This window comes from Lathyrus oleraceus, chromosome 1, assembly GCF_024323335.1.
Source record: "Lathyrus oleraceus cultivar Zhongwan6 chromosome 1, CAAS_Psat_ZW6_1.0, whole genome shotgun sequence".
Classification (NCBI taxonomy): Eukaryota; Viridiplantae; Streptophyta; class Magnoliopsida; order Fabales; family Fabaceae; genus Lathyrus; species Lathyrus oleraceus.
This window is the reverse complement of record NC_066579.1, coordinates 331766391-331838479: the sequence shown is the minus strand read 5'-3', so window position 1 is coordinate 331838479 and position 72089 is coordinate 331766391. Positions and strand designations below refer to the sequence as shown.

The 72089-nt window shown below is 39.8% G+C and overlaps 2 protein-coding genes across 2 annotated transcripts; both read left to right on the top strand.

The window, feature by feature from the left end:
- Positions 1-44823: 44823 nt before the first annotated feature.
- Positions 44824-45432, top strand: LOC127105285 (uncharacterized). The gene has a single exon (XM_051042454.1). It carries the CDS (start codon positions 44824-44826, stop codon positions 45430-45432), a length of 609 nt encoding a protein of 202 aa, XP_050898411.1.
- A 13190-nt stretch (positions 45433-58622) lies between these two features.
- LOC127134214 (transcription termination factor MTERF15, mitochondrial) lies at positions 58623-60611 on the top strand. Its single transcript, XM_051061787.1, has one exon. The coding sequence runs from the start codon at positions 58726-58728 to the stop codon at positions 60034-60036; it is 1311 nt and encodes a 436-aa protein (XP_050917744.1). The 5' UTR covers positions 58623-58725; the 3' UTR covers positions 60037-60611.
- The last annotated feature ends 11478 nt before the right edge of the window (positions 60612-72089 follow it).

The following is a 72089-nucleotide window of genomic DNA, read 5'->3' as shown; positions in this document are numbered from 1 at the left end:
AATCATATCGATGCCCCACATAGCAAAAGGCCACGACGAAGACATCACATTCAAAGGATTTGGCGGCACATGTACCTTATCAGCATAAATCTGGCATTTATGACACTTCCGAGCATATTTGAAACAATCAGATTCCATGGTCATCCAGTAATAACCTGCTCTCAACAATTTCTTAGCCATTGCATGTATGTCGGCATGAGTACCTAAGGAGCCTTCATGAACTTCCTGTATTAACATGTCTGCTTCGTGTCTATCCACGCATCTGAGCAAAACCATGTCGAAGTTCCTCTTATACAGAACATCGTCTTTGTTTAAGAAGAAACTGCCTGCCAATCTTCTCAAAGTCTTTCTATCATTGTTGGATGCCCCTGCAGGGTACTCTTGATTCTTCAGAAAGCACTTGATGTCGTGATACCAGGGCTTGTCGTCAACTACCAATTCAGCAGCAAACACATACGCGGCCCTGTCGAGGCGCATCACATCGATCCTGGGAGCGTGGTTCCACCGAATCACGTTGATCATGGAGGATAGAGTGGCAAGAGCATCTGCCATCTGGTTCTCATCACGAGGTATGTGATACAGCTTTAATGTTGTGAAGAAAGTCAATAGTCTTCTCGTGTAATCTCTGTAAGGGACCAAATTGGGTTGGAGAGTATTCCAATCACCATTCACTTGATTGATCACTAGAGCTGAATCTCCGAAGATGTCCAGAGTCTTGATTCTCAAATCGATGGCTTGCTCAATACCCAAGATACAGGCTTCATACCCAGCTTCATTATTTGTGCACTCAAAAGTCAGACGAGCGGTGAAAGGCATGTGGGCACCTTTCGGAGTAGTAATGACAGCGCCAATTCCACTTCCTCTGGCATTGACAGCCCCATCAAACAACAAAGTCCACTTTTCGTCTGGATCAGGTCCCTCCTCAACAACTGGCTCTTCACAGTCTTTCATCTTGAGGAACATGATGTCTTCATCTGGAAAATCAAACTTCATCGGCTCATAATCATTAATCGGCTGCTGAGCAAGATAGTCTGACAGAATACTCCCTTTGATGGCTTTCTGGGATGTATACTGGATGTCGTACTCTGTCAGTACCATTTGCCAATGAGCAACCCTTCCGGTGAGAGCTAGCTTCTCAAATATATACTTGACTGGATCCATCTTGGAGATCAATAAGGTTGTGTGAGACAACATGTATTGTCTCAAACGCTTAGCAGCTCATGCAAGTGCACAACATGTCTTTTCAAGCATTGAGTATCTCGACTCGCAATCTGTGAATTTCTTACTCAGGTAGTAGATGGCATGCTCTTTCCTACCTGTCTCGTCGTGTTGACCGAGAACACAACCCATGGAATTGTCTAGTACTGTCAAATACATAAGCAGCGGTCTCCCTGGGACCGGAGGCATAAGGATAGGAGGATTCTGCAAGTACTCTTTTATCTTCTCGAAAGCCCTTTCGCAATCATCATTCCACCTGATAGCCTGATCTTTTCTCAGCAATTTGAATATTGGCTCGCACGTGGCTGTTAGGTGAGAGATGAACCTTACAATGTAGTTCAACCTCCCTAAGAAACCACAGACTTGTTTCTCTGTTCTTGGCTCAGGCATTTCCTGTATATCTTTCACTTTTGCCGGATCCACCTCAATCCCTTTTTCACTAACAATAAAACCCAACAGTTTTCCAGATCTCACCCCGAAAGTACACTTGTTCGGATTAAGCCTCGGCTTGAATTTCCTCAAACGCTCAAACAGTTTCTGCAAATTCACCAAATGTTCTTCTTCTGTCTGAGATTTGGCAATCATATCATCAACATAAACCTCGATTTCATGATGAATCATATCATGAAACAGAGTCACCATCGCTCGTTGATATGTTGCTCCGGCATTTTTTAGACCAAACGGCATCACCTTGTAGCAGAAGGTGCCCCATGGGCTTATGAATGTTGTCTTCTCCATGTCTTCTGGTGCCATCTTAATTTGATTATAGCCAGAAAAGCCATCCATGAAGGAGAATACCGAGAACTGAACTGTGTTATCCACCAAAACATCGATGTGAGGTAATGGGAAATCATCTTTAGGACTAGCTCTGTTCAGATCCCGGTAGTCGACACACATCCGTACCTTTCCATCCTTCTTAGGTACTGGAACGATGTTTGCAACCCATGGCAGATAATTGGTAACTGCTAGAAACCTTGCATCCAACTGTTTTTGCACTTCTTCCTTTATCTTGACAGCCATCTCTGGTCTTGTTCTTCTGAGCTTCTGCTTGACCGGAGGACAACTTTCTTTGAGAGGCAAACGGTGTACCACAATATCTGTGTCAAGCCCTGGCATGTCCTGATAAGACCAAGCGAAGATGTCAACATATTCTTGCAGAAATTCAATCAGCTCTTTCTTCACATTATCTTCCAAAGCAACCCCTATCTTGATTTCTCTCTTGGCGTCCTCGGTGCCGAGATTAATCACTTCAGTAGACTCTTGATGCGGTTGAATGACCCTTTCCTCCTGCTTTAATAACCTGGTAAGTTCTTCAGGGAGTTCACAGTCTTCATCACCCTCTTCTTCAGCTTGAAAGATTGGATTTTCAAAGTCGAAGCGAGCCATAGCAGAACCGTTATCAATAGGATCCGGTTACGTGCATCTGCATGAGTGATGGTATGTGCTTATGAGTGTGAACAAAGAGTAAAAACTAAACAAAACATTGCCAAATATTTTTTGATTTTTGAAAACTGCAAAAATAGAAAGACAGTGAACAAAATATTTGAATGCAAAAAGACGTCCTTTATTTATGATAAAAAATGCAAGTGTCCACATAGATGAGCCCTACAATGAGTCATTACGCCCTGGGCGGAACGTAAGACTTGGACATGCATGAATAAACAAAGAAAATTACTCCTCCAGAAAAGTGACTTGGACAATCTCCTCAGAAGACCAATTGTTGATGACTTCACCCGGGATCCTCGGACGCACCCAGTTATCGATGTCGCAATCACTATCCCCATCTTCATTGTTGACCGCAGAGACCTGGCCATACTGAATGATGCCAGCACTGGAGAAAGTAATCGGCCCCTGACGAGTCTGAGGCGTTGAAGTACACACATCCGAAACATCGGAATCAAGTTCAATTACATCATGGATTACAGAATCAGTAGGAACAACATCTGCGAATTCATCAGTAGCATCTTCAAACACTTCTTCCTCAACCCCTTCCACAAACTCTTGGACAGACAAATCTTCAACCTGGAGGATACCTTTGTCGAGCAAGGCCTGGATACCCTGTTGTAGCTTCAAACAACCTCCACTCTGAGTAGCACAATCCAAACAACCCTTCCCACAACCGGGGAAAACATCGGCCTTCAACAAGTATCCCTTGATATCCGACAACGGAGTCTTCAGCTTCAACGTATCTTTGACGGATCTGGCTTCCCCTTCCATCATATTAACATTTGCACCACCATGCTGGGGCATGGGATTGTTGACGACATTCGGAGCAGGTGCAAGGTCGATGGCCTTTGAATCTATGAGGTCCTGAACTATGTGCTTAAAAGCTTTGCAGTTCTCAATATTGTGGCCAGGTGCCCCAGAGTGGAAGCTACACCTAGCGTTGGCATCGTAACCCATCGGAAGTCTACCAACGGGAGGAGCCAGAGTGCGTAACTTCACAAGTTGTAGTTGTTGAAGACTAGAAAGTAGCTAAGCGTACGACATTGGAAGAGTGTCGAAACGCCGGTCCATCATCCTTGGCCTCTGTTGATAAGCGGGTCTGTTACCCGGTTGTTATGGTTGGTACTGAGCTGGTCGATGTTGGGGTTGTTGTTGTTGTAGTGGTGTTGCAGCTGGAATGGTTACAGCCGCAACATACGGTTGCTGATGATAGTTCTGAAAGTTATTCCTCCGGTTATCCCTGTTCTGATAAGAAGATATGGCACTTGCATCCCCTTCTCTCCTCTTTTGTCCCTGAATGAACTGCTTCTTCACCCCTGATGAAGATCCACCTCCACTCTAGGTCCTGTATGTCTTCAGGTAATTCTCCACCCTCTTGCCGGTAGAGACTACATCAGCAAAGTTGGAGGCATTGCAACCCACCAGGCGCTCCAAGTAATGTCCGGGCAGAGTGTTCATGAACATGTTAGCCATTTCTTTCTCCAACATAGGAGGTTGAACACGGGAAGCTGTCTCCCTCCAGCGTTGAGCGTATTCCCTGAAGCACTCATTGCTTTTAAGAGACAGATTCTGAAGTTGAGTTTTGTCCGGAGCCATGTCTGCATTATACTGATACTGCTTCACGAAAGCCTCAGCCAAATCCCTCCAGCAGCGGACGTGGGCTCTGTCCAGCCTCATATACCATTCCAGGGATGCCCCAGCTAGGCTATCCTGGAAAAAGTACATAAGCAATTTTTCATCGTCAGAGTATGCAACCATTTTACGGAAATAGGCTTGCACATGGGTCTTCGGGCAAGAGTTGCCGTTGTATTTGTCAAATATCAGGACCTTGAATTTCGGCGGCACCCTCACGCCTGGGACCAGCCCCAAGTCAACAACATCGACCCCCAGAGGATTCTGTCCTTCCACTGCCTTCAACCTCTCTTCCAGTCTTCGAAACATAGGGTCTAAACCATGACTCATTCCAAAGTCTTCCTGAAGCAAGGGGAACTGATCCTCCTGGTCATCATGGACGGGTTGTTGACCGGAGGTGACATGTAGGATCGGGGTAGGCCCCGGTCCACTGGGTCTGTTAACCTCTCCAGCTGGAGGATCAGTCAACGTCTCAGGTTGAGTAGTGGCGGGATTCCTCTGCATCATCTGCCTGAGCTCTTGTTGTCCCTGAGCCACCCCTTGAACCACATCCATGAACTGATTCATGCGGATCCTCATCTCGGCGAACTCCGCTTGGAGGCTTTCCATTGCTCTCTGGTGGTTTCTGCGGGTACCGTACCGGTGAATGCCTGAGTCAGCTATCCTGCTAGTGGGACACCAAACAACTGAGAACACTGTGGCGGTACCTGTTATGCAAGACATGCTGATGGATATGCAAATGCAATGACATATTTACCAATTCCAAAGGGTGTTCTACCCCTTGATTCCAGTCTCTCATCAGATAAAATATCCTTTTTTAAAAGTACCAGAAAACCCCGACTAGAATCAAGAAGAAGATATAAACCCCACAGAAATGGATAAACATGTGTGAATGATATGAATGCGGGTTAACTCCTTTTTTTATGCATTTTTTGAAAATAAACATGCTATGATGCAAAATGATGAAACAATGGCTGGTTGGTTATATATCACGAGGCACAGGATCAGAACTTCAGCATGAATTCTGAACCGGGAACCATAGAACACAATCATCGACTTAGAACCCATACTTTAGAACCAACGGTCACCAACAAGAACCAAACAAGAGTCACCAACAGGACATGGTCACCAACAGAACAAGTCACCATCAGTACCTGTAAATGATCATTCCCGCCCCACTCACGGGTGTAATTTAGGCCAGGGTAAGGTCAAGAGAAACGCAGGATAAACAATCCTTTCAAGAATATCATCATATGCATACCAGGTGTATGCAACGATAATACCCCATCAGAATCTGAACTGCTCGTGATACCATGTTCCGCTAAGTGGCGCCATACCACCCGCTTCCCATGAATCACTCTTTTCCTAGGTGTCCAAAAGTTCACTCATAGCCTGTGTATTGGGCCTTTTACCTCTTGTGATTTCCATCCAACAGTGAAACAGATACACAGCCAGCACAGTATGCATGAGACAGTAAAGTGCACATAGGATGCAATGCAAGCAGATAAGTATGCAAAGCAATAAATAAATAACACACAATAGACAATAAACAAACAAATGCTAGGAAAGGCCCACTAGGGAAAATGTGTCCCCAGCAGAGTCGCCAGCTGTCGCAACCTGAAAAAGGAGATGCGAAAAAACAACCGGCGAGAAAGAAATGACAGAAGAGTCGCCACCGCGTGTTATTTATCCCAAATGAGGGAAAGGAAACGCTTGAAGTAAACCTGGAAAAAGGAAAGGAAAAGACGAGGTCTCGCAACCAAATCTTGGGTTCGGGAGCCGATTATGCGAAGGGAAGGTATTAGCACCCCTACGCATCCGTAGTACTCTATGGGATCCACTCTTGTTGTTCTTGTCTAAAGGGTGTGGGTTTATCTAATGTACTATTTACTAAAAGGGGGGTCAAAAGAAAATGACTCGCACGGATGTCGCATCCACTACATACGTATCTCATCTGAATATGAGAATCAGAGTCTTCGTAGCTCGGCTACCTATGGGTTAAAGAGGAGTGTGCTCGCTAAGACATCGCGTCTTATGCCTACGTATCTCATCTGGAATGAGAATCAGAGCAAACCGTAGTTCGGCTAACTACGGGTTAAGGGTTGTGTTTTTTAGATGAACGACGTTACTACGCAATCTACCGGATGCTCGACCTTTGGAGACTTACTCGCCTGTAGTAGAAGGAGTTAACGTGTTCTTAGGAGAAGAAAAATCAATGAGTTTGTTTGTGTTTTAGGAATGCTCATGCAAAAAAGGAAGTCCTAGACGAAGGAACAATGCTACCTTAATTGACATGCAAACGAGAGACTATACGAAGCCTAGCAATCCTATGGGGAGACGATCACACCATACAAAACAAACATGTATAAAGTAAAATGCCACCAAGGGGGCTCAAACCTACATGGGTAGGGCTTTAGTCAAGAGGGGTCATATCAACCTCGACAAACAAGCCATGGAATAGGTAATCAAATGGGCTCTTAACCACTGACATTGAACGTCAGGGTGAGCAGATCAAAAGGGTAATGAGGATAAGACCTCATAGCTCTTAACCCTGGACAGGGTGAGCTCATGACAAAAAGTGGGGATTCAGAAAGGTGGAACCCTCTCCACTGACTGACCGGACAAAAGATCTTGGGCTTTTGCTCTGGAGCATCGACACGTAGTGTGAGCTTAAAGAACGACACACTGAATAACGGGGGATTGACTACTAATCCCTTTTATCCGTCAATTGCCTCTTTATGGAGGTCTTTGAGCACAAAAGTAAACAAACAAAAGAAAACATTGCCTCCTATTGAGGTCTTCCAGCTAGGAAAGCGGTAAAATGCGGGAAAGATAAAGGATCAAGAGATCTACCACACGGATAAAGATCCGGAGTAACAGCAACTAAAGTACTAAGAAACCCAGAGATCTCTCAAGCTGGCACCATCAAAGAAAGCAAGTCAATACAGGTAATCGGAATAAACCTCCAAATGGTATCCCACAAGTAAAGTGGAATGCCAAGCAAGCTATCCTTTCAGGAGTCATGTGAGCCCTCACAAAAACTCAACAAACAGGTTAGAGAAACAATATGGGGTGCAATCAAGAGTTGCCCCAAATCAAAATGTAACCACATGAATCATGCCATTAAAATTCACAAAAAGAGCTCACAAAAAGCAACCAAGTGTAGGAGGTCTAAACCTCTTGTCAAACACATGCATCAAAAGGGTATCAAAAATTTCAGGTTGAAAGTATAAAGTAGTGGAAATAGGGCAAACCTGATCGGAGAGATCGAATGAAATTGAATTGCCCGGTTGGGTTTGCAAAGCAATCTGAGGGTTTATATGAGATGGAATTGGCTCTTTGCAGATGAGTTCCTTTCAGTCTCTGGAGGTTGCTCTGAACTCTGTTAGCTCTTCTCTCACTATCTTTTTCCCCAGGATTTTTTTGGGAGATGGAAGTCTAGAATTTATAACCTGATTTTTGTGACTTTGTGGGCTCAAAAGAGAGAGGTCCAAGTCCAAGATTTTTCTGTTATATTTTATTTATTTATTTTATTTATTTATTTATTTATTTTTTTCGTTTTTCATTTTTTTTTCTTCGTTTTTTTCATTTTTTTTTCAGAATGCGTGGGCTTCGCCTAACGAGCATGATAGTTCAAGAAATTCCTCTGAGCGTAGGTGATTCTGGTGGCTTTTCTTGGGACTCGTTAGGCGACCCATTCTGCTCGCCTAGCGAGCATGACAACTCATGAACAAACTTTTGCTCCTTCAAGATTAACGTTTTGACTGATGAATAGACCCCATTTGAACATGTTGGAAGCATCTCAAGCCATTCCCTTGTGTTGACTGATCATCCAGATAGGACCCACAAAGTGTCTTGGATGATATTCAAGCTTCTTGGATCTAATTCCGATTGACATGATGAAATGCAATATGAAATGTTAAATGACCTAAAAATGAATGCATGAATGAGGGGGGCGAATTTTGAGGTATTACAGGTTGCTGAAGAGGTGTTTGAAGATGCTGCTGATGAATTCACAGATGTTGTTCCTGCTGATATTATAATTCATAATGTTGTATTTAATTTTCCTAATGTTGTTGCTGATGTCCCAAACAATGTGGTTGATTCTGATGTAATTAAACTTGATTCCGATGTTTTGGATGTTTATGTTTCAATGAATGAGATTTCGGAGTACGACTGTGATGTTGCTACTATCACCATTTTCTACCCAACTGCTCAGATCATTGTGCCAGAAGCGCAACCAGTGCCACCAGTACGACCATCCACTATGACTATCACGACCCCTGGTCCTTTACCTTTCACCAGTGAAAGGGTCATTCCTTGGCATTATGGGGGGAGTGTATACACGCACGATCATGGAGTGGAGCAGCCACTGAAGATAGAAGAGGTACAGAATCAGAAGTTTGAATCTGAAGTGGAAGTAAAAGATCCCGCAGTGGACAATGTTGGTGGAATCGGGCGATTCACCAAGAGTGGTAGACTGTTCTCACCACCCGTCACCCAAACTGATAATGCTGATGCCGCGGCAAAAGCCAAAGGCAAACAAGCTGTAAATGAGGGTACCTCTGCACCACAGGCTGGTTCTGAGCCTACTTTTGCGAAGGATGTGGACGAGCTCTTGAGGATCATAAAGAAAAGCGACTACAAGGTAGTTGATCAGTTGATTCAGACGCCGTCCAAGATATCTATTCTCTCACTCCTGCTGTGTTCGGAGGCACACGGGGAGGCACTTCTGAAGGTTCTTAATGCTGCTTATATGCCTCAGGAGATCTCAGTGAACTGACTGGAAGGGATCGTTGCAAATGTTCATGCAAGCAACGGGTTGGGTTTTACTGATTCTGACTTAACACCAGTCGGACGCAATCATAACAAAGCTTTGCACATCTCGATGGAATGCAAAGACACCGTGTTATCACATGTTCTGGTGGATACAGGTTCCTCTCTCAATGTGCTACCGAAGAGAGCCCTGTCAAGGTTAGAAGTAGAAGGTTTGGTCTTGAAGCCTTCTAATCTCATTGTGAGAGCCTTCGATGGTTCTAAGAGGCCGCCAATTCTGATTGGATCACAAACTTTCAACACCGTCTTCTATGTGATGGATATCAGTCCCTCGTACAGCTGCCTGCTGGGTCGTCCTTGGATCCACAACGCTGGGACAGTCTCTTCAACTCTACATCAGAAGATCAAATTCCCAATCAATGGAAGGATTATCACTGTCTGTGGTGAGGAGGACATTCTGGTCAGTAACCTGTCTACATTCAAGTATGTAGAAGTAGAAGGTGAATTTCATGAGACCCTGTGTCAGGCCTTTGAGGCGGTTCAGATCAAGGATGTAGCTCCGGTGGAAGAGGTTAAAGCGGGTGCCGCTATCTTGTCCTTCAAGCAGGCACAGGCCTTGGTAGATTCAGGTGTTGCTCTCGGTTGGGGACGTCTGTTGGAACTACCGATGAAAGGAGACAAGTTCGGGATTGGGTATCAGCCAGCTCTGACTTCTACAACTTCAGCGCCTCAGACTCGTCAGGGGCCGATTACTTTCTCCAGTGCTGTCATCATTCAGTATGGCCAGATCTATGCAATCGACGAAGAAGATGGGGATAGTGATTGCGACATCGACAACTGGGTGCGTCCGAGGATCCCGGGTGAAGTCATCAACAATTGGTCTTCTGAAGAGATTGTCCAAGTCACTCTTCTTGAAGAGTAATTTTTCTTGTTTGTTCATGCATGTCCAAGTCTTACGTTCCGCCCAGGGCGTAATGACTCATTGTAGGGCTCATCTATGTGACTACCTGCATTTTTTATCATTAATGAAGGACGTCTTTTTGCATTCAAATATTTTGTTCACTATTTTTCTATTTTCGCAGTTTTCAAAAACCAAAAAAAATCAAAAAATATTTGGCAATGATTTGTTTAGTTTTCACTCATTTTTCACACTCATAAGCACATACCATCGCTCATGCAAATGCACATCACCGGATCCTATTGATAACGGTTCTGCTATGGCTCGCTTCGACTTTGAAAATTCGATCTTTCAAGCTGAAGAAAAGGGTGATGAAGACTGTGAACTCCCTGAAGAACTTGCCAGGTTGTTAAAACAGGAGGAAAGGGTCATTCAGCCGCATCAAGAGTCTACTGAAGTGATTAATCTTGGCACCGAGGACGTCAAGAAAGAAATCAAGATAGGGGCTGCTTTGGAAGATGATGTAAAGAAGGGGTTGATTGAATTGCTGCAAGAGTATGTTGACATCTTCGCTTGGTCTTATCAGGATATGCCAGGGCTCGACACAGACATTGTGGTACACCGTTTGCCTCTCAAAGAGGGTTGTCCTCCGGTCAAGCAGAAGCTCAGACGAACAAGACCAGAGATGGCTGTCAAGATAAAGGAAGAGGTGCAAAAACAGTTGGATGCAGGGTTTCTAGCAGTTACCAATTATCCGCCATGGGTTGCAAACATCGTTCCAGTACCTAAGAAGGATGTAAAGGTACGGATGTGTGTTGACTACCGGGATCTGAACAGGGCTAGTCCTAAAGATGATTTCCCATTACCTCACATTGACGTTTTGGTGGATAACACAGCTCAGTTCTCGGTATTTTCCTTCATGGATGGCTTTTCTAGCTTTAATCAAATCAAGATGGCACCAGAAGACATGGAGAAGACAACTTTCATAAGCCCATGGGGCACCTTCTGCTACAAGGTGATGCCGTTTGGTCTGAAAAACGATGGGGCAACATATCAACGAGCTATGGTGACTCTTTTCCATGATATGATTCATCATGAAATCGAGGTTTATGTTGATGATATGATCGCCAAATCTCAGACAGAAGAAGAACATTTGGTGAATCTGCAGAAACTGTTTGAACGGTTGAGGAAATTCAAGCTGAGGCTTAATCCGAACAAGTGCACTTTCGGGGTGAGATCTGGAAAGCTGTTGGGTTTTATTGTTAGTGGAAAAGGGATTGAGGTGGATCCTGATAAAGTAAAAGCAATACAGGAAATGCCTGAGCCAAGAACAGAGAAGCAAGTCCGTGGTTTCTTAGGGAGGTTGAACTACATTGCAAGGTTCATCTCTCACCTAACAGCCACGTGTGAGCCATCAGGCGGAATGATGATTGTCAGAGGGCTTTTGAAAAGATAAAGGAGTATTTGCAGAATCCTCCAATCCTTATGCCTTCAATCCCAGGGAGATCGCTGATTATGTACTTGACAGTACTTGACAATTCTATGGGTTGTGTTCTCGGTCAACACGACGAGACAGGTAGGAAAGAGCATGCCATCTACTACCTGAGTAAGAAATTCACAGATTGCGAGTCAAGATACTCAATGCTTGAAAAGACATGTTGTGCACTTGCATGGGTTGCTAAGCGATTGAGACAATACATGCTAACTCACACAACCCTACTGGTCTCTAAGATGGATCCAGTCAAGTACATATTCGAGAAGCCAGCTCTCACCGGAAGGGTTGCTCGTTGGCAAATGGTCCTGACAGAGTACGAAATCCAGTATACATCCCAGAAAGCCATCAAGGGGAGTATTCTGTCAGACTATCTTGCTCAACAGCCGATTGATGATTATGAGCCGATGAAGTTTGATTTCCCAGATGAAGATATCATGTTCCTCAAGATGAAAGACTGTGAAGAGCCAGTTGTTGAGGAGGGACCTGATCCCGATGAAAAGTGGACTTTAATGTTTGATGGGGCCGTCAATGCCAAAGGAAGTGGAATTGGTGCTGTCATTACCACTCCGAAGGGTGCCCACATGCCTTTCACCGCTCGTCTGACTTTCGAGTGCACCAATAACGAAGCTGAGTATGAAGCCTGCATCTTGGGTATTGAGCAAGCCATTGATTTTAGAATCAAGACTCTGGACATCTTCGAAGATTCAGCTCTAGTGATCAATCAAGTGAATGGCGATTGGAATACTCTCCAGTCTAATCTGGTCCCCTACAGAGATTACACGAGAAGACTTTTGACTTTCTTCACAACAGAAAGTTGTATCATATACCTCGTGATGAGAACCAGATGGCAGATGCTCTTTCTACTCTATCCTCCATGATCAAGGTGGTTCGGTGGAACAATGCTCCCAGGATCGATGTTATGCGCCTTGATAGGGCCGCGTATGTGTTTGCTGCTGAACTGGTGATTGATGACAAGCCCTGGTATCACGACATCAAGTGCTTTATGAAGAATCAAGGGTACCCTGCAGGGGCATCCAACAATGACAGAAAGACTTTGAGAAGATTGGCAGGCAGTTTCTTCTTGAACAAAGACGATGTGTTGTATAAGAGGAACTTCGACATGGTCTTGCTCAGATGCGTGGATAGACAGGAAGCAGACATGTTAATGCAGGAAGTTCATGAAGGCTCCTTCGGTACTCATTCCGGCGGACACGCAATGGCTAAGAAATTGTTGAGAGCGAGTTATTACTGGATGACCATGGAATCTGATTGTTTCAGATATGCTCGGAAGTGCCATAAATGCCAGATTTATGCTGATAAGGTGCATGTGCCGCCAAATCCTCTGAATGTGATGTCTTCGCCGTGGCCGTTTGCTATGTGGGGCATTGATATGATTGGAAAGATTGAGCCTACTGCTTCCAATGGGCATCAATTCATCCTTGTTGCCATCGACTATTTCACCAAGTGGGTCGAAGCAGCGTCATTTGCGAATGTCACCAGACATGTGGTTGCCCGATTCATTAAAGAAAGAAATCATTTGTCGTTATGGGATTCCCGAAAGAATCATTACTGATAATGGTTCTAATCTCAATAACAAAATGATGAAGGAGTTGTGCCAGAACTTCAACATTCAACATCATAATTCTTCCCCTTATCGTCCTAAGATGAACGGTGATGTCGAGGCAGCAAATAAGAACATAAAGAAGATTGTGCAGAAGATGGTTGTTACGTATAGAGACTGGCATGAGATGCTACCCTTCGCCTTGCATGGGTACCGTACTTCAGTACGTACATCGACCGGGGCAACCCCTTACTCCCTTGTGTATGGTATGGAAGCAGTCCTACATGTTGAAGTGGAGATTCCTTCTCTAAGAGTCCTGTTGGATGTCAAGTTAGATGAAGCTGAATGGATTCGAACAAGGTTCAATGAGTTGAGTCTTATCGAAGAGAAGCGAATGGCAGCCATCTGTCATGGGCAGTTGTATCAGAGTCGGATGAAGAGAGCCTTTGATCGGAAAGTGCGTCCTCGGTGTTTCCAAGTCGGAGATTTGGTGTTGAAAAGAATCCTTCCTCCTCAGACAGATCACAGGGGCAAGTGGACTCCTAACTATGAGGGACCATATATTATCACCAAGATTTTCGATGGTGGAGCCTTAATGCTTGCAACTATGGATGGTGAAGACTTCACTTCCCCTGTGAACTCAGACGCAGTTAAAAAATACTTCGCATAACATAGACCCGCTGGACAATAAAAAGAATAGTCCAGGCAAAAATGGGCATCCCGACGAACCAAGAAAATGAAAAAGGTTCGGGCAAAAGTTAGGGATTAAAAATGAAAAGATTGTACACCCGGTAAGTTGAAAACCTGAAAGGGCAACTTAGGCAAAAATGGGTATCCCGGTGGATTGAAAACCCGAAAGGGCGATCCAGGCAAAAGTCAGGGATTAAGCGAATGGTTGCGTTCTGAGTAGTTCTGAATCTCATCTAGTGTCAATAACTGGATACTTTCGAAGGATAGGAAACAGTCCAATGACCTTTTTCAGAAAGCTGATCATCGGAGGATCTTGAAGACGAGCGAGTCATAGCAGAATTGGAACCCGATAGAAATCCATTTCACATTGCCATTAGATTAATTTCTGTTTTTATCTTTTGTGCGATTACCTCTTTCCAGGGATTGCTTCCTGATGTAAATGCCTATTCAGAGGCCATTCAATCAATAAAATCATTTTACTCAGTACATCTCTGTGTTCATTTTCATTTTACTGTTTTGTTTGCAAAAATGACGTCCGAATTTTTTATAAACATTGCATCGTGAAACATAGGAGCTTTACAGGTACATGCTCAATGAACATTCAAAATTGCTGTAAATTTTAAGGGCTTTGGATCGTCCATTCAAAACAGGTACACTCGGGGCATTTCCTTAATGTCCCCAAGCAGATGATCGCAGATGTTAGTTGGTATCTCATCCCTACAGAGCTGGTCCGAGCATTGGATTCTTCAATCCCCAGCAGGTTCTCACTATTGTACTTCACCAAGCATGTGTTTCAGACTATACACTCCCCAGTAGAGTCAACAGTGCCAGACTGTGTATCCCCAGTGGAGTTGACAGTGCCAGACTGTACTTTCCCAGCAGAAGCAGCTGCTCCTCAGAGTTCGATGCCAGATCGATGATCTCGACGCTAGACCCTTGGTCTTTTCCCTTAAAGCAGAATCTCGGTGTCGTATCGGTGTTTGCCTCCCCTGCTGAGTCGTCTCTCTCGCAGATTTCGGTTGCCAGAACCACCGTCGCTTTCCTCAGCAGCAAGCTCTCAATGTCATTCTCTCCCCAGTCAGAGTCTCGGTATTTCGTTATTGCAAGAACACTGCGTGGCCGGTCTCTCTCCCCATAGAGTTCATTGTGCTGTGTATCTCCAACAGTAGTGCCAGGGTCCAGAAGATTGCGATCATTTCCCCAGCAGATTTCCTTGCCTCGGCTTGGCATTCTCCCCGGCATTTCGCATCCCTGCATGTAGAATCATATTGCATTGCATCCTCCCAAATCGCGTAGCATTTCCATTTTCATGGAGCATTACGCCATTGAAAAATTCAAACATACGCATGTAAAGCATAAAACATTCTCGGTATCCCAAGTGATAAATCAGAGCTTGTTTCCAGTACTCAGACTGAAGGTTGTTCATGACTTATTATCCCCAGCATAGGTCGTTAGCCCACGTGCCGCCTCAATTATCATTTTCCCTATTTTTGCCGACACTGACAGGCATGAAAAGTTTCCGGTATCCAGACCGAAGTGGCATTCAGGCCAGTTTTCCGATGTTCAGATCGAAGAAGTTTCCGACGTTCAGGTCGACGCAACTTGTGGCATTCAGGCCAGTTTTCTGATATTCAGATCGAAGAAGTTTCCGACGTTCAGGTCGACACAACTGGTGGCATTCAGGCCAGTTTTCCGATATTCAGATTGAAGAAGTTTCCGACGTTCAGGTCGACGCAACTTGTGGCATTCAGGCCAATTTTTCCGATATTCAGATCGAAGAAGTTTCCGACGTTCAGGTCGATGCAACTTCTGGCATTCAGGCCAGTTTCCAGTATTCAGACCGAAGTGGCATTCAGGCCAGTTTTTCCGGTATTCAGACCGAAGTGGCATTCAGGCCAGTTCTTTCCGGTGTTCAGACCGAATTGGCGTTCAGGCCAGTTTCCCGGTATTCAGACCGATGTTGATAATCCAGTATCTCCTGATGCTCAGATTGAAGTCATTTCCGGTATTCAGACTGATGAGCGGCATTCAGGCCATGTTTATTTTTGTGTTACCATTTATTTTGGTATTCAGACTAACATTCTTTTTCGGTGTTCAGACCGACTCTCACCGTACTAGACGGATTCTTCTTTCAAGACCACCTCTTTGCCGATTATGACAGGCATTGTTACTTCATTTTGCACTTCAGTGTGAATTTCTGAGTTTTTATTGTATTCAATCCCTTGATACCTCGAAAGTGCGAAAGCCGCTGCTATCTTCCTTTAGGGTCTCCAGTTGATTGAATAGGGGCAACTGTAATACCCTAAAATTTACCCTTCATCTTTCCTTGGAAGCATGGGATTGTTTCACATTGCATTAGCATCATACTAGGTCATACTCATTGCATACTGCATCAGTGACTTGGGAAATTAGGGTTTGATTGCTCACTCCTTAATAGAATGAGCCCACACAAAACAAGACTGAGAAATGAACTTCATTCTCCAAATATACAAGTCTCAAGAGGTTCCATATGTCTTATTATGGTCCCCAGTTCATCAGTGGAAGATTCAAAGCTCTCAAAGTGTGCATATGGATTTAATCAGAAATCAGGGTTTCATGGCTATCTGCAACAGGCAAGGTTTGGTTGGAAGTGAAGAGGCTCATTCATGTCATGATTATAGAGGCGTCTTGGCCTAAGAAGATCCACAATTATCTCTGAAAGATCCATTGGCAGTCAGTGCAATCAGTTCTTGAGCATTTTTGCCCTAAACTAGGGTTTTTGCATAAAATCGGTTTATTTCTGATTCCTTGTGTGAAACTCATTTCCATGGCCCTCCATATGTCCACAAGGGTCTACATACAAAAAATCAGCTCTTTATTTGAGCCAGAGGTGCTTCAATTGATCAATGGAATCAAGAATCAAACAATTTGGGAAAAGTCAACTGTGGGGCCAGAAAAGTCAACTCCTGACATTTTGAAAGTGGAATCTCAAAATTCATGCATAAGGAAGTCTACATGTGAAATTTTATCAAGGTTGGATCATAGATTCATCATTTAATCAGGAGTTGGAAAAGTTACTAAATTTGGAAATAGTTGACTTTCCATTTAAGGCAAGTTTTTATGGTTTTTGCACCCACTTTAAGCCTATATTCCATCAAGATACAAGCTCCATTTGAAAATTTCTCCAACATAAACGTTGTTCCTCTTGTTACAAGCTTTCTATAAATATAAATTTTGTTTGATTTGGATTAAAATTGAGAAAGTTATGCTTGCTCAAAGTAAGACATTATTTTAGGACACTTAGAAAATTTTCTAAGTCCAAAATTTGCAAAATTTGTCAAGACTTTATGGCCAGATTTCTTGCACTTCAAGGCATCTTTTGAAAATATTTTCTTCATGACAGTTGTACCTTGTTAGGTCCTCTTTCACATCCTTTTGGAATCATCCCATTTGGATCATTGGTTTGAAAGATACACTCATCTAAAGTTGGTATCATAGACTGAATTTTTTGACAGCATTTAGGCCAAACTGGCCCAACCATTTTGCAGCTATGGAACCTGAACTTTATGGCCATTTTCACCTCTTTCTACTCATCATTTCAAGTTGTGCTCAACATGAAAAGTGTTAAGCTCCATGCCCTCTTTCTACTGTTTGCATTGCCTTGCCATTTGGACATGTATTCATCAAGTTACAAAGTCTTAAAGTCACCCTGTTGGACTTATTTCCATGCCATGTTGCACAAACCAAAAACGACCAACACATGCTTTTTACCTCATTTGGCCATTTGCTTTTGGTTCACTCACTTAAGTTTAGTCACAATTAGATCTTCTAATACACCTCACTTTTGGCACATGTTGCACATAATCAAAACCAACATTCCAAGCCCATTAAGACACATTAGACCTACATATTTAAAGTTTAGAAACCCTAATCTGAAGAGGGTGGTGGCTGTGATATTTTGAGCAAGAAAGGCAAGAGGAAAAGACCAAGTTTTATCCCATTCCATTTTCACAAGTTTCTTGAAATTTCAAAGCTTCCATTTTTCTTCCATCCTCTCCAACATCAAGAGGCAGTGGACCTTGCATCCACTAGGTAAGCTCTAATCCATTCTCTTCCATGGCTTTGTTCATTTTATTACATGCTTGTTCATTTCTATTTTCATGCTTAACATGCTTACTTCTCATTGTTGTCCACTATGCCATGCTTGTTTCTTGCTAGTTTTTTTTCATGTTAATATATGCTTTGCATGCTTATGAACCCTTCAATATGAGATATTGCTTTTAACTTTAATTTTGTAACATTATTTTTTGGTGAATCCGGGTGCATGAAGCCCCCTTGTTGTTCGCTTTTTTACATGTTTAAGCCACTATTTTTAATAAAACATGAAACCATTGTGTTCTACATGTTCCATACTTGAACTTTGGTTTTTACATCATCTCATTTGGAGCCCTGTAGCATGAGTTATGTTGGTTTGAAAATGGAGGAAATGGGCTGCGTTTTTCATGTGTGCTGAATCCGGGTGCATGAAGCTCCCTTATTGTTCGCTTTTCTACATGCTAAAGTCATTATTTTTCATGAAACAAAGCACCATTGTGTTCTACATGTTCCATACTTGAAGTTTGCTTTTTACATCTCATTTGGAGCCTTGTAGCATGAGATATATTGGTTGGAAAATGGAAGAAATTCTCTGCCGTTTTCGCGTTTTAGTGCATGTGGTTAGAGTTTTTTCCATGCTGCATGAATAAACAGTGACGTGTCGTGTTGTGGGCTGTTGGATCGCGCACGTCACTTGTAATCCTGGCCGTGTGTATTATTTCGTCCTTTAGTATTTAAATGAACCATTGACCTATTGATGGCATGTGACATAACTTATTAAATGAACATTTTTATTTTATGCTGTCACATTTAAGTAAATATTTCGCTGGACCATGGGCTTCATCCATTTGCTATCCGCCCCCCACCATACACGAGGCCCATTATCCCATTTATTTCCATTCTTTTCTTTTTCTTTCTTAATTCATTTTTATTTTTCTGTTTTGCTTTTTAATTAATAAAAATATTTTATTTGTTCACAAAAATACCAAAAAATATTTTTTACTTTCCTTAATGTTTTATTTAATTTATTTAATTTTTATTTAATGTTGATATTTTATTTTAATTATTTATTTCAAGTGGTTCTTTTAAGCATACATTTTTTCATTTATTTTATTTTCATGACTTAAAATTATTTTTAGATTCTGATTTTTGGGATGAGGGTTGACCAATGTCTCATGGTCAACCTGACCTTTTATTGGAATTTTATTTCCCATTTTGAATTTATTGTGGATTTATTTTTGACCTAGTTTGCTTGGTTGACTTTTCATTTGACTTCTGTTTTATTTCAATTAATTTATATCCTAATTTTCATTATTTTTGAAATCTTTTTGGGGGATGATGATGTCCTGACCCCACCTTACTTAGTTTAATTTTTCATAATTTTTGTGATTAATTTACTATTTATTCTTGATTTATTTCTAACCTAGTCTTGTTGTTTGACTTTTGGTTTCACCTTTGCTTTGATTCAACTAATTCAATAACCAATTTTCATTATTTTTGAAATCTTTTTGGGGGATGATGATGTCCTGACCCCACCTTAGTTAGATTAATTTTTCATAATTTTCTTGATTAATTTACTATTTATTTGATAATTTTTAAGTCGACTTGATTTTTCCGTTGACTTTTATATGATTGATGTTTGACTTAAGGGATTGCTTAGGGCAATTGAAGAGATCTTTTGATCCTCCCTTGTTCATCTCATATGCCATGTATTAGAGGTTTTTCATCTTGATTTTATTTGATCCTTGCATCATTTTCCGATTAAATTATTCATTGATTCTTTGTGTGCATAGTTTCACTTGTCTGATTCATCTGATATTTTTTACACTTGTTTCTTTCATCCATGCTTCTATTGTTTGATTGTTTAACATGTTTATACTTCTTATGCATTGTCTAATGCTTCATTATTTCATTCTTTGATTATTTGACTTGATCATATACTTATTTATTTATCTTATTGATTGATAACTGTGGCCTACTTGTATGATGTATGAGGCATATATTTTTATTGTCTGATTGCCATGAACAAAACCCATTCATAACAAATGTACCCCTCTCCCATGAAGTGTATAATGTTTATTATTTCATTCTTTATTCATCTGTTAATACAAGAAATAAAATGAACATTCGATAACCATTTCAAAACAAGATCAAAACCTCGATCCAACGTCGAGTAATCATTTTCAAAACTTAACAGAACCAGCACGTATTCATCCATCCTTTTGTAAGTCGATTGCTTCATGCATCACCATTTCTCTTATAAGTCTATTACTTCAGGCATCACCATCTACCACTTGTAAGTCGATTGCTTCATGCATCGCCATCTACCCTCACCCATGTCTCCTCTCCTTGCTCCATTCGTCGATTCTTGTTCCGTTTAGGTAGCACCCATTAGGTAGAACCCTTTGTATGATAACATAGGTAGAATTCCCTTATTCTTTTGTATGATAACATAGGTAGTATTCCCTCATTCTTTTGTATGATAACATAGGTAGAATTCCCTCATTCTTTTGTATGATAACATAGGTAGAATTCCCTTATTCTTTTGCATGCTAACACTAGGTAGATATTCCCATTTGTAAATCCTAACACATAGGTCCACATTGCATGACAACTCTAGGGCAGAGCTTCCCCATTTTTAGACCTTCCATGTGTCTCCGATCTCGTGGCATGTAGTCTGTTCTATTGCAAAGAGGTAACTGCCTAAGACTCGAGTCAGCGAGCTGCGACACCTGCTGCTAGGACGTGAACACATTGCCCACTCTCCTTTGACACAACTGGTGTCCTCCTTTGTAAGTCCATGTTCAGATGGCAATCCCTATGTAGCCGAACTACGGCAACTCTGATTCTCATGTTCAGATGAGATACGTAGGCACAAGATGCGATGTCTTGCCGAGTTTTTGATTAACATCTAACAACTAATCCTTGTTTGCTTTCGCCCTCGTTGCGATCGAGACATTCCCTTTCTCTTGCCCTAGTTGCAATCGAGACCCTTATACCCCTAGTTAGCCGAACTACGGCAACTCTGATTCTCATGTTCAGATGAGATACGTAGGCACAAGATACGATGTCTTGCCGAGTTTGACTGACAACTAACAACTAATCCTTGGTTTCTTTCACCCTCGTTGCGATTCCTTTTCTCTCGCCCTCGTTGCGATCAAGACCTTCCCTTTCTCTTGCCCTAGTTGCAATCGAGACCCTTGTTCCCGTAGTTAGCTGAACTGCGTTTTGCTCTGATTCTCATTCCAGATGAGATACGTAGGCATAAGACGTGATGTCTTAGCGAGCACACTTCTCTTTCATCCATAGGTAGCCGAGCTACGAAGACTCTGATTCTCATGTTCAGATGAGATACGTATGCAGTGGATGCGATATCCGTGCGAGTCATTTTCTTTTGACCCTCTTTTAGTAAATAGTACATTAGATATTACACACACCCTTTAGACAAGAACAACAAGAGTGGATCCCGTAGAGTACTACGGATGCGTAGGGGTGCTAATACCTTCCCTTCGCATAATCGACTCCCGAACCCAAGATTTGGTTGCGAGACCTTGTCTTTTCGTTTCCTTTCTCCAGGTTTACTTCGAGCGTTTCCTTTCCCTCCTTTGGGATAAATAACGCACGGTGGCGACTCTTCTGTCATTTCTTTTTCGCCGGTTGTTTCTTCGCATACTATTTTTTTAGGCTGCGACAGTAATCAATGCCCACAAGAACATATCTCTAGATTTTAGAGGATGCCGACTTGATCTCACCTATTAGGTCTAATGCCCATCCTCAAAATGGCCATGGGTTCATGATCGAATGTAATTTGCTAGAGGGCACGTGTTGTATCCTTCCATGCTTTTGGCACTCTTGATATCCTCAAGCGAACTCAATTCAATCTTTCAACATGGTGGGCTAATATACCCCATGTCGACACAATAACCATTTTATTTTGTAGCTTGCTTGGTGTGCGTCACACGATCCGCCGTGAGTGTTACAAATTGCCAAGTAGGTTTCACTTTCACTAATGCATTTAAGCAACACCTCTTGTGGATTCTTTTGAACAACTCGTTTTCAATGATGATGTAACTTAACGCCTTGTATTTTGTTTTTAGATCTGTCGCTCCTGTAGGGTTTCTAAGGAACTCAACAATCTCTTTTCGCCAATCATCGTTTTTCTATGTTATCGATGGCAAAAGTTTCAAATTTTTCATAAAATTCTAGTAACTCCTCTGCCCCCACCAGTTTTGACGTTGACAAATATGGTCGGATGACGCTAGTTGACACCAATTTTTCTTTCACTTCAGTCAAGTTCTTTAATTTTTTTCTTAGTTACCTGGGCCAAATCGTTGGCCTCTTGGTTGTGTGTTTGTGGTACGTGTTTAATATCTACAATTTTAAATCATTTAAGAATTGAATTTGCCTTGACGAAGTATATTAACAGGGTGTCTTTAATACTTTGTATTCCTTTATTAATTGCTTGATTACCAGTTCAGAGTCACCTTTGATCTCGACTTTGGTTGCCCCCAAGTCTAATAATGTGGTAAGACCTGTAATCAAGGCTTTGTGTTCAGCCTTATTGTTGGAATAATAGCCATTGATTTTGAACTTATACTTGGTGGGAATTCCTTCTGGGGACATGATGAAAATCCCCATGCCAATTCCTTTAGAATGGGTGGAATCATCAAAATATAGTTTCCATGTCGGGAACTTGACATAGTATTGCGCTATTTCCATTACGACATGATCTACTATGAAATCAATAACAAATTTACCTTTCATGGCCTAAAAAGGCGCATAAGTTAAATAATATTGGATAAGGGCTAATGCCCATTTTCCAACTCTACTATGTAAAATTAGTTTCGAAAGCATGTGCTTAATTATGTCAAAGTGTGAATAAACAAACACATGTGAAGAATGTATATAATACTTGAGTTTGGTACAAGAAAAGTATAAATATAAACACAATTTTTTTACGATAGTGTATCTAGTCTCGGCATCATTCATGATTTAACTTAACTAATAAATGGCTCTTTCGACGCCATCGTCATCTTCTTGGGCTAAGATATTCCCAATTGTCGAGTCAGATGCAAAAATGTACAACTTCATGGCTTTGTTCCTCATGGGAGTTAATAACATTGGAGGTTTCGACAAGTACCTCTAAATATCATCAAAGGCATGTTGATGTTCTGGTCCCACATGAAACCTTCTTCTTTCTTTAATCGTAACAGTGATTAGAATACTTTTGTCTTGCCACTTAGATTTGAAATGAATCTTCGCAAAAAGTTGATTTTTCCTAACAAGGACTAAAGTTGTTTCTTGTTAGTCGGAGACTCAGTATTTTGTATGGCTTTCATCTTGTTTGAGTTTATTTATATGCCCTTCTTATGGACGACAAAGCTAAGAAAGTTCTATGCATGAACACAAAAAGCACATTTTAACGGGTTCATTTTAAGCCCATGTTTCCTCATCCTTTCGAACGATCATCGAAGGTGGTTGAGATGACCATCCTTAGATGAAGATTTGATACAATGTCATCGATGTACACTTGCATAAATGTTTCAATGAAATAATGCAACATTGAGTTCATTACCCTCTAGTAACTAACACTAATATTATTTAGACCAAAAGGCATCATTGCCCATTTCTACGTGCCCAAGGCCCCCCAAGCATCGAAATGCCATTTTTGCTACGTCTTCCTGTGTAATGAAAATATGGTTGTAACCAGAGTATCCATCGAGGATACTTAGGTATTTGAACCCAACCACATAATCAACCAACATCTCAGTCACTGGCATCTGATATCCGTCTTTAGAAGTAGCAACATTAAGATCTCTAAAGTTTATGCAAACTCTAAGGGTATCATTTTTCTTAATAACTAGAACATTATTAGCAAGCCATTTGATGTATCTGGCGGGTCTAATGAACTTGTTCCGAAGCAACCTTTTGATCTTAGTTTTGATCTTAGACATGATTTTAAGCATGGACTCCATGGGGTTTGCTTCACTGGCTTCTTGTCAGGTCTGATCAGTAGCTTTAATTTGATTAGTTCATGGTTGAGCCCAAACATTTCATCATAGTCCCAAGCGAAACAATCTATGAATTCTTTCAATAACTTGATCACTTCTGCTTTCAGGTGTGAGTCGATTTTGGCATTAATGTATGTCGACCTCTTCGTTGTCCCATCTCCCAAGTCTACCTCTTCCAAAGGATCCTGTGTCTGCATTTTCTTGGTCGAGATCATCGGGTCCCTCTCGAACCCCAAAGGCTTATTATCATAGATGCAATCTCTCCCCCGACTTTTTAAAGCCGTTGTTTGTCCGACAAAGCCAGATTGATGTACCCAAGAGTTGTCATGCCTAATGGATTATACATCCAGTATTTATTGAGATTCATCCTCCAAGCCCGCCAATATTTTGTTTTCAGCCACATAGGCCGAAATTCGAGCCAGCGCGTCTGACTCAATCATGATCACCATCAGATTCCGACCATCGGTTATATCCTCCGACAGTTTCATATTCCAAGTAAGCCCGTATTGAGGGTGCAGGTTCACAGTGTAGCTTACTTCACGCCCCTCAAAGCTATAGCCTCATCCGACGGGTGTACTTGGCCAAATGTTAGCCAATTTTCGGTCAAAGTTGAGCCTGTCAATGTGATTGACATCCGCACTGAAAAAACTCCGATCCGCTTAGATAGTTTCGATGACGCTATCAGGCTTCTATATGGTGATCCTTTGATGCATGGATGATGGTACACATTCAACTCCGTGCAACCATTCTCTGCCCAATAGTAGATTGTAGTTCGCTTTAATCGATACCACCATAAACAATGTTGGCCTTGTGGTAGTTCCCACCACTATGTTAATTGAATTATCCCTAAGAGTTTGCTGGTTTTACCCTCATATTGGATAATACCATGTTGTTATAGGCCAAATCTGTGGCAGATTTGCCTATTTTTCCCAAAAGGGATTGGAGCATAACATTAACACACACCTTACAGTCGATAAATACCTTGTTGATCCCCATGCCATTTACCTTGGCCCTTATGTATAAAGGCTTCAGATGTTGTTGCATGGCCATGTCCGGCCTTTCAAAAATGGCACAGTTTTCATTCACTAAACCGATATTCATCATGTAATAGCACATAGGTTTGTATGTAGCAAGTTCTTCATCAATACCTTCTTCTTCAATTACTTATGTGATCGTGTTGTACTCCAACAATAACACAGATAGCATATTACATATGATATCCAATTATGGATCAGACCCTGAATCAAAATTATATGTCTTCATCTCAACATCTTCGAATGCCTTTCCTGTTGCTTTCTCCTCTTTTATGGGTGACAGAGGGGGAAACAACCTTTGCTTCATTGGACGTTGATTATTTCGGCCTTCATCAACAGTTTTAATGCTATCACTTATGTTGGAACTTCCAGCTTCTCATGCAACTTCTTGTTTCTCTGGTGCCTCCTCCACTGAGTCCTGGTCATGAGTTTTTTCCCATGTAGTTATGTAAGACATAAGAGTATTTCTTCGAGACTTGATAGTTGTCTCAATATGAGGCGCCAATATCAACATTCACAACTTTCCATTTTCCCCCACCAATTTCTAATTTCCGAGCAGGGCGTAGCCATTTTCTAGGGGATGTACTTGTAGTAGGGACATAAGTCCTATCCTGGAACTTTGCTAGGCCTTTACCTTTATTGGAGAAAGGTTCCTTGGGTTTGTCCTGTCGAACAAAACTCTTGGCTTGGTAGGGATTGACCTTCTCCAGCTCTTTAGCAGCTTCCTTGTCAAACATGGAGTTGCACCTGGGATACATCATTACCTTCAAATCTTTCAACTTGCATCGATTCAGGAAATTGACCAACTCCTCTTTAGCTTTAGGATATGCCTTGGCTGTTTGATCCTCGTCGTTTGGTTTGATATCCTCATCCCCAACACTGGTGACAGTGTCCACGACCATGATGTCCACTGGTTTGACAAAGAAAGCAACCGTTTTTGTTTCATTTTCCTTCTTCGGACGTGGTTTCATCTTGTTAGCAAACTTGAGTCTGCCATCCTTGAGAGCATTTTGCACCAGGTCCCTAAAAAGTACACATTGAGAAGTATTATAACCCAAAAAATTATGGAATTTACAAAAACCTTTTTTCTTTCTCTGCTCTAACCGAGGGACTCTAGTCCCTTTTGGGACAACGATTTGTCCATTAGCAACCAACAGATCAAAGATTTTGTCACACTTAGTAAAATCGAAGGTATATGTTATATCACTAAATTTTTTCAGTTTTAGGTTCTACGGGATTCTTCCCGTTTGAGGGTTTTAGCAGCTTCCATGTGTAGGGAGGCCTCGCCTTGAGTTCGGCCATATTGACCTCGTTTTCCTCTACATACTCGTGCTCTGAGTCAGATAAGTTTCCTATGTTTTCGACTTTGACATAAGCTACTTTATTTTTACTGAACTTTGAAGTTCTAAGTTTTTAGGCTTTCAATCGTTTGACTTGTCGAACTCTATCAATCAACTGAGCCATGTCTCTCAAGTATTGGGTGTCTAACTTCTTCCAAATCGAATAGTCGAGACTCCCTGCTGCCAGTTCAACTAACTAATATTCTGGAACTTGTGTGAAATATCTTACTTTTAAGGTTCTGAACCTATTGAGGTAATCTTCAATGCTTTCAACCACCTTTCTCTTTGCCATGGATAATTCCTTGAAACTAATCCTACATTTCCCCATGTAGAACTGCTTGTGAAAGGCCATTTCTAGTTGGGCCCACTTAAAGATAGAATTTGGGGGAAGGGTAGTGAACCATGTGAAAGAGTTCTTCGTCAATGAGTTTGTGTCATACGGTGAACTGACTTTGTGTGTTTTTGCTTTGGAAAGCAAATGTCGCGGATAACAAGAGTCGCCACCGACTTTTCTTTTATCCAATAAGGAAAGGCGGAAAAGAACAGGAAAGACCTTGATTAGATTTTGGGTTCGGGAGGTACATTATACAAAGGGAAGGTGTTAGCACCCTTTGTATCCATGGTTATCCATGGGCTCTTAATTGCTTGATCACTTATGTTTTTCTTGTCCGAAAAAGTGTTTGAGAACCGTTTAGAAAAATGTTTTGAAAAGAGAGTTTAACTTTGTAATGATTCTTGTACGAATGTATACAAAGTATTTATCTCGTTTAATTTTGAAAACTGTTTAGAAAAATATAACTTGGCAATGATTCTAGTATGAATGTATACCAAGTGGTGATTTTCTAATAGATGTTTTGCAAAGTGTGAGGTGTGAAAAGTATTTTAAGTTGTGAGTCAGCATTTAAGAGTTATACCTAGCCAAGGTCTTTATAGGTATTTCCTATCCTTATGAGGGTAAAATTGTCCTTACTATTGAGAAGTAAGTAGTCTTATCCTTTGGATATAAAGGGACATCGTAGGGTCGTCGATTGGTCATTGAAGGCAACATTTGTAAGGATACCTTAGCATTCGAAGGGACAATCATCATTTAACCGTAGGCTACCACGAAGGGTCATCGAGGGACAAAGCCATGTATTCGAAGGCAACATTCGAGGAACTATGATGATTTAACCGAAGGGTCTTTGCTAAGGGTATCCTTACATTCGCGGGACATGACCGTAATACCGTAAGGCAACAAAGAGAGGGTCAAGGTCATATATTTAAAGGCAACATTTGTAATCAGTTAGGTAATTAGGATGAATCTCCACAAGGGTATCCCACAAATAAAGTGGAATACCTAGCAAGCTACCTTCTTCGGGAATAGGTGAGCCCTCATAAAATTCAGCAAACAGGTCAGAATAACAAATGGGGTGCAATCAATAGTTGCACCGAACAAAGGAATCGCAGCAGTAATCATGTCAGGTAAATAATACACAGCTATGATAGGACATGTCAGATAAACACAGAACAGAATAGGAAAAAAAAATCAGCGACTGTCATGTTCGCTACTGCCTCGCCTAGCGAAGGCTTGGCGAACACTCGCTACATGTTCGCTTAGCGATGTGCTAGCGAACGGCTGCGGGTTTTGATTTTTATAACAGTACGATTTCAGCAAGCTCCAAACCCTATGGCATCCATTACAGAAATTACATGGTTAAACATTCAAGACATCCATGCATACTTAGACCCACATGCAAAACCTAAGATATATTTATAAATTCAATCGTTATGTCACATGTAAATTGGGAGCATAAAGCGGTAGTAGTAAGGCAAACCTGTTTGCAATTGAATTGCACCGTTGAATTGGCAGATCACTCTTAGGGTTGGTGCCGGATTGAGTTGGGCGGAGGTAACCTTTTGTGCAGATGAGTTTCCTTCAGGGTTTCCTTTAGGGTTGCTCTGAATTCTCTTGGTTAGCCTCCAGGGTTTGCTGTCGGTGTGGGTTTTCGTCTCCCTCTTTCTTTCTCCGTCCGTGTGTGTCCTTTTTTCTGAATGAGGTCTTGGTATTTATAATAGTTTTTGTGACCTAATGGGCTCAGAATGAAGCCCAAAATTTCTGGTATTCGCAAGCTTCGCTAAGCGAGTGGTGCAGCGAAGGGTTCGCTAGGCGAAGGATTTTGCTCGCCTAGCGAGCAAGCCAGTTTAAGTCATTTTCTGGACTTGGCCACCTGTGTGCTGGGTCTTTGTTCCTTTAAGATCAATGTCTTGAAAAATGAGTTGGAGTGCCTTGAAAAATGTCTTGCAAGATTAACGGGCAAATTTTGGGGTATGACAGCTGCCCCTGTTCAATATTCTTAAACCGAGAGAGTTAGAATGGTATGTACGCCATTCGTGGTCTGGAGGTGGAAGATTATTGAACACTTAGAATGCCCCAAAACTTTGCACTTGTTAATTAAAAGTTAGTCTTGATGGAGATGGGCTTAAAGATGCCATCCAGGAAGTTTGATGATGAGAGCTTCAGAGTGCGTCGTACATCAGACCAATTTGAAGACATGGGTGCCACACCGGGTCATACGCTAGACCGTATAATGAGTCATCCATTAGGTGGTATTAGGGTGAGCTGAACCTGATGAGATAAGGATCCGAATGGGTCATAGGGGATAAAGGATCAGAATGGATCATACGCTAGATCGTATCTGAATAGCAGAATGAGTCGTCCCTTAGGCGGGTGATTTCACTGGGGATGAAAGATCAGAATGGATCGTACGCTAGATCGTATCTGAGTCGCAGAATGAGCCGTCCATCAGGCTGTATCTGAGGATGAAAGGGGAGTCGTACGCTAGACCACGTTTCAGAATGTACCGCACGCTAGGTAGTATCTGAGGAATAAAGATCAGAATGGATCATACGCTAGATCGTATCTGAGGGGATGAACATCCAAATGGGTTGTACGCTAGACCGTTTTGGAACAGTTGGAGGAACCATACGTTAGGCTGAATCAGAATGAACCGTACGTTAGGCTATGTCTGACAATATTTGTATATGTTGTATTTGCAATAAATGTCTGGGATGGGCTCAAAGATGCCACCATTAGGAGGATATCAGAGTGCTTGTCGGAATGGATGTTCATGTGGATTATATCTGAAAGATGTAAATGTAATCGATAAAGATGTCTGTCTGAATGGATCTTTATTTTGACCGTATCCGGAGGATAATTAACCTGAAAAATAAAGTTAGCTTCATGCCATGTCATGATGCATGAGATGTTTTATGCTTCTGAAAATAAATGCGAACAATGTATGCATGCGTATGCTGTGAAATGATGTAATGAATGAATTATGCGTCTGAAAAGTTCTTCCAGGGGAAAATAAATCCCAATATTCTGGTTGGAGATACTTGTATTGATGACCCTTTCTTAGCTGGGGATACTTGATTTCTGTCTGATGGTGGAAATATCCAACAGAGCCTGGCTGGGGATGGAAGAGATGACCAGTCTGTCTGGTGATGCCGACCTCTTCTGGGAAATAGCTGGTTTTTGTTGGGGAATAGAATTAGCAACTGGATTCCTTGGAACGCATGGTTAGACCTTCTCCTCGATCCTGAAGTCTTTTAGTAATTGCTATTGCTATTTTATGCATGTATTTTTGATAAACATCGATCATATTCAAATGCATATATTAATTCAAACTAAATCAATGGACGTTTACGCAAACAAAACAGAGGAAGTAAAACAACAGCATTTTTTTTCGAAATAAAATTGTATTGATTTTGAAAGAGGGCCTATAAACAGGCAATTTGTGTACAAGGAGACAGAAATCCTAGTAAGAGGAAATTGTCAAGAAAACAAAGAGAAAGCTATGCAGAAAAAGTCCTATTGATTTTAATTCCACTACTGTCATTATGTCTTCAAGCCTCTCATCTCCTGCGATCGGATAAAAGTGATTAGCTTGTTCAGTCCTTTGAACTTGGGTGAAGCTGACTGAGAACGGGACATAGTCATACGCTTTAATCCCTAATTTTTGCCTGGACCGCCTTTTCAGGTTTTCAATCCACCAGGATACCCATTTTTGCCCAAGCCGCCTTTTCAGGTTTTCGACTTGCCGGGTGTACATTTTTATATGTTTATCCCTAATTTTTGCCCGAACCCTTTTGGTTCGCCGGGATGCCCTTACTTTTGCCTAGATACGTCGACCTAGCGGGTCTCTTTTATGCGTAGTATTTTTTAACTATGTCCGCGTTCACCGGATGCGGGAAATCTTCGCCATCCATTGTAGCAAGCACCATGGCTCCACCAGAGAATACCTTCTTAACTACAAATGGCCCTTCGTATGTGGGAGTCCATTTGCCTCTGGGATCACCTTGTGGTAGAATGATACGCTTGATCACCAAGTCGCCAATTTGATACACCTGTCTCTTGACTCTTTTGTTAAATGCCTGGGTCATGCGCTTCTGATATATCTGCCCATGACAAACAACCGCAAGCCTCTTCTCATCAATCAAATTTATCTGATCGAGTCGAGTCTGAATCCATTCATCTTCATCTAAGCCCGCCTCTTTCATGATTCTTAGAGAGGGAATCTGAACTTCCACTGGTAAGACGGCTTCCATTCCGTAGACTAAAGAGAACGGAGTTGCCCCTGTCGAAGTGCATACTAAAGTGCGATAACCATGAAGAGCAAATGGTAACATCTCATGCCAGTCTTTGTATGTTATTGTCATCTTTTGTATAATCTTCTTAATATTCTTATTAGCAGCTTTTACGGCGCCATTCATCTTTGGCCGGTACGGAGAAGAGTTATGGTGTTTTATTTTGAACTGCGTGCAGAGTTCAGTAATCATCTTGTTGTTCAAATTAGTACCATTATCAGTGATAACTCTTTCAGGGATGCCATACTGACAAATAAGACTATTCTTGATGAACCGTGCCACCACATTCTTGGTGACAGAAGCAAATGAGGCTGCCTCTACCCACTTCGTAAAGTAATCAATAGCAACAAGAATGAAACGATGTCCATTAGAAGCAGTTGGTTTAATCTCTCCAATCATATCAATGCCCCACATTGCAAAGGGCCAAGGGGCTGTCAACACGTTCAATGGAGCAGGAGGTACATGTACTTTGTCCGCATAGATCTGGCACTTGTGACAAGTTCTGGAGTGATGGTGGCAATCAGCCTCCATGGTAGACCAATAATACCCTGATCTCAGAATCTTCTTGGCCATCGTATGTCCACTAGAATGAGTCCCAAAAATACCGTCATGCATGTCTTCCATAATCTTTTCTGCTTCCTTTTTATCCACACAGCGAAGCAAAGTCGAATCATGATTACGTTTGTATAATACTCCATTACTCAAAAAGAATTTAGCGGAGAACTTCCTCAGAAATTTTCTGTCATTGATGGATGCCCCTTCAGGGTATTCCTGAGTTTCTAAATATCTTTTTACTTCATGGAACCAAGGTTTCTCTTCTACTTCATCAGCATTAAGTTCATAACAATATGCTGGTTCATCTAATCGTTCAATGGTGATCATGGGAGCTTCATTGTCCCATCTGACTCTGAACATAGATGACATGGTAGCCAATGCGTCTGCCAACTGATTCTCTTCTCGTGGAATATGTTTGAATGTAATCTCTTCAAAGTATGGGATTAATGTTAACACCCACTCTCGATAAGGGATGAGATTCGGATGTTTAGTGTCCCATTCTCCTTTGATCTGATTGATTACTAAGGCTGAGTCTCCCTACACACTCAAAAACTTGATTCTTAAGTCTATATCAGCCTTGAGTCCCAAAATACATGCTTCATACTCAGCCATATTATTGGTACAATCAAAACATAGTCTAGCAGTGAAAGGCGTATGGCAACCCCTGGGAGAAATAATGACAACACCAACACCATTGCCCAATGCATTAGAAGATCCATCAAAAACCATAGTCCATCGGGATCCCAGTTCGGGTCCTTCATCCGGTCCAGGTTCTTCATAATCAGTAACAAGCATGACATCCTCGTCTGGGAACTCAAAATTCATAGACTGGTAATCATTCACTGCTTGATGAGCCAAATGATCAGCTAGCACGCTTCCTTTGATTGCTTTTTGGGTAGTATATTGGATATCATACTCTGTTAAAATCATCTGCCATCTTGCTATTCTTCCGGAGAGGGCAGGTTTCTCAAATATATATTTGATAGGATCCATCTTAGAAATCAATAAAGTGGTGTGATTCAACATATACTGTCTTAGTCGGCGAGCAGCCCAGGCCAAAGCACAACAAGTTTTCTCAAGCAGTGAGTATCTTGTTTCACAGTCGGTAAACTTTTTGCTAAGGTAGTATATGGCATGCTCTTTTCGACCAGACTCGTCATGTTGCCCCAACACGCACCCCATTGAACTTTCTAACACAGTCAAATACATTATTAGAGGTCTTCCTTCAACTGGTGGCATCAGAATTGGAGGTTCTTGGAGATACTTCTTGATTTCGTCAAAAGCTTCTTGACATTCATCATTCCATATTATCTCTTGATTTTTCCTCAGTAATTTTCTTGTCTATTTCAGTACCTAGATTTACAGTTTCAATTGATTCCTCATGCGGCTGTATGGTCTTTTCTTCTTGCAGTAACAGTCTGGCAAGTTCTCCAGGGACTTCACAATCTTCCTCACTTCCATCATCGGCTTGGTAGATCGGATTTTCAAAGTCATAATGAACAGTAGTAGAACTATTATCAACAGGATCCAGAGTGGGTATGGATCTGCAATTTGTTACATGAGTGTGTGTAAGAAAACATAGCTTATTTGAAAGATGACAGGAAAGATAAAGAGCGCAATATTTGAATGCAAAAAGTCCATTGATTTATTGAATGTGAATATGCTTATGAAAATGACAAAACATTTAACCAAATTTGATACACTAAATAAGCAATAACAATTACTCCTGACTAAAGGACATCGGGATAGTGTCTTCAGCCTTCCAATTATTGAGTCCGTCACCAATTGTTGGGAAAATCCAGCTATCCCAGTCGCAATCGCTATCAGCATCCTCTACAGCATTAACAGTCTTGTCATGATTAGGCAGAGGAGCAGTGATGACATTAGGAGTCTCCGGAGGATCAAAATCAATCTCTCCAGCGTCGATCATATCCTGAAACTTATTCTTCAACAACCAACAATCGTTTGTATCATGCCCGGGGCTATCAGAGTGATATGCACACCTGGCATTGGGATTATAACGAGGAGAAATAGTGTTGGGATTTGCAGGAGGATCTCTGAGGGTAATTAAATTTGCCTTTAGCATACCCTGCAGTGCTTGTGCTAAAGTCATATTGACCTTCGTAAACTGTCTTCTTGGCCTGTCTTGTCTGTGTTGGAAGTTTTGGGATGGCGGTACTGCAATCGTAACTGCTCCAACAGCATGGTCACGATTTTTCTTGTTATGACCCCTTTGACCGTACACAGCATTTGATTCGTCCCTCCCCTGATAGGACTTTTTGGTGCTTGCAGAGGTAGCCACATGTATCTTTCCACTTCGAATGCCACTTTCAACACGTTCACCTGTTAATTTAAGTTCAGTGAAACCCGATGAGGAACTTCCCAATAGATGGCTGTAGAATGGGTCAGTCAGTGTACTCATGAACATGTCCACTAATTCTCAATCAGTCATAGGGGGTTTGACTCTGCCAGCCAAATCTCTCCATTTTTGAGCATATTCTTTGAAGCTTTCTTTAGATCACATAGTCATATTCTGCAGCTGTAGCCGAGTAGGCGCCAATTCAGAATTATACTGGTAGTGCTTGTAGAAAGTTGTTGCTAAATCAGTCCAGGTGCGGATGTTAGAGCTCTCGAGCTGATAATACCACTCTAACTGTGCCAGACAGACTCTCTTGGAAGAAATGGATCCATAGCTTCCTATCAGTGGTATACGGCTGAATCTTTCTCACATAAGCTCTCAGATGCATCTGAGGACAAGACGCACCATCATACTTAGTGAAAGCGGGGACCTTGAATTTGCGGGGAATGACCACATCAGAGACCAGACCTAAGCTTTCGAAATCCAGACCGGGCACCTTCTGACTCTCCATAGCTAGCATGCGTTCTTCCAGCAACTTATACTTGTCATCTTTTGGAGAGTACTGTTCATTTTCATAATCTTCATCGTCATCCTCAGGGTTGAAGGGATCAGCATTCTCCTCTTCCGAATCATTTTCTGTCTCATCTTCTTTATCCTTCGGAATTCCCATCTTGACTCCTGGAACCTGTCCTTTAAGCCTTCTTCCCGGGTTGATGTAACTCACAACTTTCTTGTCTTTCTTCTTCTCGAGCAAGAGAGCTTTCAGCTCCTCCTGCCCCTTGGATAAGTTCAAGATCATCTCCTGGAATTGAGTATTCTGAGCCTGGAGATCTTTGACAGTTTGTTCGAGAGTCATCTTTCTGTTTGAGAGGAAGACCATGAGAACATTGATCATTTAGAGTACCTGTTATGCAATGTTATGTTATGCTATGCAATGTATGAAATGTTTTCAAGGACTTTTGGAATTTAACTTTGCGTAAACCACCAAAAGGAGGGAAACTTTATTAATAACTTCTTTAATCAATGTTCATTACAAAAAATAATAAAAATACAATGAAAGCTCAAGTCTCCCAGGGACGACTTCTTTTTGGGCGAAGATATGCATTGAGTCTTCGTTCCTCATTAAGCTGACTGGTGAGCTCTAATACCTTCTTCCTTTCTGCACCGAATTGAGTTTCAAAAGTATCCCTTTCCTCTCTCAACTGGATCCAGGATTTCTTCAATTCTTCAACATTGGTAGGCATATCCGGATAAGGAATGATCTGAGGGGCCCCTCCTTCAACTTCTGGTTCAACAATCAGAGGTCCGATTGCAAGATATGGCATGACAAGTTCACGAGCTCTTGCGCGTACCCATCTGAGATAAGGTTCCATAGGAATAGAGTTTTTCTGTCCTAAAGTACTTCTTTTCACCATGCCCCAAGCTCGTACAAACCTTTGACGGAGACCTTGGGAGTCGTTGTCATAGTCAAACACAGTGCCTTGAATAATTATTTCATGTGGGCCATCTCTTCGAGCACAACCAAACTGACGTAGGGCTAAGGCCGGGTTATAAGTAATACCTCCTCTTGTTCCTAGGAGTGGTACGTTAGGGAACTCTCCACAACGGTCAATGATGATAACATTTTCTTTGAGATGAGGACACCAACGGATGTCTGAATGGGAGAGCGACATTACCCTTTGAGACCATTTCAAATTCTGCTCGTTCTTCAAGACTGATTGAGGAAGGTGCGAAATAAACCACCTAGACAATAAAGGTACGCAGCACATGAGAGTCCCTTGCCTCTTCATAGTACGGGTGTGAAGGGAATGCAAAATGTCTCCAAGCAAGGTAGGCACAGGGTTATGAGTGAGAAATATCCTAACCGCATTCATGTCTATGAATTGATCCGGGTTAGGAAATAGCACCAAACCATAGATTAGTAGTGCTAGAACATCTTCGAAAGCCTGGACCTTCATAGCTTTTAGGATTTCTCGGGCTTTATTTATCAGAAATTTGGCAAGTAAACCCTTAACTCCACTTCTTGTTACCCAATTAGTTTCAATGTCGGACTTTGTCATGTGTAAAGTTGCGGCAACTTCTTCAGACTTCGGGATCTTTTCTAAACCACTGAAAGGTGTTTGATCAAGGATAGGTATCCCAAGCAGCCTGGAGAATTCTTCTAATGTGGGTACCAACTGATAATCTGGGAAGGTGAAGCAATGATGTTTAGGATCGAAGAACTGGAATAAAACTCTTATCATATCTTCCTTGAAACCGGTGGTAACTAAATTGAGGAGAGAACCATGTTTCTTGATGAACTGAGCCTGATCAGGAAGTTCTGACACTAAATTCTTTAGTTGAGGAGAGGTCACTACGAAATTAATCTGGATAGTCTTCCTGGAAGCCATAGCCCTGTTAAACAGAGCAAAGTCAAATCCCTAAGTCCTTGAAATGGTTAGTACAATGCCATGATGTCATGATGTTATGATGTTATGATGGTAAGCAAATAATAAACACAAACAAGTCACACAACAATCATCCCTAAGTTTTAAGGCTTGCATGAGTTCCATAGGTAAGTACCCTCCCCACTGAAGTTTGGTTGGTTTAACCTGTCCTAGAATAGTAACCGGGTTCTAAAAGGATCTCCAATCATTGACCTTCCTTTAAGTCCACTTCAGTGCAACACCAAGTGGTTGACCAAAGCTTCTCTAAAGTCCAATCTCAAAGAGTGTAGTATCGAGTCTCAACCAACCCCAGTCGGAACCGAAGTCAGTTATCTCACTACTTTCTAATGGCCAGGATGAGTCAATTAGGGTTCTAAAGGTCTGGTTAATGCTTTGATGACACCACGCAGACGCCAAATTTCTCCTCAAGTAAACATGAGGAACATCAGGACATCCAAAGTGTCACATTAACCGTAGCCATCATTTTAACCATTCCAGTATACGCCGGATAGTCGCGATGATCTATTGCTACTTACCTAAGGTACACTAGATCCGGGTGTAGGATCTTTCACTCAAGCACAACATACCCAAGCAACCCCTTAAAATTAAATCAGACAATTCAAATAAGCGATCTTGTTTTTTTTTTGATTTTTTTTTTAAGGTAACCTCTCTTTGTTATCCCCAGCAGAGTCGCCAGTTCTGTCATACGGTGAATTGGACTTTTGTGTTTTTGCTTTGGAAAGCAAATGTCGCAGATAGCAAGAGTCGCCACCGACTTTTCTTTTATCCAATAAGGAAAGGCGGAAAAGAACAGGAAAGACCTTGATTAGATTTTGGGTTCGGGAGGTACATTATACAAAGGGAAGGTGTTAGCACCCTTTGTATCCATGGTTATCCATGGGCTCTTAATTGCTTGATCACTTATGTTTTTCTTGTCCGAAAAAGTGTTTGAGAACCGTTTAGAAAAATGTTTTGAAAAGAGAGTTTAACTTTGTAATGATTCTTGTACGAATGCATACAAAGTATTTATCTCGTTTAATTTTGAAAACTGTTTAGAAAAATATAACTTGGCAATGATTCTAGTATGAATGTATACCAAGTGGTGATTTTCTAATAGATGTTTTGCAAAGTGTGAGGTGTGAAAAGTATTTTAAGTTGTGAGTCAGCATTTAAGAGTTATACCTAGCCAAGGTCTTTATAGGTATTTCCTATCCTTAGGAGGGTAAAACTGTCCTTACTATTGAGAAGTAAGTAGTCTTATCCTTTGGATATAAAGGGACATCGTAGGGTCGTCGATTGGTCATTGAAGGCAACATTTGTAAGGATACCTTAGCATTCGAAGGGACAATCATCATTTAACCGTAGGCTACCACGAAGGGTCATCGAGGGACAAAGCCATGTATTCGAAGGCAACATTCGAGGGACTATAATGATTTAACCGAAGTGTCTTTGCTAAGGGTATCCTTACATTCGCGGGACATGACCGTAATACCGTAAGGCAACAAAGAGAGGGTCAAGGTCATATATTTAAAGGCAACATTTGTAATCAGTTAGGTAATTAGGATGAATCTCCACAAGGGTATCCCACAAATAAAGTGGAATACCTAGCAAGCTACCTTCTTCGGGAATAGTTGAGCCCTCACACAATTCAGCAAACAGGTCAGAATAACAAATGGGGTGCAATCAATAGTTGCACCGAACAAAGGAATCGCAGCAGTAATCATGTCAGGCAAATAATACACAGCTATGATAGGACATGTCAGATAAACACAGAACAGAATAGGAAAAAAAAATCAGCGACTGTCATGTTCGCTACTGCCTCGCCTAGCGAAGGCTTGGCGAACACTCGCTACATGTTCGCTTAGCGATGTGCTAGCGAACGCTGCGGGTTTTGATTTTTATAACAGTACGATTTCAGTAAGCTCCAAACCCTATGGCATCTATTACAGAAATTACATGGTTAAACATTCAAGACATCCATGCATACTTAGACCCATATGCAAAACCTAAGATATATTTATAAATTCAATCGTTATGTCACATGTAAATTGGGAGCATAAAGCGGTAGTAGTAAGGCAAACCTGTTTGCAATTGAATTGCACCGTTGAATTGGCAGATCACTCTTAGGGTTGGTGCCGGATTGAGTTGGGCGGAGGTAACCTTTTGTGCAGATGAGTTTCCTTCAGGGTTTCCTTTAGGGTTGCTCTGAATTCTCTTGGTTAGCCTCCAGGGTTTGCTGTCGGTGTGGGTTTTCGTCTCCCTCTTTCTTTCTCCGTCCGTGTGTGTCCTTTTTTCTGAATGAGGTCTTGGTATTTATAATAGTTTTTGTGACCTAATGGGCTCAGAATGAAGCCCAAAATTTTTGGTATTCGCAAGCTTCGCTAGGCGAGTGGTGCAGCGAAGGGTTCGCTAGGCGAAGGATTTTGCTCGCCTAGCGAGCAAGCCAGTTTAAGTCATTTTCTGGTAGGCATGGCAACGGGGCGGGTCGGGGACGGTTTTTACCTCTCCCAAACCCAAACCCGAATCCCCAAACAATCCCCGTTCCCCGCCCCAAACCCAAACGGGGATGGGGAATCAAAACTCAAACCCGTCCCAAATGGGTTCGGGTTGGGTTCGGGTATCCCCGCCCTGCCACCATTCATTTACTAAAATCAATTTTTTAATAGAAATATTTATTTTTCCAAAATAAAATTACATTACAAATAATAAAATAAAACAATCTAAAAAAATTCCATACATACATTTCAAATATTTTAAATAATAAATTTAAATTAAAATATTAAAATATTGACCATATATTTAATATTTTAAATTATCAAAAATAAATAATAATATACATAGGAAAATAAACGGGGCGGGTTCGGGGACGGGTTCGGGGTGGGTACTAGTGTCCCCGTTACCCGACCCGTCCCCATATTTTAAAATCGGGGAAAACCCAAACCCAGTCAAAACGGATTTTCCCCGTCAACTTCGGGGCGGGTTCAAGTTGGTACCCGCGGGTACGGGTTATATTGCCATGCCTATTTTCTGGACTTGGCCACCTGTGTGCTGGGTCTTTGTTCCTTTAAGATCAATGTCTTGAAAAATGAGTTGGAGTGCCTTGAAAAATGTCTTGCAAGATTAACGGGCAAATTTTGGGGTATGACAGTTTGGAAAATACTTGATTTTCAAATTCTCATTGTTGGCTAAATCACCAGCCTTGGTCTGATACCAGGCAACATATTCAACGATGGACTCACTAGTGTCGCCAACAAACTTGGTGAATTTTGGGACTTTCCAGCCCTTAGGAAATTTGGATTGCATTACATACTCCAATATTAGGGATATATAGTTTGGAATATAGAGGCCTAATTTGAGGCCAATCTGGACCAAAACACATTCGACGATGTTGGTGATGTTATCCTGTACCCCAATGTTGTTATGTCGGGCTTGTCTCGGGAATTGGTCAACATCTTGATTGTGTTGCACTAGGACCATGTCGAGGCCTTCCGGCCTTTGATCGTTCCTGACAATCCTATTTTCCGGAGGGTTAACCCCCTGGGGAATGTTAGGAACTGGAGTTGGTGGCGCTGATGGTGCCCCAAAAAAACAACAATCCTACCCATTTGGTGGATTAGTTGTTGATAACTGCTGGTTGTGTTTTCTAGAAGTGGGGTAAACATGTTGCCTATCTGTTGTGTAATAGTGTGAACCATATCGTGGTTGATTTCATCCATTAATTGTCTCGTGACTTGGAGATAATTAATGGGTTAAAGGGTGAAGATGTTACCATCACGCTCTGGTGGTTGTACTAGTTGGCCAAAGTTGCCCATTGTGGACGCTTAAGACAAATATGGGTTAAAGGGTGAAGATGTTACCATCACGCTCTCTAAATATATCGACGTACTATGGTGCGGGCTTGTAATCATTGTAGTCAACCTGCCATACAATTGTTCTTTTTGAGGCAACGAAAAGCCTAAATAAGGAGGCCATTAGCCTTCTGGATTTTTTGATTCCCTAACGATAGTTGATGCGGTTGACACCTGTGGTAATGAAATCCCCACATCTAGAGATATAGAATACACCACTTCTTGGCTTATGACCGTCGGCATCTCCTCGACTGAGGTTAGAGCCACAAGATTGCCGACACTATCAACCGCCGATTGTCCTTTTGGATTTAGAGTATTACTTTGGAAGGGGGTTTGGTTTTTTCAATACACACTGGAAAGACGCTTACCACTCCTCAAGTGCATACAACGCAAAAGACCACAAAAATGGAAGACAGAAAAACAAAGCGTAAGACACTACTTTTTTGCAAAAGTATTCGCACAAAAGGGTCCCACTAGGCGTGCTAATTTGTTTACTAGTGTTTTTGGTAAACAATCACGAGTTTGAAAGTCTATGAGATGAACTCGAAAAATCTCCAAAGCAATTTGTGCAAATAACTTGTGTAAACACACGTGCATGTGAATTGAATACAGCGTAATAAAAGACTTTAAATGAATTCAAGTTGTGATAAATGATAAGGTAAAATGCAGTAAATAACATTAAATAAAGCAAAGGAAAAAGTACATGTCGCGTTAAGGAGACAAAAAGACTAAAAAAGGTGGATGCATCCGCATACATGTTTCTCGCTCTATGACTCGGATACTTCAATGGTATGGGGAGTATGTATGAAATTTTGTGACCTCTGATCCGATGTATGAGTTTGATATGTATTCTATTTACAAGGTAACCGCCTTATGACCCCTATAGGATTTGTTGCATTTGCTTCATGTTTAGTCCTTCAGGTTCCCACTAGTGCGCTTACGTGTCTTCCAAGATGTTATCTGCTTGTAACCCATGTTGAATGGTAACTGCTTTTCCACTTCTTCACGATCTTTTGGCGATAAGTTCTCCAACGTACTATCGATGATGCATATCAAAGCCCCAAGACTTATGAAATTACTAAGTCTTTTTATACTGTGTTGTTTAGTCAACTGGTCCTTTTTTCGTGGAATGAGGGTTCCTATCGAGTGTCCTTCTCGAGATTCTAGACATGGTTCTGTCGACTGTCCTTTCGAGATTTTGGATATATTTCCCAGAGATCTGGGTTTTTAGGGACTTACCTCTGAGAGTCCTCCAAACCATACCTCGCTATGTCAATGGCTCAGTCGAGCCTTCGTCGTTGGCTTGTCGAAGACTCACCATTAATGCTTCTCTTAAAGACACTTCATTAATGTTTATTCAATAAACGTATTTTCATTGATGTTCTTTATTGAATTTCTAGTAGCTAAAAATCCAAGTGTAACAGCAGAACCATCTAATATAAGGGATTTCGACTATGAGATTCCTCAGACTCCGCCTTCTCAAGCTCTGCTCAACACTATCATCACCAACCAACAAGCACATTCCAGGATCCTGAATATGATAGCTGCTGAAGTTAACTTCCTGTACCACAACCTTGTTAACTTTGGAGTGTCTTTGCCTCATGGCTTTATTGTTGATGATGATGACACTCGATAGTTTTTTGCTTTTTTGCTTCTTGTTTTATACTAGGTTTATACTGGTTCAACGCGCCCGCCCGTGCTTTGCATTTAGTTCAGTCTTCAATAAAGAACCACTAAAGTTCGTTAGGTATTCCACTATTTTGAAAATTAATATATAAAGTTTTTGTTACAATGGATAATCAAGACAACACTTAACACTTCAATCCAAATAACTCTTAAGCCAACACAAGTCTAAATCTTGTTTTCCCTTCTATTGTAACAAAACACTCAAAAATACTGATTCACGATATCTTCACATGATCTTAAGCCAAATGTATTACTAGACCCAAAGTTATGCTCCAAGCTTTTGTTAAACAACAATGTTCACTTGACTCAATTGATTCTTTGTCTAAGCCTTTGTTATACTTAAGGATCTTGGAAACTCTTAACTTCGTTCAAGAACTACCTTCACTTGTTACTACCGAAGTCTTCAATGGAGAAAATAAATAATTTTTCTTGCGGGAAGTCAGTCTCTATGCACCATAATCACTATATTTAATCTTAAATATGATACACCCAAAAAGCTTCACAGAAAAACATTAGATCCCTCATCTATATTGTATTTACCATTCACACTCAATCTTTAAAGATGAGTACATACACAATGAGATTTATTGGTTTAAAGGTTGAAGATGATTGGCTATCTTGAATAAAATCACACAATTTCTAAATAGGTCTAACCCAATCAACACACAATTATGTTTTTCTATAGACTTGACTTGAGAGAGAAGGTGTGAAAGAAGAACACTCAAGTTTTTTTCTCTAGATTTATGGAAGTCTGGATTTCTTTTATTATTATTGAATGATCTTCATAATCCTCACTCATTTTTTTAAAGAAAGACAAAAATGATTTATATGGGTGTTGGAGGTAAGACACAAAATAGGTGACAAAATGAACAATTGATTTGAGTCAGGTCATTCAGTTATGATTTGAATTAGAGAAAAGAATGACTTAAATCAAGGTGATAAAATTTATACATGGCTTGTTTGATTCAGATCATGATTTGATACACGTGATTCGAACAAAGAAATCACATAATTTAAATCATAGTTAATTTTCAAAAGTTTGTTTAATCATGATTCGAGTCATACAATGTTGTAATTCAGATCAAGGTGGTCTATGATTCGAATCAGGCACATCCTTGATTTGAATCATGAAGAAAATGCCAAAATCCACTTTTCAAATTGAATTATTGATCCAAATTGGCCATATGCTTGATTCAAACCGAGCTTCAAAAATTCTTTGTTTTAAGTTTTATAACTTGTGATTCAAGACACAAATATTGACTTTGACCAACTTCCTCAATGTAAAAACAAACTGGAATGGATTCAATTCTAATTTAGTGTAAGGGGTGACTCAAAGTATAATTCTACAACTAATAATTAAATTATAACTAAGTTGACATAATCAAATAACTAATTACAAATACCTAAAATAATACAGAACAACACAATACATATGAAATGCGCTTTTACCAACTGAGAAATTTCAGTCTCCCCCTTTTTTATGTTTGAAAATTTTGATTTGAATAATTTGATTTGATTCCAATTATTGATCAATGCACAATTAATACAAACACTCTTGAGACAATTGATTCATAAGTATTTTATCTTTCATGCTTCCCTTGCATTCAACACTTAACCCACGCAAAAATTCAAAATATATATGATAAAATAAGGAACAAGAAAAAATATGACTATAACCCACAACAACATATGAAATCACAACAAAATAAAATCACACTCTTTACTAGCAACACAATCAAAACGCACATATCACATAAATTAGGCAACCGAACACAATTTAAACACAATTTCAAATATTATTCACAAAAAGAATATGAGTAGCACATAAGATACATATTAACAAATGTATAAGCTAAAAATGGCTAAAACACATTAACATGCATTATCAACAAAAACATGCATAAAACGACAATAGTTCCCAAAATACAACAAAAACAACTGATAAATACCTAGAATTAATAGAAAATTAAAAACTAAACTAAAATCGAATGATATGCAATGTTAAGAATGCTAAAATTATGGGAATTCAAATGGAAATTGGTCATTTCCAAGTGTTAGCTGGCAAATTTCGTCCAAAAGAGTGGAAAGCTTGGTCGACCACAAGGACTGTCGGAGGATTAGATCGACGAGGCAAAAACTAGAGCACGGGATCGACGTAGAAGGAAACATGTCGAAGTCGAAGACCGGCACACCATGATGGAAATAAATCGTGGGTATTTGATCGTGGGAAGTTACCTGAAGACATGGGGGAGGTGCTCCGACATATGTCATCTCGTAAATGGGTCGTAACCTCCCAACGGTTATTTTCTACTAGTATTTAAATAGATTGTAATTATCATTTTAAAGGTGGCATTTTTAGCATTGCAGTAGGAGTATACTTGAAGTACCAAAACGTTTACGAGAAAAGAGTCATCTCCATACACAAATGTACTTTTGCTTCCACTTATATTTACAAGTCATTTAACTTACCAAATTGTATTTGTTTATTCTTTCATTTCCATCAGACTTTTGTCCTTTATTGCATTACTTTACTGCATTTCTAACTTGCAAAACGTTACATTTACTACCTTTAAATATTCCAAACATTTTACCAACGAAATAGTCATATACTCAATACCAAGTCTAGGACTTTGTAGCCGGTCATGCAAGTAAACCTCGGATAGGAAGGCTAGAGATTGTTGGCGAAAAACAAATTGGCACACTTGGTGGGACACGAGGTGTTTAGTATATGCAACTACGTAGTGGAAAAATGGTATCACCTCGATCACACGAAGATATGTCTTCGGCGGGAGACACAACTGCGTCACAAACAACCGATGTTGCTTCCAGCACTGTACCGGCAGTTTCGACTGCGCATGCGGGGCCAATTCTAACACCGCGTCAGCCACAAACACCGACGCCAACAATAATGGGAACTTCTGGGAAATACATGCCCAGTTTTATACTCCCCATGCATAGGACGTTGGGAATGCCGACTGAGTTTATGGCAAGTATACATAATCTTGGTTCGACATTTGGCGAAGCATCATCATCGCCATTTCCACGTTACCAGGGGTTAGGACCCTTGGTAACCCAATTTGGTCGACCCCCAGGTTTTGGATTGTCGACTTAGTTAGTCACAACTTTCACGTCGAGTTTTGTCACCGTCATGAGACAGCAGATGGACGAAAGTAATCATGAAATAGTCCATATGCTAACTCAGCAAATAGGCACCATATTGAGGCCTCTGATCCAAGATTCGACACAGAGTTACCAGCAACTAGAAACTCAAATGACAAGAATAAGAGACTTTTTAGGGGTTCCTAGGGCGCCAGTTCGTCAGAATCCCACGCCTCCTCCTCAACCAGAAACCCCAGTCCGACAAGAGGAAATGATGGATGACACGGTCGAACAAGAGTATCAGGAGTTTGAACAGATTCTTAGGGTGGCTCGAAGGCCTCCAGTGGTTTTGGTCAACAAAAACCAGGATCCCGACCATGTGGTCAGACAGATTCGACACGAGGCAGCAGCTGGGGAACAAAATCTAGAGGTTATCGTCGTACGGATCATAGAGCGAAATGGAATAAGCTCAGGCCTACAGAGGCCGACATACTCTTCACCTTTTCCAGACTCTGTCTTACAGACAGAACTGCCTAGGGGGTGGAAAGTCCCGAAATTCACCAAGTTCGCCGGGGATACTGAGGAGTCCACCGTCGGACATGTTGCCAGGTATCAAACTGAGGTTGGCGACATAGCGAATAATGAGGGTTTGAAGTGAAAATACTTCCCAAGTTCTCTTACAAAAAATGCGTTCACATGGTTCACAATGCTACCTCCACAATCGACCCAAACATGGACGTAACTGGAGAGATTGTTCCATGAACAATTTTACATGGGGCAGTCGAAGATTAACCTAAAAGAACTAGCCAGCGTCAAACGAAAGACTGTTGAGTCGGTTGATCAATACTTAAACAGGTTTAGACTGTTGAAAGCACAGCGCTTTACTTAAGTCCCTGAGCATAAGTTAGTTGAGATAGCAGCCGGGGGTTTAGATTATTCCATAAGAAAAAAATTGGATACTCAGTATCTCAGAGATATGGCACAATTGGCTGACAGAGTTCGACACATCGAACGCTTGAAAGCTGAGAAGACCAAAACTGGTCGATATCATAAAAAAGAAAAAGTATCTTATATCACAGTCGAATGATGCTCTTCCGACGATGAAGAGTTGATCGACAGAGGTGAGGTCAATGTGGCGGAACTTAAGCCCGGACCTCCATACATGTGTAAAGTTTTAAAGCCCTCGAATGGGAAAAACCCCACCAAAGCTGAAAAAAGAGACAAATACGTAGCTAAGACTTACACGTTCGACGTGTCTAAGTGCGATGAAATATTTGATCTATTAGTTAAAAATGGTCAAATCATCGTCCCTCAAGGTTTAAAGGACCACCCTCTAGAACAAAAGAAGAAAAGTGGATTATGTAAATTTCATAATTTTCTTGGTCATAAAACTCATCAGTGTGTTCTTTTCAGGGATTTGGTGCAAAAGGCTTTGAAAGAAAGAAGACTTCAATTTAGCGAAAGGCCAAAGATGCAGGTGGAGTCCGACCCTTTGAAGGTGGAATAAGCTTTGTATTCGGAGCCTCTCGAATGTATGATGGTCGAGACTACTGATGGTCTCATAGAGTCTTCCTATGTGGTGTCCTTAGCTGAGTCTTTTGAAGTGCTGATGGTTGAAACTACTGATGGCTTCGACAACAAGGCCGAAAATGGATTGGAGTCGGCCTATCCCCAACCAGGAGAAAGCTTATCATACTTCCAAGACAAGTGCAAGGTCAGTGGGTCAAAAGCGTTGATATGTCCTAAGTGTAACGCAATGTTCGACGAGAAGACCGCTAAAAGATTGGAGTATGGAAACAAGGCTTTGAAAGAGGAGAAACCTGTCGTCCCACGATTCATGTTCGACAAACTTGGAGCACCACGACAGAATGAAGAATACAGGAGGCAGTTTCAACATCCCCGACCAAAGACTTTCATTTCGCTGATGGATGTTCCACAAGAGAAGTGGGTAGAGTCAGTAAGCCAGAAAGGGGGCAAGAAACCAAAGTGGAGAGTATTGGAAAAAGAAACAGCGTCTCTGGAGAAGAAGGTCGAGACAAGGGGCTATGTGGTATCTCCCAACTACAAAGGGAAGAACCCAATGACTAGAACACAATGGAGGCGTTACCAGCATAACAAAAAAGCTGGGAAGAATGTCACGACCCCACATTTGAAACCCGCTGAAACCTCTGGACAAAAGAGGCAAATCCCAAAGGCAGTGGGGGTAGGACAAGGAAAAATGGTGGCTATTCAAACAATGGCCATGATTGTTGATCAGACAGGGAAGAAAACAGTAGTAACTTCCCAAAGTATGAAGTGTTCGTCTGAGGTTGAAAAACAGTCATGGGACGTGGGTAAATTGAAGGAGGAAGAACCTGAGTACTCCCCTCAGACAGAGGAGGGAGAGCCTGAATACTCCCCCCAGTCTGACGAAGAGTTCGACGAAGACATGTATGACGAAATCAATGATGACATCTATGGTGACGACTTCATTGTAAATTGTGGCATTGTATCAGTATTGTTGGCTGAATACGACATGGTATCTGAAGTCTCCGAAACAGAGGAAGACTTTATGCTATATAAAACGGTTGGAGGGAAACCATTGTGCTACTACGTCATGAATAGTGGTGTAGTTGAGGAACAGAAGGCCATGTTCGAAAGACCCAGCCCAGGGATGATGTATCATCTAAAGCCTTTATTTATAAGGGCGAAAGTTGATGGAGTGGCAGTAAACAAGGTATTTGTTGATAGGGGCGCAACCATCAATTTAATTCCCTATACTCTTTTTAAGAAAATGGTGAAGTGTGACGATGATCTCCGATAACACAACATGGTTCTATCAAACTACGAAGGTAAAACTAGTAATATAATGGGTGTTGTCCAAGTAGATCTAGCTGTGGGCACAACAACACGCTCGACACTATTTATGGTAATAGATTCCAAAGCTAACTTCAACTTACTCCTGGGTCGAGAATGGATCCATGGGATATGAGCGGTACCTTCAACGGTAAATCAGAGACTTATAATCTGGCGTAAAGACGGAATCATGGAAAACATTGAGGCCGACCAAAGTTATTACTGAATCGATGATGCTAGGGGCTCAAAGAGATCCTTCAACCAACATTTGGCGAACATCGCTCCATGTAATGAAAAATCAGGTTCCTATACTTCAGTCAACACTAGTCGCATGTTGAACCTAGATCCCAGTCATGGATTCATATAGGATGTTGAGGAAGAGACAAAGCCAGAGACGGTGATTCCACCTACGGGGTGACCTACAGTCGATGAATATGACTGCTGAGTCCGAAAGTTTGGCTCAAATTTCGGCCTATCTGGATGAAAATAAGCGAAAGTCGACTTTAGAAAAAGAGAGGCTTCAAGACTTGGCCTATTAGGCCAAAGAAGTGGAAGATGACTATACCAAATAACAACTTCAAGAAGCCGGAGGCTTGATTGCATCTATGACAATGAGCCTTTGGGGTTCGAGAAGAACCCATCAAATGATTGCAGAAGATGCAAGCATAAGACCCCCTCGAAGAAATCAATCTAGGAGATGGGGTCACAAAAATACCAACATACATAAGTACCAAGGTTGGGTAAAAAATGAAGGCGAAGCTGATTAATGTATTGACAGAATACAGAGACTGTTTTTCCTGGGATTATAACGAAATGCCCAGTTTAAATCGAAGCGTGGTGGAGCATCGACTGACTATCCAACTTGGGAAAAGGCCAGTGTAGCAACACCCCCGATGATTTGCTCCAGAGATCACCTTGAAGATTAAGCAGGAGATCAAAAGACTCCTCAAAAGTCGTTTTATCAGGACTGTGAGGTACGTCGAATGGTTAGCTAATATAGTGCCTGTCATTAAGAAAAATGGAACTCTTAGAATCTGTATAGATTTTAGAGATTTAAATAATGCCACGCCAAAGGATGAATATTTGATGCCCGTGGCAGAAATGTTGGTCGATTCAGCCGTAGGTTTTGAATATTTGAGCATGCTTGATGGCTATTCTAGCTACAATCAAATTATTATAGCCGAAGATGATGTCCCCAAGACAGCATTTCGATGCCCTGGAGCTTTGGGGACATACAAATGGGTTGTGATGTCGTTTGGCCTAAACCACGTCGGAGAAACCTATCAAAGAGCTATAAATGCCATATTTCATGACTTCATTGAAAATTTTATGCAGGTATATATTGACGACATTGTGATAAAATCGTCATCACAAGGAGATCCTCTTGATCACCTTCGATGCTCGTTTGATAGAATGAGAAAATATGGATTGAAAATGAATCCATTAAAATGTGCTTTTGGTGTACATGCATGAGACTTCTTATGTTTCGTGGTACACAAACAAGGCATCGAGATCAATCAAAACAAGATAAAGGCGATCTTGGATCTCAAGCCTCCGTCGACAAAGAAACAACTCCAGTCTTTGTTGGGGAAGATAAACTTCTTGAGGAGGTTCATATCAAATCTAAGTGGCAGGACGAAGGTGTTTTCGCCACTACTCAGAATCAAGAAGGAAAGTGATTTTCACTGGGGACCGGAGCAGCAAGAGGCTTTCAACGCCATCAAGGGATACCTTATAAAGCCTCCCATTTTGTTGCCCCCTAGCAAGAGTAAAAATATGAGTTTATATATTGTTGCATCGGATACGACCATAAAGAGTATGTTAGCTCAAGAGGATATTGGTGGTGTCGAAAGACCCATATATTATCTCAGTTGAATGTTGATAGATGCTGAAACTAGGTACAGTCTGATTGAAAAACTCTGCCTATGCTTGTACTTCACATGTATGAAATTAATGCAATATATAAAACCAGTTGATGTTTATGTTTCGTCTCACTATGATGTTATTAAACATATATTGTCCAAACCTATTTTGCATAGTCGAATTGGAAAATGGGCACTAGCTTTAACAAAGTTTTCTTTGACATATAAACCTTTAAAGGCTATGAAGGGCCAAATCAGAGCAGATTTTATAGTGGATCATGCTATGATCGAACCTTCACTAAACATCGTTGACACAAACCCTTGGCGTTTATATTTCGATGGGTCGGGCCAGAAAGACAGAACAGGAATTGGGGTATTGATATTATCCCCGCAAGATATTTCGACATGATTCAAGTGTAGAATCGACGAAAAATGTTCCAACAATGGAGCTGAGTACGAGGCCCTAATAATTGGTCTTAGAATCCTAAAAGAATTAGGATCCAGTAGAATAGAGGTGAAAGGAGATTCGAAGTTGGTAATTAAGCAAGTCACACGATAGTACAAGTGCATTAAAGAAAATTTGTTGAAGTATTTCGTCATGGCAACACAACTATTGGAGTACTTCGAGATCACCGACATTACGCATGTGCCAAGAAATAAGAACCAAGAAGCCAACGATCTATCGCAGATCGCCTCTGGGTATAAGATGTCGAAGTCGAGACTCCAGGAAATTATTGAGGTTCGAGAAAAGATGGTGTTGGACATATCACCACTAAGGGAAAACATCCAAGAGGCGAATGGGGAAGACATCCTCGACGGCAGTATCAACTGCTATGAAGGTTTCGACGACGAGCACCTCGAAGATTTCGAGTTTGAAAATTTATGGAGGCATGAAGTTTTCGCTGTTGGCAATTCATCACCATCAAATTGGAGAAAACCAATTTTGGAGTACTTAGAGAATCCAGTCGAAAATACTGACAGGAAAATCAAGTACAGGGCCCTTAGCTATGTACTACTGGGAAATGAATTGTTGAAGAAAACCCCAGAGGGAGTATTGCTTAAGTGTCTGGGAAGTACGGAAGCATACTTGGCCATATCTGAAGTGCACAGTGGAGCCTGTGGTGCACACCAAGCAGACCACAAGATGAAATGGCTACTGTTCCAACAAGGCGTTTATTGGCCCAGTATGTTGAAGGATTATATCGAGTTCATCAAAGGATGCCAAGAATGCCAGATGCATGCGAGCGTTCAACACATACCATCAAGTGAGCTGCATGCGGTTATCAAGCCGTGGCCCTTTAGGGGATGGGTGTTAGATGTCATTGGTGAGATTCGACCGGCCTCATCGAAGCAAAAAAAGTTTATCCTGGTCGGGATAGACTACTTTACTAAGTGGATCGAAGTTGTCTCTTTGGTAAAAGTAGATCAGGAGGCCGTGATCGAATTCATTCAAAAGCACATCATATATAGATTCGACATCCCATAAACCATTACCACAGATCAAGGCTCAGTTTTTGTGGGGTAAAAGATACGGGAATTCGCTGTCAAAACATGTTTCAGGTTGGTCACTTCCATGCCTTATTATGCGCAAGCAAATGGCCAAGTCGAAGAAACCAACAAGGTGATAATAAGTCTAATCAGAAAACATGTTGCCAAAAAGCCAAAAAAATTGGCACAAGACTTTGGACCAAATCCTATGGGCTTGTCGAACGTCCCCAAAAGAGGCAAAAATTTGACGCCTTTTCGACTAACATTTGGGCACGATGTTGTGTTACTAGTAGAAATTTGTTTACAGTCAGTCAGGGTGCAACGCCAGAACGATATTAAGTCGGAGCGATATTGGGAGCTGATGTATGACGAATTGGTTGATTTAGACGAAGAGAGATTGGCCGCGATGGAAGCATTGATACGACAGAAAGAACCCGTGGCCAAGGTATACAACAGAAAGGTTAAAACAAAAACCTTCGCAGTAGACGATTACGTTTGGAAAGTAATTCTGCCTATGGATCGAAGAGATTGAACCCTAGGAAAATGGTCTCCAAAATGGGAGGGACCATTTCAAGTAATCCAAACGTTTACTAACAACGCCTATGAGATTCAGGAACTAGGCATGGATCGAAGGGTCTTAAGGGTAAATGGGAAATATTTGAAGAAATATAAACCTATGCTACAAGAGATTCAGGTCCAAACATGACGAAAATATTCATTAATTCGTTTAAATAGCCTGAAAGGCATTACAAAAAATGGTCTACCGACCTTACAAAATCAATACAGAGAGAAAGTCAGGCGAGAAATCTAGATTTGAAATCCTCAAAGGCGGTCGTCTTGTGACCGATTCGACTATCCAGAAAAATTTTCTTCCCTTGCAATTGTTTAATGCTAGCCTCGATTTTTAGGGCCTTTTCTCCATGAGAGATCCCCTTCAGAACTTCGCGGTCGACGACTTCTTGTGCAGGAAGCTCTTCATCCGTTTCTAAGGAAGCCTTTTTTGCTTCCATCTCAGCAATTTTCTTGTTAAGTTCGGCTATTTGCGCTTGGTAGTCTGAAATTTGTTGGTCGAAGATCTGTTGTTGGCAGAGATGCTCCTTTTTCTTGGCTTCAAAGTCAATAAGTTTTTTCTCGCATGCTTCACTGAAATCCCACTCAAGCCTCATTTCGTTGAGCTTCGTCTTAATTTGAAAGTCAGCATTCCGACGAAGGTTAAGGTCCTTGACAAATTGGTTAAAGAAAGCCTCAAACTCGACAAAATACTTGACAATCGAGGCAGGAATCTCATGAAGTGAAAGTGTGTAAAGGAGTTTGAAGATGTCACATGCTAACCCTTCTTCTTATTCAAGAACGAGTAAAAATTCGTGCTCGAATAGTAGTTCCTTCAATTGTTGGAGTGTGAGAGTGGTTGCAGCATCCAACTCCGATGAAGGAGTCATAGTTGAAGACGAAGGTTGCGCCTCAGTCAAAAGCTGGCGAAGTTATTGTAGCTTCCGCAGAGCCTCCGTTGGATTCCGTTGTTTGATAACCATGATCTCACCCGGAGTCAAAATGCCGGTGGACACCCCTTCGTCAACAACATTTGGAGGATCTTGAGTTGGTTGAGAAACAGGATTCTTTTGGACCTCTGGCGAGACACTTTGGAACTCAATTTTCCTTTGTGGGCTCAAGACAACCTCGACAGTTGGATTGTCGGCCCTATCTTCTGCCACAGGTTCGGCCGAAGTCGAAATGGTCATAGGTTCCTAGGGTATAAAGAATTAGAACTCACGTCAAAAATAAGCCCATAGGTTGTTGAAAAATAAAGAAGGACAAATACCTGAGGGGCCATGTGAGGAAGAGAAACAATAGGAGTCCTCTCTGGATCATGAGGGGTAAAAACCTCCTTAAGGTCGTCTGGGTCTGCAAAAGTTGAAATAGAAGGAGCCACCTTTGAAGGAGTCTTTTTAGCTTGAGCTTTCTTCCTTCGGATATGAGTAGGAGGCGTTGTAGGTGGTACCTTTGACGTCGGGAAAATGTGCGAATGCACACTGCCGTCGGACTCCTCGTTGTCGACCGAAGGGACCTCTTCAGGAGCCTGGATCATAATACAAGTAAGAAGGTTATGAAAAATGTTAAAGTAGAAAGCCTGGTGAGGATATTGATACTAAGTACCTTCGGTTTTGCATTCAATGACGCCCGTTTCTTTTTCGAGGGCTTGACCAAGGTTGGTTCAGACGAGGGAACCCTTTTTCGACCCTAACAACATAAACGTTTAGTTTTTTACATTCGTAGGGAAAGAGGGAGTGAAAGAATGGTGTTTACCTTTCTTGGGGCTTCATCATTGTCAGTTTGGATTATGGTGTCGGGAGCATTGATAGACGGTGGGGGAGGAGGTATATCACCGATGAAGGTGGAAAAAGAATCGATCATGTTCTCTAGAAAGAGATCACTTGAAAAGGCTTGACTTTGGTAGATGGCCCACCATTCGTCAAAGTCAACTGTTGTTAAAATGGACTGTTGAAATTTGAACACATGAAGTTCATAACATTGAGTGGACTTGCAGAAACAAAGGCAGGCTTTATTGTCATAAGCATTTAATGATCGACCTGACCATACAATGTCGGTCACATGTGATACTAAAGGCTTCGAGACCATTTGACTTAACCCAATTTGGCGAGCCACCAAATTGGGTTGATAGCTCATAAAACCGTACCCCTTCGACCCTGCTTCAATTCTGAAAGATAGCAATGTAGGGGTCAAAAATGCTCTCCATACGACATTTGACTATGCTGTGGCCTGAGGAGAGTCACCTGGGAAGGGATCTTTGAACCATTTTGGGCCGAAGTTTCGATCAGAGAATAGGGCCATGCCAGGGGCAAATTTATTGGCCTTGATAAACATATCCAAGTACTTCATGAAGAGGTGTTTGTTGGGAGTTTCCTGACATGTTATCAAAGCCAACCTTTCCCCTTCGATCGTTCGATCCTCATTCAACCTAAGGATGCATTCTGACACTAGGTAGCCTAGATGATACTCGAAGATGGCGTTTAACCAGTGTTGTAAGAGCCACAGGGGACCCGACAAATTCATGTCTTTGGGAGTGTTATGGAGGAATATTAGTTTCAGGGTCGCAAGCCCCAAAGATTGATACAAGGAGGCTAATAGCAGCTTACCCAAAGAAACTCGTCGACCCTCGGGAATTTGGATCGCCATATTGATATAACTCTTGGCTATCTGCAAAGAGTCGGGACAAAATACGTAATACAAAAGCCACAGTGTGAGGAAGGTTATATGTTCTTCGTATGATACTTCGATGGAGTCTTTGTTGTGGTGGTCCTCAGTGTAATTTTGAAGGCTGGCTCGACTAAACGAGAAAGTGTTTTCTGTCGGAAGTGTGGGGTCGAAGGTATCTCCCAACGGCAATAGACCAGTAATGGCCACTATGTCGGAGAGTGTGGGTGTCAACATCCCATATGGCAGTTGGAAGGTGTTGGTCAAATCCTCCCAGAAGTATATAGAAGCCAACAACATGCAAGGATTGATGCAGTGGGCATACCTGGAGATTTGGATGGCATCGAAGATCCCTGCACTCCTCCATGGATCTTGGCGTTTCCTCTGGAATTTGTTAAGCCATGCCAAATATTCTTTATTACCTGGAGTATGCATATATTTGAAGAATCTGGCTTTGGAATCCATAAACCTAACGTCAATAACTCTGACCTTGTCGAAGGAAGGAGGAGCAGCAGGACCATAACCAGGGAAAAATCATTGGACTGCTTTTGGGGAGGACTTTGGGTCTGCAAGAGGCCCATGAAACGCAACTAATTTCTTGTCAACGACGAAAGGAATGAGCATCTGGAGTTTCCAGATTTTCGTCACCGCTTCATCAGAAGAAGTAGGTTGAGGGATGCGCTCCATGCTTTCTTTTGCGTTGAGATGAAAGGCAATAGGGTTGTCACTGGTGTTGAGAGAGCTTGCATCTTTGGTATGGGTGGAAGAAGCCATTGTTACGGAAGATTGAAGAAAATGTGGTGAAACTGAGGTTGCTGAAGGAAAACGTAGAAGAAATACACAGGAGAAGTATGCAGATACGCGGTTATGGAAGCATGAAAGTTTAAAATGAAGAGGTGGCTATTTATAGGCAAACAAATGAATAGTCAAGCATTAGTCGACTGACAAATGTCCAACTAAGAGGTAGTGGGAGAGTTGGTGGCGTTGGTTGCAATCCCACGACCTATGGGGTAGCTAATAATGATGATAGTGTGTCTGGGGAACCGCATTGCAGGAAAGCCATCATTACATATAAAACCATCATTAATGATTAGATGGCTAGACGAAATTTGGAAATTCAAAAGTCAGGTTCCTCGGTCGACGAGATCAAGTCGAAACTAGCCTTTTCAGGGGGCAATTTGTTAGCTGACAAATTTCGTCCAAAAGAGTGGAAAGTTTGGTCGACCACAAGGACTGTCGGAGGACTAGATAGACGAGGCAAAAACCAGAGCACAGGATTGACGTAGAAGGAAATCTGTCGAAGTCGAAGACCGACATACCATGATGGAAATAAATCATGGGTATATGATCGTGGGAAGTTACCTAAAGACGTGGGGGAGGTACTCCGACACGTGTCATCTCGTAAATGGGTCGTAACCTCCCAACGATTATTTTCTACTAGTATTTAAACAGATTATAATGATGATTTTGAAGGTGGCATTTTTAGCATTGTAGTAGTAGTAGTATACATGAAGTACCAAAGCGTTTACGAGAAAAGAGTCATCTCCCTACAAAAATGTACTTTTGCTTCCACTTATATTTACAAGTCATTTAACTTACCAAATTATCTTTGTTTATTCTTTCATTTCCATCAGACTTTTGTCCTTTATTGCATTACTTTACTCCATTTCTAACTTGCAAAACGATACATTTACTATCTTTAAATATTCCAAACATTTTACCAACGAAATAGTCATATACTCAACACCAAGTCTAGGATTTTGTAGCCGGTCCTGCATGTAATCCTCGGATAGGAAGGCTAGAGATTGTTGGCGAAAAACACCGAGAAAATCTAAAAGGTTAAAAGATAAACTCGAACCATTATCAGTCACAACTTCCTTCACGGAGGTTAACAAATCAATCAATATTCCTTCTCTCACTTGAGCTTTAGTAGGCATCTTCTCTTCAATAGAATTTTGACGCTCTTACCTAGACCTTGAAGATTCCTTTTAGTGTGCTTCCCATTCCCAATAATCAACCATAATCCTATTATTGAAATTGTCAAAGTATGCTTTAACAGTAGGTATTAGACTATCAAATGAGGCGACATCAGATGGAGGAGTTGCTTTCCAAGAAATGTAAATATAAGGTGCTTCCTCGCAGACGAAAAACCTATCCTCGTAGATCCTGTAGAATTTTTCCTGGTAGTAATACTCGCCTTTCTCGTCCTGATGATATCTCATTTGCTTTACGTGCACATCAAACATCTTCGACACTTTAGCAAGATCAACTTCTACATACAAGATACAATTCCTTTCAAGGATTAAGAGAATGAATAAAGTGTTGAAAAAATGTATGTCCGACTTTGTTTTACAAATCATTATTTGGTCAATTATATACTTCACCCTTTTAACTTCAGATTGGTTGAGCAACAACCACATAAGGAATAAATCATTATCATCAGCCATGGGCCAATTTATTGTTTTTCGGTAGAGAATTTTCATAGTTGTCCAATGTAGAATCCTCATTTCAAATTTCATCTGGCTTATTTGAAAATTCAAGATGTACAGAATACGGCGGAATCCACTGGCTTGATTTTGGGGGTCCACTTCCATAACATTATTCTCTAGACCGAGAACCTCGTGAAACTCGGCAAAAGTGAATGAAACTTGTCTTCCCCAAAACCTATAGAGAAGATAAGCACATGTACTTTTGACATCGCAGTAAAATGCTTTGACATGGTCTGAATTAAATTTCTTGTTTAGACCAAGAAATTTCAACATCTTGTGATTCTCAAACGTTTGCAAAAAGTCCATTTTCAACATTGTTTCAACTTGTTTTGTAACATAAGACTCTTGATCATGGCTTTTGTTCAAGAATATCTCAAAAAATATCTTGAACTCATCCTCTAAAATGAGGTGATTCACCTTATGCAGAAGAATAACAAAATTTAGTGTATAAGAGATATAACCAGTAGCATGCATAAATCGACCTGAAAGAACTACCGTAACTTTTCCCTGGATGAATCATTTTCATTATACTTGCTTGCTTGGATCTTGGTTCTCTTTTTGGTTGGAATTTTAGGAGGTAGAGAGAATGAAATTGGACGCTTGCCTTGTTGCTTCTCAGACAATTTCTTAGAGTTTTCAATTTTTGATTGATGAAGGTTGATGAAAGTTTGATGAAGGTGATGATAATGAAGTCTTGATAAAGGTTGGATGAAGGATGAAAGCATGAAAATGAAAAATAAAAAATGAGTATTGAGTATTATATAAATGAATGGAAGAGATGAGAAGTTGAGATGTTTCAATGACTCAGATTGATTTGAAATGATTTGATTGATTGATATTAAGGAAAATTGTGACTCGAATCAAAAGTGAAAATTTTCTTGATCTGAATCAAGTATTTGTATGATCAAATCATAATTGAAAACTTACTCTGCAACGTCTGTTTTTGATTCGAAACAAGAAATATCATAGGTTGATTCGAATAAAAAATAGACATTTCAAATTCATATACAAAGTTTTTGTTATAGCGTATGACCAATACAACACTAAACACTTCAAGCCAATTAATGCTCAAGACAACACATGTATACATTTGAATTTTCATTATGTTGTAGCAGAACACTCAGAACTACTTAATTAATAAGATCTTCACTTGATCTTGAGCCATGTCTTGATAGACCAAAAATTCTGCTCCAAGCTTTCGTTCAACAACAGACTTCACTCGACTCTTATTTTTTCATGTCTGAATCTCTGTTATACTCAAGGAACTTGAAAACTCCCAACTTCATTCTGTAACTACTTTCACTTGGTACTACCAGAGTCTTTATGAAGCACAAAATAATGTTTTCTTACTGGAAGTCTTTCTCTAAGCACCTTAATCACAATATTGAATTCTCAATATGATACACACAAAAAGTTTCTCAAATAAAAACCTTAGATTCCTAATGTACCTTGTATTTATCACTCACACTCAATCTTTAAAATTGAATGCCATAATAATAGAGTTTTTTTGATAAAAGATCGAAGATGATTTACTATTTTGAAGAAACTTCACACAACTCCTAAATAGATTTAACTAAATCAACGTAATATGATTTTCTATTTTGAGTGTGAAAACATAACACACGAAATTTTTTTAAATTTATGAAAGTAGGATTTTTTTTAATTATGATTGAATCGTCATCATAATCCACCGTCATTATTTGTGAGAGAGACAAAATTGCAATTCACTATTTCATCTGTCCTAAATTGAATGATCTATTTGAAATAAAAGGTATCATAAAATGAATGATTAATTTTAATTTTTAAGACATCTTTTTTAATTTTATCCTCTAATTAATATTAATAATGCATAATTAATATACTTTAATAAAAACATTATTTTCTCTTTTATTTTTTATTTTTTTATCGGTATAAAATGATAGATTGAATCCTTTAATGTGGTACAGAGTGCGACTATTTTGGATTGTTCACATAAATATGTTTTTAAAAAACTGGCAAGTTTTATTCGTCTGAAGGTTATTAGCTGATGAAACAGTTGCAAAGTGATAGCAATAAAATCCTCTAATGGCAGTTAGAAGAAGAAACGTGCTTATTCTCTTAAGCACTTTTTCAACTAATTTCTCCACCACTTCTCATCATCATTACAGAAAACAAATTTCACTCGCTAATCTCTTCCAATCCTTCGGTTTCCCCTCCTCCAACCTTCACCATTTCCTCTCCCACAACCCCTTCCTCTTCAACTCCGATCCATCACACCTCCGCAAATCCCTTTCCACTCTCTTTTCCTTCAAAATTCCACAGAAAACCCTAATTTCCCTCGTTCACGATTGCCCTTCTGTCTTAGAACCGCAATTTCTACATCATTGGGAATTAGCTTTTCCTCAATTCAAATCAAAAGCTTTTAACCCTTCCCCATTGATGATCGCGAACTTGTTGCGATGTTCTAGAAAGTTCCAGTTAAACCCCCTTGAACTCTCACAGAAAGTTGAGATTTTTAAGGGTTTAGGGTTTTCCGACGATGTTACAGCTAGGGTTTTGGAAGAATTTCCCAGCGCGGTTGTAATGACTGAGAATAAAATTGTTGGCGTAATTGATTTTCTTGTGGAATTCGGTGTTCCGAGAGATGAAATAGATAGAGTTGTTCGATTGTATCCTAGGGTTTTGGGATTTGGAGTTGAAGACAGGTTGAAGCCACTGATTCATGAGATGAGGAGATTAGGATTTTCTCGCCGTGAGATTAAGGCGGAGATTGTTAGGGATCCGGGTATTCTGGGAATGGAGATCGGGGAATTTTCGCGGTGTTTGAAGCTGTTGCAGAGTTTGAAATGCAGAGAGGTAATTAAAGAGAGTATTTTTGGAGATGGTTTGGTTAGAGCTTGTTTTGAAGTGAAACTGAGAGTGGATTGTTTGTGCGGTCGCGGTTTGATTCGTAGGGATGCTTTGAAGGTGTTATGGAAGGAACCGAGGTTGATGACTTACGATTTGGAGGATATTGAGAAGAAGATTGAGTTTTTAGTTCAAAGGATGAAGTATGGTGTTGATTGTTTGCATGAAGTTCCTGAATATTTGGGTGTGAATTTTGAGAAACAGATTGTTCCTAGATACAATGTGATTGAGTATTTGAAAGGAAAAGGTGCAATTGGGTTTGAAATTGGATTGAAGGATATCATCAAACCAACTAGGGTTAGGTTTTATAATCTTTATGTTAAGCCTTATCCAGAATGTGAAAAAATCTATGGCAGATTTTCAGGTAAGGTTGAAGTTAAAAGGAAGCATCCGGATGGACTTTGGAAGCTGTTCAAACCACAGAAGTTCACTCAAACCAGTAAAGATGTGAAGAACATGAAGGCTTTCATGGACTCCTCACTGGTGTAGGTAGTGGTTTGGTTTGATCAATGTATGTTGTTTGTTGGATACTTGGATGAGTGGTCCATGACATGTTTTGTGTTGATACCAAGTAATTTAACAACTATGATTCTTTTATTTGTTGATGAAATTAACCAAATGCTGAAAGAGGATATAAGAACAAGGGAGCAAGATTTTGTTTTGTGGGAACTAGCACTTGAAAATGAAACATGTCCAAAACCTAGTGCCTTGACTTTTTAAACTCTTCTCGGCCAGATTCTTATCTTGAAAAGTGCTCTTGACTTTTTAACCTTGTATTCAAGACTTACCTTTGTCAATTTTTTGGATTCCTACTTCAACATTGTAATAATAGTTCAATCATTCTGTTAGGACCCTTCTCCTACCATGTTTGGCGTGGAGTAGTTAGCTTTACACCTTGTGAGCAAGTGTGTGAAACAGTTATGGTTCTAACCACTCCTTTCTCCTATGGCTGATGTATAAATAGGATAGAAAGTTTATTTTGTAACTAGATCACATTATTATATGTTCAATCTCACATAATGAATATCTATGATGATTATGGTATCAGAAGTTTTTCTATTCAATTATTGTATTTTCTTTACTCTTTGCAAACTTTGATTTCTTGTTTCTGTTATTTCCATTCAATCTTGCCCAGACTTTTTGTTTGTAATTATGGAAGATCAACAATTGAATCTCTTTTTCCTCCATCATTATGATCATTCAGATTTGGTTCTAGTCTCACATTTCTCGATTTGAAGAGAATTATTCATTGTGGCGCCATGCAATGCTCATCGTTCTTGGTGCAAAAAATAAGATTGATTTTGTTGATGGCTCGATTCTGCAACCTCTTGATGATGTCCCCAATATCTTATGTGGACTAAGAATGATAATAATGTTATTGCTTCTTGGCTCTTAAATTCCATTTTCAAAGAACCCATTGCTAGTATTATCTATTCTATTCATCCATTGCAGCCGAGTTGGAATGATCTTCAAGAGTGTTTGTTTTCAAAAGTATCGTCCTTGTTTGGATATCTTTCCGTTGTGGTTATTGCTCCTAGATTAAGGTGTCAGAAAAATTGATTTGATGCCTTTCTCTATTGGTATTTCATATTATATATAATCGTATCAATAATTAACGTAATTACAAATTATAATGACAAATATTCAATTGTCTAATGTATCTAACCTATTATAGAAAAGTAAATAATTTACAACAATGAATAATATCAATTCCTAATTAACATCCGTTAACACCCCCTCAAATTGATGCGGCTGGTCAATACGACATCAATTTGCTAGCAAGAAACTGACGGCGTGGACGCGAAACAACTTTGGTAAGAATATATGCAACTTGAAGGTGAGTACTGACGTGAGGAAGTGTTATAAGTCGGTCATCACATGCATTACGTATTGAATGACAATCGACTTCGATATGATTGGTGTGTTCATGAAAGATTGGATTTGCAACAATCTGGTTGACACTTGTATTGTCGGCATAAAGTGATGTAGGTTATGTTTGAGGAAATCCAAGTTCAGTCAAAAGACCACATAGACAAATGATTTCTGAGCAAGCAACAGACATGGCGCGATACTCATATTCAATAGAGGATTTATAGACTCTTGCTTACTTCTTACTTTTTCATGAGATCAACGAAGAACCAAGAAACATGCACCAACCAGTGACATATCGACGAGTGTCTTGAACCTGCCTAATCCGCATCACTATAAGCACTCAATTTGGGAGCTATACCGGTCGGGGGAAATAGACCACGATGAGAGGTTCCTTTGAAATAGAGAAGTATACGATGAACCGCTGCCAAATGAAGATGACGAGGAAAATGCATGAACTGACTTACTTGCTAAACATCAAAAGATATGTCAGGACGGGTAATAGTCAAGTGATTAAGGTTACCCACAAGTTGTCGATACAATAAAGGATCAGTCAAAAGATCACCATCATCACGATGATATTTAACATTAATCTCAAGAGGGGTATCCACTGGATTAGCTGATTCGAGACCAGCCATCAAAATCAAATTTGTGGCATACTTGTGTTGATGAAGGAAGGTTCTATTGGAAGTAGAATGAACCTCAAGACCAAGAAAATAATGTAGATTACCAAGATATTTCATGTGAAATGACGCATGTAATTGTTGCTTAAGTCGATGAATGGAAGCATGATAAGAACCAGTAATTATCATATCATCAACATATAAAAGAAGCATAACAATACACGCAAATGTGTTATGAATAAATAAAGAGGAATAATAGTGACTGTGAGTAAAGGAGAACCCAAGTAGAGTGTAGCAAAATTTCTCGTACCATGCTTTAGGTGCCTGTTTCAAACCATATAAGGAGCGTTTGAGCTTGCACACACCTTTAGATGAAAAGAATAAGCCTTGAGGTGAAGTCATATAAATATCTTCTGTCAGGTCACCATGAAGAAAAACATTCTTCACATCCATTTGATGAAGATATCACCCTTTAGAAACAACTATAGAAATGACGGTGCGAACAATGTTCGTTTTGTCAACCGGTGCAAATGTCTCATCATAATCATTTCCTTAATCTTGCTTGTTTCCTAAGGCAACCAAACGAGCCTTGTAACAGTTGAGGGACCCATTAGAATTCAATTTCATAGAATACACTCATTTGCAACCTATAGGTTTGACATCAGGAGGACAAAAGACAATATCCCGTGTGAAATTCTTTTGAAGAGCTTGAAGCTCTTCATTTATTGCTTTTATGCATAATACATCTTTAACAACCTGTGAATAACAAGTATGAATAAATATGCTAGAGTGAGGTAGCCAGAGAAGTATGTGAAGAATCATACCTATCTGGTGAATATCGATCTGGTGCTCGAGATATTCGACCAGAACGTCGTGGTTCAATCGATACATGATCAGGTGGCGGATTAGCGTTGGGAAGGGGCGTGGGTACCTCTTGTCTGTGTTTTCTGACATACATTTCCTCGTTTATAACATTCTATAGATTGAGGTATAATGGAAAAATTAGGAAGAATAACAATACCATCCATGGCAGGAGAAACACAATGAAACATAAATTGATCATAAAAAAATGTCACATTACGAGAAATGCGGAAGCGACGATTAGATACATCATTAACACACAAAACCCTTATGAGAGTGACTATACCCCATAAATGCACATTGAACAGACTGTGCTCCAAGCTTATGTCTTTCAAATGGAGGTAGGTGAATAAAACACACACATCCAAAAGTATGTAAATCCTTATAATTTAGTTGAGTTTAAAAAAGATGAAAAAAAGGAGAATCGAGATCAATAACCGTTGAAGAAAGATGATTGATCAAGAAGGAAACTGTGGAAAGAGCCTCCACCCAAAATCGAGATAGCACAAAAGTTTGAAGAAGTAAGGTGCATGTTACATTAAGTAAATGATGATTCTTGTGTCCTGCCATCCCATTTTATTATGGGGTATTTGGACAAGAGCGTTGAGACAAAATGCTTTTTTGTTGAAGGAACTCCTGAAACTCATGAGACATGTACTCACCACCAAAGTCAGAGCGGAAGTTTTTAGGACTTGCATGAAATTGAGTTTTAACATATGTCATAAATTTCATAAACATAGAAAACACTTCAGATTTAGACCGAAGGAAATATATCCAAACAAAACGACTATAATCATCAATAAATGTGACAAAATATTTATAGTGAGCATGAGAAACTACAAGAGAAATACCCCATACACCACTATGAATCATTTCAAAACAAGTGTGAGTACGATAAGCACCAGACGGAAAATGAAGTGTTTTACTTTTAGCCAACTTGCAAACAAAATATTAAATAGAGGCATTAGAAACAACATATTTATTTTCCAGCAAACCATTTTAAATAAATGAGACAAAACAACAGAGTTTGGATGACCCAATTTTCTATGTCAACCCTCATAAGAATTCAAAACATTATTACAAGCAAGAGATAAATGATTAGATATAAACTGAAGTGAAAATAATCTTCCCACTTTAGGCCCCATCGCGATCACCTTCTCCGACACCTGCTCCCGCACAAGACAACCACCACGAGAAAAATTAACATCATAATTTTTATCTACCAATTAACCAACATATAATAAATTAGAAGCAAGTCCAGGTGATACAACCACGTCCCAAAAATCAGAGTTTATGTCGCCAATATCAGTAATAGATAAAGTATTACCATAAGCTATTTGAATTTTCTGATTAGCATGATAAGATTGTAAATTGTGCAAATATTCTGAAGAATCTGTCATGTGATTGGATGCACCCGAATCAAGAAATCATGGACGAGAAGCATTAGAAGACTTACCCTGAATTCCCAACGTCGAAAGAGCAGAAACCATTTGTTGAATCAATTCAGGTTGTATAGCACCACTATTTAATGCCCCATTAATGGAAGGATCAACTTCAGAATTAGTAGTTGCATGGAATGCATGTACTGAACATTGTTTTGGTCATGAAGACGTGTGTGACACTGAGAGATAATATGACCATGTTGCTCGCAGTAATTACAAAACTTCTTATTACAGCTACGGGCAATATGACCAATTTTTTTGCAAGAGAAGCACTGGACTTGTCTCATATCACGACCTTTACCTATACTTTGAGCAACATATGCAACCGTCACTGGCTCGAAAATGGCAGCATCATGAGACATGGCTCATTGAGTAATAACATGTTGTTCCTCCCTTAGAAGTTATCCAACACATGTATCTAAAGAAGGAACGTGATTCCTATTCAACATGCACCTCTGACAACTTCAAATTTTGGACGAAACTTCATGAGAAATTGATTTTGGCTACTTGTGTTATAGACCTCTTGCATAGCTGCGAGAGAAGTCTTGGGAACATCAACATGCATAGAATAATATTCTTGAATAGATAAAGTACCTTGTTTGTAATTAGTTATTTCCAACTCCAATTGAAAACGCTTGACTGCATTGTCTTTGTTGTAAATATGCTTCAAATAATTTTATATATCTAATGCAATTTTCTTTGCTGGTGTCTTGGAGATGACATCTAGGTGACTCCACAATCCCTTTTCCTTGATATAATTTTTTAATTAAAATTCTCAAATTAAATAATTCTTTCCGGTAAATCAGATATAAAAATTCTTATCATTTTATGAAGTCATATTATAAACCTAAAATTGTTGAAATATATTCCTATCACTGTATAAAGCAAAACAAGCCACAGACTTGCAACACTGTATGATTTTGATTCTTTTAATATTGTGACCGCTTCAATTAAGTTACAAAAGAAAAAGAAGGAAAACAAAATACCTAACAAACCCAAATGCACCATTACCGTAAAAGAAGGAAAACAAGTATCCGTTCCAACAAACGTGGTCGCAGAATCGTAAACGGCTGCAATGAATCAAGATCTCAAAGATCTCTTACCTTCAATTAGTCGTGTTTTCTCTTTATCATATAAGACGAGAAACAAAGAGTCGTCAAAGTTGTCATTGGCGATAATTATGAAATCCTCATTTTTTTCATAAATGATACTAATGCTACCAAATCCAAGATTGGAAAGAACGATAGAAATCTCTGCTCTCACTGCCATTCTCGGTCATATTAAGACAAATGCTTAAAACTCCATGGTTATCCACCAAGATATAAAAAGGGAAAGTGTGATCCTCAACAATTTACTAATGTTGTTCATTTGAATGCAAATACATATGACATTTGTTGAACGCCAGGCAATAACAACGGTAGTTTGTTTACATTGGTATGGTTTTAACATTGCATCACAATGATTACCTTCTAAATTCAACTTGGATAGGTCATTCGAGCGATACAACTCATTCTTTACTTAATATGTTTAGTTCATGTAAGTTTGTTACTTAACCTACTAATGCTAAATTCTACATTGGTTTTACACAATGATTTATACATTTTCAATATTTGGATTAATCTTTTAAGTTTAAACATTTTTTTGCAAAATTCTTATTTATATGTTTTGTTTACTAATATTGCACACAAAGAGGAAGTGATTATACACACAAACAGGAAGTGATTATACACACAAAGAGGAAGTGATTAATGCTCAAGGTCTTTACTTCTTCAAGGTGGAATATGAATCTACATGTTTCCGTTCCAATAAGATTAATTTACATATGTCTAGAATTGCTGAAAAAATCACTGAAGTAAACTGAAATTAAAATAATTTAACCCTTATGTTTGTTTAATGAATATTATACAAATAGTTTTAGAATCAAATCAAATGATAAATAAATCAAATCGAAACTGAAATCAAATCAACTCAAACCGTAATTAAAAATGAAAAATACTAAAAATAAATTTATTTCTTATTAATTTAAATAATAATAATAATAATAATAATAATAATAATAATAATAATAATAATAATAATAATAATAATAATAATAATAATAATAATAATAATAATAATAATAATAATAATAATAATAATAATAACGGTTAGGTTCTTTAACAAATTGTTTGATTTGGGAAAAAGTGTTTTCTATCGATTTGGTATAGTTCAAAATTCTGAACATGTATACCAAACTAATAACTTTAGTTTGGTTCGGTTCAGGATAAATTGAAATGGTTTGGTTCGGTTTGAGTGACTTTTTACTATGATTTTGTTGTTATACGATTTTGAAAAATTGTCACTGAAGAAATTACTAAGTCGAGTCGCAGACTAACTCACTATCTTTAAGACATTTCGCGACACTACTCAAATTTGTGCAAAACAATCACTCAACCATGACATTTATAAGATAAAACAGTCCAATTCTATATTATACGATTACTACTTCCACAGTAGGTAATCGATCAAGAATTACACAATTTTATGGCATTGTGACCAGTCAAATATGGTTTAAATATCACTTTGAGTATCTGATTTTTTATATCAATCAAAGATGGCGCGATAGAAAAAAAAATTTAAGATGTGTGTGTGTGTGTGTGAGAGAGAGAGAGAGAGAGAGCAAGTCTATAGCAACTGCTTTCTCTTCTCCTTTCTCTTTTTTTTTCTTTTTCAGAAGGAGTATGTATTGACATGTATTGACATCCTTCTATTTTTTTTATTCATTTTTTTCTTTTTCTATTTTTCTTTTCTTTTTCTGCGAACTTCTGAAATATTACAAACATAATTATTCAACCCCACACAACTCAAAACAAGACTCTTTCAACCCTATAAATAGGATGATAATATTGTTTTTCACTTCTCGGCTTGTAATGAGTTTTAAACAAAAAAAAATGGATAATAGGCTCAAGGAGATTTCAAACATGTTATAGGGTTGACTTTTTGGCTAACTGGCCAAAAAAACAAAACAAAAAACAAAATTGACTTTACCATATCAGTGTGCACAAGTAAACAACAACATTAACAAGAGTCAATTCAAGTTCTAGAGACCAAAAGACATGAGTGAATCACACAAGAAAGAAAGAGATGGATTTTTGTATGTTATCCATATAAGGCTCAAAGCTCACAAGGGTTAATGATTTGCTGCTAAAGATGTACAATTTAGAGTTTAGTCCTACCTATCATACTAAAAATGCACAGCAAATTTTTCACATCACACCACAAGATTTTAGTCAAGAGAACTAAGAAAAATACTCATAATTGTAACTCAAAAAACAAAGGATAAATCGTGCAATTTTTTTATTTAAGGAAGCAAACAAAAACCAAAAATAGAGAAAAACTAGAAACAAAATAAAGAAAACAAAACAAATAAACGGTTTCCTCCCCCCACACTTAAAACATGCATTGTCCTCAATGAAAGGACATAACTATTAAATAAGAGTGAGAGAAAAGAAAAAGGTGCTCCCTGGTCAAGTTGCAGAGTATGTGGGCTTTTCCAAGGAAAGCTATTCTAAGGGTGCATATTCAGGCATCAACCTTTCATGGAATATCTTCAGGTGCTTCCCATTGACCTTAAAGGTTTTGTCGTACCTGCACTTTTTATTTCTACTGCACCATGAGGGAAAACATTAGCAACAACAAAAGTGTCAATCTACTTGGATCGAAGTTTCTCTTCCATAAGCCTAAGGCGGGAGTTAAACAGTAAAACATGTTGGCCCACAGAGAATTCCTTCCTAGAAATGATCTTATTATGGAAGTGCTTAGTTTTCTCTTTATAAATCCAAAAGCTATCATAAGTGTAACAGCCCAATTTTTAGGAATTAATTATTATATTATTTTTATTATATTATATTTAATCATTTGGAGTGTTAAGTAATTAAGCGGTTGTGAGGTAGTATAATAATGGAGTAACTAACTTAATTAGTGTGGGAATTAATTATTTAGTTGATATGAGACATAATTGAATTATTAATTAACTTGGTTGCATAGTGAGTGATTAATTATTTAAATTTAAATAGAGGTATTTAAATATTAGGTATTATTGGGCCTAGTGATTAAATTAGATGATTTAAGCCCAACTAGAATACTATTATAAATAGTAAGAGTGAAGGAAGTGAGAATTAGAATTCACTTGAGCACTGAAGGCAATAGAGAAAGAGGAGAGGAAAAGCGAGAGGAGTCAAGGTTTCCATCAAATTGACAAGGTAAGGGGGGAAATCCTTATCATTGTGGGTTAGTATGATTGGGTCAATGGGTAGGAACATGTTTTAGGTTGAAATCCTTAATTGACATGGTTTGGAATTATTAGGTCTTGATAAATACTCTTGAATTGTGATGATTAAATTATGCTAAAACTGTGAATGAATATATATTTGGATGAGTCATAATTTTTTGAACGTGTAGCTTTTTACGGAATCGAAATCGGAGGTCCGAAAGTCCTCCAACGATGAAAAATATTGGGAAATCTGCATTCAGTTTCGTGTTAGCGCAGGAACAGCTTTCTGTTTTGCGTTAACCGGTTAACCCAGGGCGTTAACCGGTTAACTCTGTTATAATATTGAAAAAAATTACATTTTGTCTTGCGTTAACCGGTTAACCCAGAGCGTTAATCGGTTAACACTGTTAAAAATTGCCAAGAAGCGCATTCTGTTTTGCGTTAACCGATTAACCCAGGGCGTTAACCGGTTAACACAGTTTGAAAAGTGAAAAATTGATATTTAAATGTTGTGTGCGTTTTGGAATGAAATCTATGTGTACATAATTGATGATTGGCCTATATTGGTGAATAATATATTGTATGAATGTGTATGTATACCATTATTGAATTGTGAATGATTTATGGTTATGGATGTGTATATGTAATCGTAATTGATGTGTTGTGATGAATGTGTATATGTACCAATTGTGAGTCATGGTGATATGTGGGATGTTAAGACGATATATAGATGGTCTTAATTGCATATGTGTTGGTATGTGTGCATTCATTCATAGCATGGTTGACTTCATTGTGGAAGTGGTTAAGCGGTGATCCTTCATTGGAAACATACGTAGCAGACGTTAATCCTTAATTGGGATTAGGCGTAGTATTTAAGCGGTGATCCTTCATTGGAAACAGACGTAGCAGACGTTAATCCTTAATTGGGATTAGGCGTAGTATTAAGCGGTGATCCTTCATTGGAAACAGACGTAGGGCTTTGGTCTTGTCCGGATCGGAAGCGTGGCTTGGATTCTAGATATTGAATCGGAAAGCGGTGAAACTTTGAGTTCACATTGAGGTACCACATGCATAGAGTCACATTGTCTTGCATTGAGTCGTCTATAGTTATGTGATCATTGAATGCATGTATTGATGTGGATGCGATGTACGTTTGAAATATGTGAGATGATTGTTGGTTAATATTATTGACGTGACTATACCAAGTGTGATGAATTCTTAAATTGTGTTTTAATTCATTGTGCCTTATTATGCTATTTCATGATGATTTGAATTCTCACCCTTTCTGTTTGAATGTTACCTTTACATGGGTATCGTGCAGATACTACGGAGTAGTATTGCTGGAGTAGGTGGACGGTAGCTCGCTCAAGAATAGCTGGAGAGTTTCCGTATTTAGTTTGAAATTGGGTAATGAGTCAATGCTCTGGTCATGTAACATTGGGTAGATTAGTGGTATTGAGAGATGATTATGGTATGGGACATGGATCATATTATGAATTACATGAGTATTCTTTATTTTCCGTTGCGAACGCATATTGCTTGAATATTCATGATGAGTGAAATGTGTTATTTTGAATGACCAGGTGTATTGTTGGTTTTTGAAAGTTTTAAGTTTCGAAAACGTCGATGTGACGCCCTTTTCTTTATATGCGTGCTTATTTACTCTGATTATATGCTAAATAATTTGGGGTAGAAAAAGGGGTGTTACAATAAGCCTCTAGCCTAAGCTCTTCAAGCTATTGTAATTGGAGTTTTCTTTCAATACATGTTTGTTGCATCTCCAAATTACAACTTTTTATCGCCCAATAAGCATTGTGTTGTATCTCTACAGGAAGGTGACATGCCTTACCAAAAGCAAGTCGATAGGGAGACATCCCTATTAGTGTCTTGAAAGCTGTTCTTTAAGCCCAAAGTGCGTCTTCTAGACGGCAACTCCAGTCCTTCTTGTTTGGTTGCATAATTTTCTCTAAAACTTGTTTGATCTCCCTATTTGAGATCTCAGCTTACCCATTAGTTTGTGGGTGATATGCGGTAGAGACTCTGTGCACAACTCCATACTTTTGGAGCAAAGCTTCCATGGTACAGTTACAGAAGTGAGTGTCTTGGTCACCTATGATAGCTCGGGGAATTCCAAACCTGTAAAAAACATTGGACCTGACAAAATCTGCAACAACTCTAGAATCATTAGTCCTAGTGGGGATAACTTCCACCCACTTTTAAACATAATCAACAACAAGCAAAATATAGAGAAAACCAAATGATATAGGAAAGGGACCCATGAAGTTGATTCCCCATACATCAAATACCTCACAGAAAAACATAGGTTGTTAAGGCATTTCACTCCTACGAGTGATGAATGTACCTGCTATTTAGCACTCTTTACAAGTTCGATGGGTCTTATAGGCATCTTTAAAAATAATGGGCCAATAGAAACCTGAGTCTAATACTTTTCTTGTAGTCCTTTGGGGACCAAAGTTCCCCCCTACTTGAGAAGCATGAGAAAGATGCAAAATAAATTCAATCTCACAGTCGGACACATCTCCTAATTACCTGATCACTACCAAACTTCCAAAGATATGGATCATTCCAAACATAATATTTGGAATCACTCTTGAGTTTGTGAATTTGTATCCTAGATGCACCTGTAGGAAAAACAGCAGCAACAAGATAGTTAACAATATCAACAAACCAAGGAGTAACCCCATGCAAGAGTAAAAGCTGCTCATCAGGAAATTTATCATGAATGGGAAAAGGATCTTCATCCCTTTTTATCCTATTCAAATGATCAGCCACTAAGTTCTTAGCTGCATGGTCAGTAAAAACAACAACCTTGGAACCTAGCAAATATTATCTAAATTTATCAAGAGCAAAAACAATAGCTAGAAGTTCCTTTTCAGTGGTGGTGTAATTAGACTGTGCAGAATCTAACGTCCTAAAAGTATAATAAATAATATAGGCAGCCTTGTCAACTCTTTGTGCAAGGACCGCTCCAACAGCATAGTTAGAAGCATCACACATAATCTCGAAATGGAGGGTCCAATCAGGGGGCTGGATTATGGGAGCGAATGTCAATGCTTTCTTCAAGAAGTCAAATTCTTTTTTGCAATTGTCATTGAAGTTGAAAGTGACGTCATTCTTCAACAAGTTTGACAGCGGAAGAGCTATCTTACTGAAATCCTTTATGAAGCACCTGTAAAAACCTGCATGACCAAGAAATAAACGAATATCGCGAATGCAAGATGGGTAAGGCGGTAAAGAAATAACATGAACCTTAGCAGGGTCTACTGAAATTCCTTTTACAAAAATTATGCGACCCAGGACATATCCATGTTCGACCATAAAATGACATTTTTCATAATTTAAAACAAGGTCAGTTTCAATGCATCTCTCTAAAACCAAATTTAAACTGTTCAAACATGCATCAAATGAAGAACCATAAATAGTAAAATCATTCACAAACACTTTCATGCAATTTTCAATAAAATAAGCAAAAAT

Bases quoted from the DNA above. Each gene is read 5' to 3' on its own strand.
- LOC127105285 (XM_051042454.1), top strand. From the start codon at position 44,824: ATGAGACAGCAGATGGACGAAAGTAATCATGAAATAGTCCATATGCTA.
- LOC127134214 (XM_051061787.1), top strand. From the start codon at position 58,726: ATGGCAGTTAGAAGAAGAAACGTGCTTATTCTCTTAAGCACTTTTTCA.